Here is a 71,306-nt window from a genome sequence, read left to right as displayed (position 1 = left end):
ATCAAATCAGTTGTTGTTATGGTCTCTGGATGATGTCCCAGCACAATGCACTGTTTTTCTGGGTGTTGATCTGGCACTTTTGAGTCCAAAATACTAGAGGTGCTCCTGCAGATCCAAAACCTCCTGCACCACAACTCTGGTGCACTGCATTCGGAACACAACTGACTAAGGGGACAAGTTGAGCAATACAAGCTCCGTTTTGAATAATTACAGGGGGTTCACTAACTGATATCACAGCATGAATTTGTCCCAAATAATCAGAATCAATAATGCCTAAATGTACATTAATACCTTGAATAGGACTACTAGATCTCCCCACTAAAAAGGCATTTAAACCCTGTCCTATGGGACCATAGTCATTGGGAGGCACTTTACATATTTGTCTTGTCAAAATGGTCACTGTGTCGGTGATGGGTATTATCAATCCCTGTGGAGCCACTTGTGGTCCATGAGTATTGTTCACAAATGGATAGCTTTGCAGTGCCAGGAGGGCTCGTGGTTGCTGGGGCATTTGTGTCCCCACGTATCCCTTAGTGTTCTTCTTCCCATTTCCCTGCAACTGTTGTCCATTTGCATGATATTTTGATCTACGTTGTCTAGCATAATGTCCAAATTTACCACGATTGCAATTCACTTTGTGCCTGGGTTTATCTTAGGCTTTACTTTTTGTTCATCATTTTGTGGGCATTGTGCCTTTAATTGCCCTTGTTTATCCACAAGTGAAACATTTTTGTGGAGGCCTTAGGACTGCTGCCAAGGAAGCCATTTTATGCTTGACTATGCCAACTTTTGAGCAAGCAGTTACAATATCAGCTAAGGAGGCATCTCCTGGCAAAGACTCAATGATTTTTCAGCAGGCCACATTCGCATTGTCTCTAACCAATTTTTTTGCATAGAATTTGTCTCAAATATTCATCATGTACTTGTTTCTCAATAGCTGCAGCAACCTTTTCCACAAATTGCAGAAAAGGTTCCTTTGTCCCTTATTGTATAGTAACATATTTCTGTTTGGGAGCTGCCATTTCCATTGTTTTAATTAAAGGACTCATACCTAATTGTTGAGCCTATGCCAAAACCAGAGGGTCCCACCTTGCTTGTAAATCCTGGTTAGAAAAAGGTCCCTTGGCTCAATAACGCATCAACCCCTACATTGTGACAAGGGTCCTGCTGAGGTAATTGCATGTTATTCAAAGCTGTTTTTTTGGCTAATTGTCTCCAGGTGTTTTGAAATACACCATATTGTACTGGCTGAAACAAAATCCTAGCAAGACACACAATATCATAAGGAGCAAGCACATTAGCATTGATGACATGAATTAATTGCATTACTTCTGGAGAATTAATACCATTATTTAGCCACCTTTGCCTGGAGGTCTTGAATGACCTTCCATGCAAAAATGTGATGGCTATTGTTTTGTCCTGAATTAGGAACCACTTTAAAAACAGGGAAAGCCATAGGCTCATTGCAAGCAATGTTCGTATCAACACTCGGCTTACCAAACATTTTTGGTGGACCTATATTTTCTAATAAATCCCAATCCCCCACTTCAGCTGCTTTCTTTTTAACATGCTCCCAAAATTGTCGAGGCTGTCGAGGGGTCACAGTCACTTCGCAAGGAGTAAAGTCCAAGGAGCACCAGGCTTAGATCTGTTTTGGGGTTTGCTACAAACAGATCCATTCACCAGTTCAGATTTTTTGGTTACTGGCATTTCATCATCTTCACTATTACCACTAGGCAGTGGAGGATACAAGGTTAAAGATTTCATCTGTTTGTGTAGTTCAGGGGGGAAGCGGGGGGGCAGATGTCACTGTTTGTTCTTCAGTTTATTTCTCCTGTAAAGACATTTCAGCTAACTGCTGTGCAGGGGAGGGATACACAGGCTTAACATAGTCTTTCGGGGACAGATACCAAGAGGCATTATCAGTTTGGCATTTGTTTCCAGCAACAATAGGCCCTGGAGAGAACTCAGCAGAAGTAGCTCCAGCAGGCTCTACTTCAGGGGAAAAATACATTTTCAGGCTGAACCTCATTTTTCTGTTGTTCCCCACTAAGTTAAATTTCTCGCTCTGATTCTTCTTCCACCTCCTGCTCCCTCTTATCCTGCACTGCTTTCCATTCTTTTAACATCTCATAAAGTAATCTCCAAGTAGTAGCCAGATCTGCAGCCACCTTGTTCGCTTTAGATGCCATGTCCCATAGTCTCTCCCTAACTTCCTTCCATGGAGGAAGGAAGTTACTCCCCACACTAAGGGCAGTAATTGCATTAGTCTCAAAATCTTGTGACTTTGCCCACAATAACACACTACGAAGGGCATAGTCGGAAGTCACACATTGTTATAAATAATCACGAGCCAATTCAAAATCCGAAGATTTATTTAGCAATTTCAAAAATCAATTTCGAAAATGCCATGATAAATCAGGGCAACATCTATCCAATGCTGGGTGGACAAACCGGAAGCAGCAAGGGTGCTTCTCTGGAGTAATGTCCATGAATTCCGAATCTCAGGGTAGGAGCTTTATACCATTTTTTTGCCCTGAGGCAAAAGCACGATTGTTACAAAGACTGCGATTTTGCCCTAAGAATGATCTAATGCAAAAAGCTCAACTCTAGGCAAAAAACCACGACTGCAGAAATGTCTTTCATCCCCCGAGGGGTGGAGGGGTGTTTTTGACAGCGTTTCCTGAAGAATTGTAAAGAAGTCCAAAAAGGAGTCACTGAATTTTCTCTGGGGGGCACTTGATGAAATCATCTGCTAGTTTCCATCGCTATCGATATCAGATCCTTGAGTGGCTGTGAAGATGTGGCCCGCCCGTGATTAATGGGTCTTCTTCATGTTATCTCTTCTATTATGTTGCAGATGTAGTGGTGGCACCTCCAAGCTAAAAAAAAAGACTTTGGAATTCTTGGAGACGCCCTCGGACCGTCTCCAAGAATCCAGGTTTTTTAATTCCAATGTATAATTTTACATACATGATCTTAATACACGACTTTTATACAGTACATCTATTACATACATAATACCTTTTCTTTTCAACAAAGCTTTCCATGCAGATAAAACAATCTCTTCTTCACTTGATAAATTATTTCCCATTATGTCCCCAGCGGCTCACCTGTACCCTAGGTGCCAAAATCAATCAGGTTTGGACCACTTGCAGCTTCCCCCTCTGTTCTCCCTGCTTCGGTGTTTTCCCATCCACCCCGGCTGTACCTCGCTCCTAGAGCCCGCACATCACGTTCGGCGCCCCCAGATGCCGCTGTTGGGACGGTCACCACCCACAAAGTAGACGAAGACACCGTAGATTCTTAAGAAGGCTTCTGTTTGTTGTCACGGCGTGCGGTCTTTATACCCATAACAAAGTTTAAACTCCGTTCATTGGCCCCAAAAAATAAACACAACGTTCATTGGCACAAAAAGTCTCCGTCGCTGTTTTCAACCAATATTCACAAAACTTTTCCAAGCACACTTCTTCCAGCTGCAGGTTGTTTATCACCCTCTCCCTTTTCTCCTCGGTTTCCATGCCAACGACCTTGGTGAAATTGCTTTCAGGGGTAAACACGGCTGTTTTCAGTTTCTTCTTCGGCTAACTTACACTTCGGGCTTACATATCAGCTGAAGCCCCTTCCCCAATTTTCCACCCATTTTTTCTTTTTTCAGAGAAACATTTTTCATTCTGAAATAGCTACATAGTATTAAATTCGTGGATTAAAACTGTGTGTATTAAACTTTGCAGTGGAATGTAAAAAATCCCTGAATTCCTGGAAACAGTTCCAGGGCATCTCTTTGCATACCACAGTCTTTTCTTAGTCCAAAGGTGTTACCTCAACATCTGCCAGAGAGATAACCGGGAAATGGCCCATTAATCATGGGCTGACCACATCTTCACAGTTCATCAGGAGATCCGATACGATACCAATATGGGTGGAGGGCGGCAGAAACCTTCTGACAGAAGATTCGGAGACTTCATTCAGACATCTTTTCAATTTCTCAGGGAACTCTTTCAGATATCCCTTGCGGATACCAGACATTTCAATGATTATGTTATGTACATGATGTCATGTTCTTCGGATTCTTTGTTACCGTCTTGTTTACGCCTCAGGGTAGAAAAATGGTATAAAACACCTACCCTGAGACCCCGAATTTGTGGCAGTTCTCTGGAGACGCACCCTTTGCTGCTCCCGGATTGTCCACCCAGCATTTGATCGATGTTGTCCGAGTTTATCGTGGCGTTTCCCGAAATTGCTTTTCAAATTTGTTAAATAAATCTTTGATTTTGGAAATTGGCTCTGATCATTTATAACAATCCAAAGTCGGACCCTAGCATAGGTAAAAATAGGGGAAATGCTTTATTTTTGCAGTGTTTTGAAAATAAGGAAAATACCTGCCATGCAAACATATAACTCCCTGCTTTTTCAGAAAGGAAACATAATACCTTTAGTTGCCAGGCAATCCTAATTATTTGGCAATTTTTTCCTCTGTTTCTCCCAACCTCCTGCTGAGCGCTTGTAGAAAGAGTTGAAATACCTTTGAACTGGAACAGACTGAAGGGAGCATGTTTCTAGAGCGGAGCTGAGACATAATTTTTTTTTTTTTTTTTTTTTTTTTTTTTAAGTGGAGCTGGAGAAGAGCAAAGCTGGGAGGGTTTAGCATCCACTTGGTTTTCCTTGCACTTTTTTTGGCATCTAAAATCAAGCTCCCCACTTGTTACCATAGTCACGCTACATGTAATTGCCATGAATTGCCATTTGTACCAGACTGTTACTGAATTACTAGCACTGATAGTTTCTTGTATAAATGAAACTATCTTTTAGTCTTACCGATGGGATATAGGTGGATGGTTTGGTTTTTTTTTTCTGAATGAAGTATTTATTGCAGTAGTGCTATGGGCACTAAGGATAGTTTTTGAGAAAGAAAAAAAGCCATCGGTCAATTACAGCATGTGTCTGAAGAATTCTATTTACTCTATGAACTTACAATGTTTTAGTAAAATGCCATCAGCTCTGTTTGCTGTTGTATGTGTGCAAGTAAACTTAAGTGTTTTTTTATTTGAATGTATCTTAAACCAGTAGATAGAATAACAGTTGATTCTGAAAAAAAGGTCATGGACTTAATGGACCATTTTATGTACCCAGAGGAAGAAAGCAATATTGTAAGAGGACATGAAGTGTAGAGGTTAATCATACAATCAGGAAGTATTATTTAGCCTTTAAGCTGTAGGAGCTGTACGGCCCTCAGAGAAAGCAATTGTAACACATCAGAATGATGAAATTTAGTTTTTTCTTCACTAATATCAGTAAAATAACAGGAAAGTTGCACGGTTGTGTGTTATTTAACTTTGTCCTCTCCTTTTAAGGTGATAAATCTTCCACCTTGAATCCCTTGTTCTCATCTCTTAGTTAAAGCAAAATAAGAGGCCATCCTTTGTTTTTTTTAAATTCTTCGACACAGAACTGGTTGAAAAGTTTTCAACTTTTAAGTTTGCTGAAATCAGTGAAACTTGATTCAAAAGAAAAAAGTGAGGGAAATGTGCTTTTTGGGTTTTTTATTTGAATTGTGAGAATGCAGAATTGGATGTTATATGGTTTCTGTATTTTGAGGAGGAGAGGAGTTTGCATTCTCCTACCTAATACAGTGCAAAGCCTGTAGTAACAAAATGTGAAAGTACAGAATAAGGAGGAAACATCCTGCGTTTTTTAAAAGAGACAGGACTGAGGTCTGCAGTTAGCCAAAATCTTGGTTACTGAGGGAGGGAACATTACATTGATGAAACATCAGGTTGTGAGGAGCTCAAAAAACCTGCACATGTGGTGAAAGCTAAGTAATGGAAAAAGCTCCCTGGAGGAGGGAATAATCAGGCTGTAACTCACAGAAAGATTAGACAGCCTCATTGAGGAGAAGGGGGGGTGTGTGTGAGATGGAGAGGGAAATAATAGCATTTGTATCACATACTTGCTACAGAGAAAATGGGACAGCAGTAATGCCAAAATAAACTCATGGAGGGCTTGCATTAGTGTGACACAGTGCCTTACCCCAGCTGCAAGAGAGGCTTATGCCAGGGGGACAGCCAGGGACTGTCAGTGAGTACAGACATTCATCCTTCCTCTCTACACCTGAGGGAAGCTCATGGTCAGAAAGTTAAAGGTTAACAGGAGGGATCCAGGGAGGAGAAGCACTGTGCATCCAGCCCTCCTTGCCTGGGAACAGGATGAGTTAACCAAGTGCCAAACTGGGAAAGGTGGGAGCTGATTCTGGGATGCGCAGGAGAGGGTGTTGAAATTGTCCTCCACCCTTGCAATATTCAAGTATCTCAGAAAGTTTTCTGGATGCATCTTCGCTTCTGGTAATCCTCCTCTGAAAGCTGCATTGGAGGGGGGAGGAAGATGAGATGCTGAGGATTGTGTCTAAGACTGGGCTGTAGATGGATCCTGGAACACAGGATGTTCTTTGGAGAGCTGAGACTGGCTAAAAATGCCTTTTGAGACTCTTCTCCTCTTCCTTTTACATGTATCCTAAGCGTTGGATGGCACCACAACATACTGGTATTGTGCATAGAGGTTTGAGAGTTCCTCCCAACTCCCTGAACATATTTACTGGCAGCTCTCCATTTGGAATTGAAAAGTCCAGCAATGCTGGTGAGATGTGTCCTGCCTTCCTTTGGTACAGAGAGCACCTGCTGCCTGTGGCTTGTATTCACAGTGAAGAATTAGCCTTGTTCAGCTGTGCTACCTCATCTTACTGGGTGCTGTTCAGACCTGCTTTAATTCATTTAACAAGCCAACTGAACCACAGAATGGTAAAGAAAAGGCCTGAAAGTTACTGCTATGCAGTGTCCTTGGCTATAATATAGGCAGTGGGCTTTCATGTGAGAACTGCATACACTTGAGAAGCCAGTAAAGTTTGTATTGAAAAGATGACAGAGATTTTTGTCCTGTTGAAATAGGTTTCAAGCTGTGCTGAATCCAATTGCTGTTCAATTGACACAGGTACTTAGAAATGATTAAGGCTTTAACAAGCCCAGAGCCAGTTTTTTCTTTCTTTAAGGGAATTTTAATGAACTTAGGAGATACAAAAATTGAACACACAGAAAAGACTTTTGCTGCTCTACTGGGACAATGAAACGTTCATCTTGTTTGACTTGCATATTCCTCTGTTCAGGCCTTGGAGAGGAGAGTGCCTGGTCTGCTGTCAGGCTTGCTGAAATGTGCACATCTGGGCTGCAGCTGGGAACATCTGGCTGGGGCATGTTGCCAGCCCACCCGCAGCAAGGATGGAGCAGCTGGGGATGCATCAAAGCTGGGGAGAGGGAAGCAGGATCCACACACGTTGCTTTATGAAATACCAGGGGAGATGAGGCTGTTCAGGGGTAGGTGCACTGGTGCAGCTGAAGTTTCCCTCACATGCTGCCGAGCTCCCAAGGAGAGCTGCCCCCTCCCCAGGCATGGGTGCTCCCTCTCTCTTGCCTGGGTTTCCCTTCATTCCCACAAGGAGCACTTGCTGTTTGCACCCTTTTCACAGCTGTTGTATGCACAGCTCTGCTACAGCAGAACCACAAGCTTTTCGCAAATAATTTATCTGGAGTTTGCAGCAAGCTGCTCCATTCATGGAGATTCGCTCAGCACCTGCTTTGAAATAAAGCTAGTAAAGCTGGAACACGACTAATTGAATCAAACTCGTGGGGAAAATAAACTGCAATTAAACACAAAAAGGTATTGATTTGCTATTTTGCCAATGTAAATTTAGCACCTATGCACATGCTTTCATAAAGATAAATTTGGATAAAGCTAAATTAAATGTCAAGAGAGTTGGCAGTGCCAGAAATCTCACATCCCAGACAGCACCAGGGGGTTGTGTCAATGCACTGCTGTGCGTGCTGGAATCTGTGGGGCACTCCTCAGCCCAAAGCCTTTGCTGGATGCAAGGGGCTCCTACCCAGCTGCAGAGCCACCATCCCCAAGCCTGCTGTTTCCCTTGGGTTAAAACAGGGCAGCCTGGAGAGTGGCTTCACTACTGCCATAGGATAAAGATTGCAGCTACCAGGGCTTTCCCAGGATTGCTGCTCCCCTGTTTAGTTTAAATTAGCACCTCCAGGTCATCTGGGAGCTGAATGGTGTCTCAGCAGCTTTTACAACCCTTTCCCATCTGGGGAGTTTCTTCTATTCCCAGAGGAGCAGGTGATGGATATTTTTATGATAATGAGGGTAATGTTGCTGAGCTGCCAGTAGCCAGCTGCTAACAGCCAGCTCCCCCTTGCCCCGGGGAACAGCACTGTGTCCCAGAGTCACAGTCCCTCTTTATAACATCTGCAATTGCCCCTGTAATCCTTTATTCTTAACACTCACTTGCGTCAGCCAGGTGCTGAAACCATTTTTGTGTGTCAGGAAGAGGTGCCCCTCTCCTGGGGGAGCAACATGTAAAAGCTGCCAAAACCATCACCTGGATGCACTGAGGGCTATGCACTTGCACAGACATCTTCAGAGACCTTCAGAAAAGACGAATGGGACAGAATATTCTTTGTCTCTCCATCCATCTGCCTGTGGGAGATGAAACGAAGGAGAAAAAGAAAAGGTTTGTTGTTTTTTTTTTTTTTTCCTAAGGATAACATTCTGCAGTAGTAAGGCTTGATTTGTAACATCGCCCACTCCCAGCCCTCCCTCTATGTTACAATGTTACATCCTTCATCAATATAAGCCAGGAATGCAAACACTTAAAAATATTGCTTGAATGTTCCTGACATTAATTTAAAAGATAGCAAAGCAGAAACTGAGTTTTCTCCCAGGTTAAAGAAACCTCACTTTGGTGGCAAATGTATAAATATATGCATCTTTAGATTTATTTGTATTTTCCTCAATTAAGAAAAATAGATCAATTGGTTTTAATCTCTTGTTTGAAAGTTTTGGAAAAAATGGTCACTTTGCACAATTTTGCTGTGAGTAATAACCAAAATCAAGGAGAGAATTCAGGTGATTTAGGACTTATGCTTGGAAAGGGACCTAAAAAAGCCAGGCTAGGTGGTTTGGAAATTGTTTGACTGGGAGGAGCTTGAGAGGAAGAAATGCAGAAAAACATTTCCATGTTTTCAGTATGAGATCCATAAAAAAATAAAAATATATTTGGTGTTACCAGAGAAGAAAATTCCCTGTTACTCTTTTGCTGAACTCTCCCTTTCACTGCAGATTCTGCAGTGCTGTTTGCTCTTCCAGCTCCTGCTGGGAGCAGCTCCTCAAAGTGTTTTCGTGCTCAGCCATCGGCACAACCATTTTGTTTTGTTTTCCAGAGTTGGTTTAAGTAGAATTTTGGTTTAGTGCAAGTATTTTCTATGTATTGTTTTCTACACTTTGTGCTTGCCTATCAACTGCTGTAGAAATTGCTGCCTCTTTTCTTTGCCAAGCACCTGCTTTCCTGCATGTGACAGATATTTTCCTTGTTGCATTAGTGCACACACTCGGGAGAAACTCTGTGAATTATGTAAAAATCACCACCTTTAAAATTTAGGGCATTCCTTAGATGTGAGATCCAGCTTCTGAAGGAGACCCAGAAGCTGCAGGGAGGTTGGTTACTTGTGATGGAGAAGGAGCGTGCAGGTAAAACACTTTTTTTGCACTCTCTCCCCCAGGGGCAGATGGGAATGACTGCAGGGTGCTGGTTTTGCACACGCTGGGATCACTACCCAGCTCTGAACTTGGGGCCCTCTGCCCTGCTCTGAGCCAGGTAAGACCAGGGCAGATCCCTCCTTCTCTCCACATCGGTGGGTAGTAGCCAGCTCAGCCTCTGTGACACTTGGGAGCCTCCTCTTTCCTGTAAGGAAACTGTGACTAGACTGCTCCAATACCTCTCCCTCTCAGGATCACTTTCTGCTCTGTTCCGGAACCTGTCCTCACCCTCTCCCAAATGAATGCTTGGCCCACCACACAACAGGGAATGCTCTGTTTATTCTGTGATTTGCAGCCATCAGCAGAATTTTCACACTGAAGTCACAACATAAAACAAATAAGCCAGGATGATAAAACATGTTGGTGTCATTCCTCTTTTTCACTGTTTTAGCACTGTTGGCTGTTCACTGCAAACATGTGGGCTCAGTATATAACTCAGTCCTTTCCAAACAGGGTCACCATGAAAATAGCTGGTCTTTTCTGGCAGTATTGTGCTGCTATGTTTATATTTGGACAAATCCCCTGGAGTTCCAAGCTATTGGGACTGACACAAGATTTCTCTGAAAAGTGCATAATCTGACTATTCAACCCATGGAATATATTTACAGTGCCAAATGAAGGCATTATGCTGCCTCTCTGTATAGTAAGACACTCAGCAACATACAGTGACAGGACAAGGAGGGGTAAGTGAAATCATTTTAACAGAGTCTCAATGTATGAGAAACCACAAAAGAAAGAAAATGTTTTCTGGAAAATTTTGCATATGTATCTATTGCATTGTATAGTCTTACAGATAAACTTAGGTCAAATACATGATTTTAAATGCTTCAAAACACTGATTTGAAGAGGACAATAATTTGATTTATCTCTTTGTACAGACATGGGAGTGTGATTTTTTTCCTCATTGCTATAGTTTGGTGTTCTTCAGGAAGAATACTTGTATTCTTCAGCACTGAGGTAGCACTAAGTTGTTTCCCATAACTTCCAGTGGAACCTAAGGAAAAAGCATTTAGGAGAGCAGAGAGTAAGAGGACACATCTTCCAGGTTCACTTGTGTTCTGTTCTGGCTTTTGCTCATTAGCATATGTCTGCAATAGTTGAAACTGACCTAATACAGGCCATGTAACACCACTTTCATGTCACTGGGGAAAACAGCAATAGAAACCTTATAGGTAATGTCCTGGAAGTGGCTTTGATTTTTTCAGTGCAGAAATAAAATAAACAGATCATTTTCTACCTCCAGCTGCAGGCACATTGTGCTCCTGTCTGACAGGAAGGAGTATAGATAGATTTTTCCTTTTTCCTTCCTATTTTACTAGAGAGTCCAAACTATCTCTATTACTACATAGCCCCACGTTTACTTGCTCGTATTGGGAGAGCTGCTTTACATGCCAAATAACTCTCCTTGAGAGCAGGCTCAAATCTGAGACACCACAGCCCTGTGTTGCTTAAAAAGACATAAATGTAAGCACAGGAGCTCTTACAGTGCAAATTTGGTGACCAGCAGGGTAGAGTTATGAATCCTAGGTTTTGTGGAAAAGTGGGAATAGTCCCAAAATGGAGAAAGTTGTGTCTGGAGTTCACAGTTAGAGATACCTGTTGCTGGAATTATGCAGGGCTTTTTTCATTGCTTATCCAAAGCCTTCATCATTATTTTCACAGCAGGGTTGGATGCTGATTTTTGATCTTGCCTTATCCTTTCTGGATGCCTTGCTTAAGGCATCAAAGAGACAAAAACTATTTGCAAGGAGAATTTATGCTTAAAAAAAAAAGGGCTGCAATCCTCTGTTTTCACAGCATCACATGATGTAACTAAAAAGTACAGGGAAAAGCAAATTACTTTTCTCTGTACTCCCTGAAAACAGACAAAAAATGATATATAACAATAATTAGATGGAGTTAAGCTTTGAGTGAGAAAGGGACAGATTTAATATATTAGTATTCAATGCAGACTGAGGCTTGAGGAATACTTGAATTGATCAAAAAGGAAAAAGAGCCCAAATTAAATCTCATATATCCAAATCTAAACTATTGCTTTGCTTTCAGTTTCTCATGTTTTGAAGAAACCTCTGTTGACTCTGTGCTTTTATGTTTCAAGGTCTCCTTCATGTAATGCTTTATAATGAACATGACCCAGTAAAACAAAAAGCAACTGCATTGCTTTGTCAGTGGTTGCAGGGAGTTGAAGGTACACATGCATAGAAAAGCCATGTTTAAGACCTTTACCTAGAACAAAATGATCAAAAAAGTCAATTTTTTGGTCATTAGAATAGAATATCTATCATTAAATGCTCAAACCCCATGAAGTTCTCATTCATAATTCAAAAAGTGTCATTAACATGATGACAATGGCTCCTTAGCACAATGACCAGGCAGGGTGCAGAACTATCACTCAGACGTTGGTGCTTAAGTGACTTCTGAGCCTGCCATGACCTGAGGGCTGTAAAGGTTCCCTTGGTGCCACTTCTCTCTGGCCAGTCAAGGGCTCCTTAGAGGACATTAAATGTGCCTGTAACTGTCTTGAGAGCTACAACATCTCTTCTACACAGTGCCAGATTCAAGCTGAAAGCCTGCAGATGAACATAATTGAAAGCCTGGGTCACAAATTTCCTAACAGCACCTTAATTACCTTTCCTCAACCCGTTAGAGATTGTCATGTGGATATTGCAGAATCAGTGTATGACAAAGATATTCAAAATTGTAGCAGTTCAGCTACATGCCATCAACCCCTAAGCCCTGGAGAGAACTTAGCTCTCTCACTTTTTTAACTAGAAATACTTCACAAAACCAGCCATTCTATTTATCATGAGGGCAAACACCACTACTGGTGACTGCTAACACTAAGAAAAACCCAGACTTTCTTTCTCCCTAGATGGAATTCTCTAGTGATCATTATGGTTTAGACAGGTGACTAGTACAGTAGATGTGAGTGTTCTGCAGAGATTTCTGAAGTACTGCCCAGAGTCTTCATATTAAATGAAAATATAATGTTTTGACAGCAACATTGTATGTATGTTATAAATTAAGTAAAGTCTGTGAATTTTCTCTCCTGTAACCACCAACTACATCTACAAACTAGAGTCCAGCTAGCCTAGTCACATCACAAGAATCTCATCATCTGCTTCCAGACCCTTTTTAGAGTTAATTATATATGTCAACAACACAAATGTAGGAAATTGTCCCTCATATTAATATTTACAGAAGAAGACATCTTAAATCCAAAGGGGTTTTTTTTATTTGTTTGGTTAATCGATTTGGAAATGTCAGCCACATATTTAAGAGAATATAATGGATACATAAACTAGAATGAGGAGTTCAGTTTCCATGTGAGTAGGCAACAATTACTATGCCGGGGAAAGGTAATGAAGGCTCTGCTTTGCAGACTCCTGCAGTAACATTCTTATTCAATAACAGCCTTAAGTGTAGCACTGAACTGTGGTAATTTCATATCTGAATTATCTTTCCATTAAATTGCATGAACAGCTAGAAGAAGTTCCATAATGGATATCATGCAAATTGCTAATATGAGATGAAATCTTTCAGGCACTATTGAAAATGATTAATTTTTCTGTTGTTTCTAATTTGGCTGTGCTCTGAGCACACAGAGGAGTGTGTATGGCTGCATATGTAACGCACAAAACCAGATGTGGCATCTCTTAATTGCAGACCACCACCACAGATAAGCACAGGACTTTGCCTGGCATAGAGGTCAGCAGGGAAGCTGTCAAGAGTGGAGGGTTAAAGGATCTGCATTACATGGAGAAAGCTCTTACTTATATAAAGTGAACTTTATCCTAAACACAATCCAGGGCTGGGCATGAATTAATTTCTCAATGTCGGTATGTCCAGGTAATCCTAATCCTAATTACTGGCTTCTCTTGAAACCCTCTTTCCTGTTTAGATGTCTTTTCTGTGTAGAACAGGACAAAGGCTGGAGTGAAGCTTTCAGGAGTAAACAAAATTTCTCTAGTGGCTCTCGCTGAGGTTGGCAGACAAAAGGCCACAGCAATCAGGCTGCCCATGGTGTTACTTTACTGAGACACAGCAGTACAGAGATGAGACAGCTCAAAATGGAAAATGTTTCCTTGGGGAAGTTTCAGTGGTCAATGATTTTGAGCCACCATTTTTACTGGTAGCACTGATGGCATGCTTTTCTGCCTATGTAAAATATAATCTGTAAGGTGTCAACAGGGATAGCTTTCCTCTTTCTCTTATGTAATACAATTGTTTCCTCAAGTGACTAATAAATCTCACTGTAAGAGTGCCCTGTAATCCCATTGCTCTACTGAGTCTTCATGTCCTTGTTACACAGTGCCATGGAGGTTTAAGAGAAGTGCAAGATTGTGTTCCCAGGCTGCCTGAGACCAAAAACCTACCAGGAATCAATGTATGTTGAAGCAAATATGCTTTTACTTCTCATTGCTTTTAATTATTGCACTAATAAATATGAAATTTTTCAAATATGTTTTGAAAGTTTTCATGCTATTGTAATTTCCTCTGAGAACAAATATATGAAAAATCCAAAGCTCAGAATATTTCCCTCGTTCAAGGATATCTGACTGAGGTGAGGCTAGCCATTCAGTTTGCATTTATCCTCAGAAAGGTTTTCCTGCTCTTCTAACTTTAAAAGAGGGAGGGAGGATTTTAATAAAATGAAAAATTTTAAAGAAAATGTAGTTGCTTAATCTGAGATACAGCATACTGAAAATACTACTAAAATAATAAGGCCATGAAAATAGTTAAAAATAAAAGTTGGACTCTAACCTAAGAGATAGGTGACATTTTGTCCAGTTATCTTTATATGACTGTCAGTCAGAGGCTGCCACAAAGAAATCCTTTTTTTTTGGGAGGGGTTTGGGAGACAGCATTTGGAATGCTGTCTACTTCAGGGATAACCAGGCAAAATCTAAATCCTCTCTTCTCTAGGAATTCATGTTCGATGACGTCAGGGTTGTCCCAGCTCCTAGGAACCCCTGCAGAATTCCCAGTGGCGCTGCAGCAGGCAGTAACCAGTACCTTTTCTGGCCTGCTGGAGATACTTGGCCAGCAAGGCGCCGATGTTGGCTCTTTGGTCGCAGCTGGCATCCAGGCGTGGCAGGGATTTCAGGGGCCCGGCAGATGGAGCGCGGGAGTGCCGCTGGTGTTCTGTCAGGCTCTGCCCCAGCTCAGCAGGCAGAGGATTCCCATCGAGCGATCCCCGAGTCTGCTGTCTGAAGGAGCTCACCGAGAGCACGACAAGGAACATGCAGATGCACAGCCCCCTGTACATTGCTGGGGAAAAAAAGGGACAGGGGGCTGTTTGTTACATGAACAGATTTACTGCAATTTGTGCAGTCCCTAACCCCATCTTCCATTGGGAATGCTGGCTTCTGAGCAAACCAGGCCTGTGTTGGAGTTTTGTTTTTTTTTTTATGTAGGTAACCACAGGATCTATCTTAGGTTGGAAAACACATATGTGAATAGCTAAATATCCTCGCATAAGAGGAAGATACAGGTAATTAATTTTGTTTCTTCCAGCCTATTACTTACTGTATCTCCCTGATCGACTCAATTCTTATTTGCTTTTCTTTCATTGGAAGCTGTATTTCATAAAAACTTAAGGGACTTGAATCCATCTCTGTGAAAAAACTCGTGATTCAAATACTTCAGTATTTTGCTATTGCATTAAAACCCTGCTGTTTATCACTGATACTCAGTTTTGACAAATTCTATGAAGAGCCTTTATTCTATCAACCTGAACTGATTTGAACTTTAGTGTTCAAGAGGTTTCATCGCATCATTCACAAAAAGGAAAAAAAAAAAACAAAAACTTGCCCCAGTGAAAGAAAACCCAAAATCTAATACTCCTGCCCCAAATCATTTGATCTAATAGCTGGAGTGGTAAAAGCTGTATAGTTAAAAGCTGTAAGAAATAAAGTGCAACTGAATAATCTTCTTCATATTAAAGAGGGAATTTAGATATCTACTACTTCCTTAAATGTGTACTAAGCAAAACAATGTTGGTTTACTAAATCATTTTATCACATAAGCTGAAGTGGTATTTTTTCCTGGAAACAGAGAAATTGGTCCCTGTGAAACACTCTGCGTTTAGACCTCCTCACTGCCAGAGTAAGTGATCACACTGAAACAACCACCCACCTTTCAGCGCTAGCACAGTTTAGGAAGCTCTGTAACACAACCCATCCGCCAGAAAAGCCAAGTGACAAGAAAGCCTGCTTGCTCCTTTCCAAAGTCTCTTCCACAGGTACTGCAGACTGATACATCCTCTTTCTAAAGAACGGCATTAATAAGCTCTCAGGCACATTTGCCTCCACTTGGCATCTCTCTTGCCCTACTCCTGCCACAGTAGGAGGCTGAAGAGTCTTTAGAAAGTAATTTACATCATGTGGCTTCATAAGACTTTTACTTATTATCTGTCAAATATCAACAGCATTTTTGAACAGGAAATTACATTTTACATTTCCTTCAGCCTCAAAGAAGTACTCATCTTCAAAATGAACCCTGATGGTCTTTCTCCAGAAAGAAAGAATATAAACCTGAGAATAAGCATATTCAGAACAACACTGAACTATTAACCTGTATTGGTTGCTAGCTACTTATTCTGCCAAAGAACTATTATAGACACACATTTTTTACAGAGGCAGCAGAGCTAAAGACTGAAAAATACTTACTTAAATATAAGCAGAGGAAAACTAAATGAGGAAGCTTTAAGGTGTAAATTTTGAGTACTGTTACTGTGCTTCTCTTTCCATTTTTCTTGCTCCAGAAGTTTACAAGCAGTCTTTCCTTAATGTCCTGTAATAGGCACACGTGAACACAGTCCAAGGTAACAATTTAAGTGGAATGTTGTCCAAAACCTAGGCACAACCTGCTCCACTCCTTTGGAAGGTGGAGCAGGCACTCCATTACCTGCACATGAAACTCAATTGCTCACATTCAAACTTCAGCATCAGGACAAAGAGACATGCCTCTGGTATGAAAGCAGTTGTGTTGGTTTCGGCTGGGATGGAGTTAATTTTTTTTTAGTAGCTGTGGTTTGGATTCAGTGTGAGAATAATGTTGACAACAGACTGATGTTTGGTTGTTGTCAAGCAGTGCTTACCCTGAGTCAAGGACTTTTCAATATCTCAGGTGCACACGAAACTAAGTGGGAAGCAAGGCCAGGACAGATGACCTGAACTGGCCAAAGGGATATTTCATACTATAGGACATTGTGGTCAATATCTAAAAGGGGAGTTGGCTGGGAGCTGCAGATTGTTGCTTGATGATGGGCTGGGCATTGGTCAGCAGGTGGTGATCAATTGAATTGAGCATCATTTTTTTCTCTAGCCTTTTCCTTTTCCTTTTCCTTTTCCTTTTCCTTTTCCTTTTCCTTTTCCTTTTCCTTTTCCTTTTCCTTTTCCTTTTCCTTTTCCTTTTCCTTTTCCTTTTCCTTTTCCTTTTCCTTTTCCTTTTCCTTTTCCTTTTCCTTTTCCTTTCCCTTTCCCTTTCCCTTTCCCTTTTCCTTTTCCCTACCATTACACTGTCCTTGTCTCAGCCCATGGGTTTTACACTTTTTCAGTTCTCCTCCCCATCCCACTGCCTTGGACGGGCTAGTGAAGAAGCAGCTGTGTGGTACACAGTTGCCAGCTGGAGCTAAACCATGACAGCAGAATTGAAGAAACTGCAGAGTCCTTCCTTACATGACCTAACCTTGTTTGTCCTTCCCTGTGTTCAGATCCACTGACAGTTAGGGAAATACCTCCGCAGAGTCTGGAAAAGATAGTCCATTAGTCCATGCTCAGCTCATTTTTTTTCAAATCTGCACTGCTAAATGTCCTCTCTATGGACAACATTACAAACACAAGATCACCTGTGCAAATTTCTTCAGAAGGGCCTTCAAAGCCAACTTCTACGTAATTTAATCTGTCTGAAGGCATGTTCTGAGTGGTTACTGAATGTAAACCCCAAAATCTCTCAATTCCCTATCCAAAAGCAGAAGAGGATTATCAGCTCCCAAAATTAAGTTGTTGTTTAGGTCACTAATATGATCTGAAATTAGGGCATCTAGCAATAATACTCTGTGACACACAGTGATACATTTTGACTCTCAAAGTTCTCATTAGATTGGAAAACATAGCCTTAGCATATTGTGCTAAGCGCTTTAATTACTGACTGGGTTTAGTACAGCCTAATAAAGCCTTCTCAACAAATGCTACTTGAATTTCCTTGATTAATGCAATATGTGATGCCATTGCAGTAGGAACAGAAACAGTTCTTCACCCATCAGGATCCCCTCCATACACCCTGAAGAACAGGAAAAGCAGAACAAACACTTTTTTTTTCTCCCCAGTGAGATTCTGTTAGACAGTATTTTGTCAAAACTAGCAGAGGAGACGAGATAAGCCACCCAGAAGGAGGCAGAGACTGAAACATTAGTTTGACAGGTCTTAAAATATCAGTTCTTTATCTGAAGACATATTTCTCATCTCTGATAGATTTGATCCAGGATACCTTTTCCCTTCCTTTCCATAGTGTCGTCATGCCTTTGTCTTAAAGCTGATGGTTCCTTTCCCTAACATTCTACCTCTCAATAGCTTAAACTCTCCCAGATCTCATCAGTGTTCTAAAAGGGCTGTCAAGAGAACAAGAAGATTAGGGAGAGAGTCAAGTTGCACTAGCAGTCACAAATTATTTTTAAAAGGTGCTTTTTCTATTGATTTTAGTGGTGCTTTACTTCTCATACTGAAAACTTTATACTATTTGAAAGTAGCAAAGCACTTGCTTGACATAAGCAGCTCGAATTGTTATGCTGTGAGTAGAACTTTAACTGAACCCTATGGCTATGTTGTGTATGTCACAGATGTATTATAGTGAAACCTGGAGCTAACAATCTGAACATTAATAATAGTTAGAACAGACAAAGCTGGCAGTTTAATTATTATTTAAAAATTAGTAGCCAGAGTGGACAACCCCCAGATTGTGGCATCTGAACTGTAACAACACTATTACAACATGGACTAGGGAACTGGCTGGAACCCCTACCGAAACCAACCTAAGAGGATGTAAAAATGACCACATAGCAATCACTCAGTAAAAAAAACCATGAAGGGTGACAATAGCACAGCCCCTAACACGGCTTCTCCTCCAGACTGTCACACGATGGATGGGGAGCTGACACTGTAAGGGTATATTTGCCCAGGGATTTCTTCTTCTATGGTCCCCTTTATCAAGCATTTGGCTGGAGCTACCAGGTATCATAATTGATTGGTGCCAACAAATCCATCTAATGGAGATGTGAGCCTGATGTCAAAAATATCTATAACACCTAGGTTTTAAGGAGATTAGGTTTGGGGATTTTTTCCTATTCTTCTAATCCTGTGTCTATTGTAGAATAACTTCAAAATGGAAGAGCTACAATCTAATTGCTTATTCTTGCAGTCAGATCTCCCTTTTCCCACTAACCAGCAAGCTGGCTGGTTCTGTGAGCATATATGGCTATCAGATCTGGTAGCCACATTTTTTTGAGATCTGAGCCTAAGCTAATTATAACTATTAAATATATCGTATTTTTTAAATTGGATTATAACAAATCAGTCAGGAATATGCAGGAATACTGAGAGTTCTGCTTTCCTCTTGAGGTTAATGGTTACACACAACCTGCACAAGTTTTAGTTATCTGAAATCCAGCCTCTATTTGTTGGGTATATTTTCAAGACATAACACTCATCTTTTCATATAATTTCAGAACTATAGATGAGGCCTGAATAGCAGTGGCTGTTCATGTGTTATCACAAATTATGCTCCTAATCTGTTCATCTAAATTTCAACCACATTTTATTCCAAGCTACATCTATTTTAAAACATGCTGTGACAGAGGATTACTGCCTGTGGTTTGCGATGTGTTAAACATCTAGTATCAAACCTATTTGGTGACAGGTAATTCAAATACAGACTGCCAACTGAGATCCAAGTCCTTCTCTTCGCATTTGCATGAAAAATAACGGTAATTCATAAAAACAGCTACCTCGCTGAAAGCCTGAGGTGATTTCTAGTCCAATAACTGCAAAAAGCACAACAAAACAAAACAAACATAGATAATCAAAATAAACAGTAATGAGTAAAAAGCATAAAAGTGAATAACGTGATTGTATTTTTGAAGTTAGATTAAGAAAACGATTAGCCAAAAAAAACAACCAACCAAACAAAAAAGGATCTGCAGCTTACAAGGTATTTCTCACACTTAAAGAAATTCCTCTTCCTTCCCATTAATGAGAGGTAATACTGAAGAGGATGTTTTACTGTGAGTTCTGGGTTTGTGCAACAAAGATTAAGCAATTCACCTCAGCTATCATTTACCATGGTGTCTTTTTAAATAATAAATTCTTAGAGTGCTTGTTTCCAGCAATGTTCTATCTCCAGCAGCGTTCCAGCAGTGTTCTAACTCCAGGCTGAACACCCCAGCACCTTTGCTGCAGCTACTCTGCATGGATATCCCTGAAGACGCTGGGCACCAGTGGAGTGAGCAAGGCAGGGTGGAGCGAGTGACCTTTATCTTGATATTTCCTGGCCCTGTCTTTTCACCTTTCTCCCTCTGTTTCCCTGGTATACCCGTTTCCTGTTAAAAGAGGTGGATCCAGCCTGCAGCACTGAACTGCAGACCAACCTTAAGACGTATGCAAGCGTTTGACAAGCTCTGGGCTTCAGTAAGTTTGGAGACCATCCTTCCCAAAGGAATGGATGGCGTCCTGCAGTGGTTGGTTGATTGATTCTCTGTTATATTTTCACAATGACAGCAATCATGCCTAGATCTCTTCTCTGTGGTGACCACTGGCAAGACCCACGGGAATGAACTGAAGTTGTGTTACAGGAGGTTTATGTTGGATATAAGAAAAAGGTTCTTTGTCCAGAGTGTGGGGTTTGGGCACTGCAACAGGCTCTCCAGGGAAGTGGTCACAGCACCAAGGCTGAGAGAGTTCAGGAAGCATTTGGCAATGCTCTTGGGTACATGGTGTGACCCTTGGGGTGTCCTGTGCAGGGCCGGGGGTTGGACTCGATCCTTGAGAGTCCCTTCCAACTCATAATTCTCTGTGATTCTGTGATTTTCTGGTGCTAATCCCTGCAAAGATAACGACTGCGCTGTGATAAGACACAAGTGGAATCCGGGCGAACGACAGCTAACCAGTCCCTCCGCTCGTTCCGGCAGCTCCACTGCAGCTTGGGGGTGTTGACGCTTTATCTACGGGCCGCCCCCGCTGCCTGCGCCGTCTGTCCCCCGAGCCCTCGCACCAGGGGCGGGCAGGGCGACGGTGCCGGCGGCTCCGTGAGGGAGCGGGAGGCCGAGCCGGGCCCGCCTCCTGTCGCCGCGCCCCGCCCCGCCCGTCCCCTCGGCCTGCGGTGCTGCCCGGTGCGGCGGGGCCGTCTCTGCGGGGCCGGAGCGGCGCGTCGGGGTGAGCTCGCTGCCCCCGGCCCGGAGCGGGGGCAGAGGGAACGCGGGGGGAATAGGCCCAGAGGGATGCGGGGCGTGTTGCTGGCAAAAGGCCGACGGTGCCGCCGGTGCGGCCCGGTCCGGCCCTCCCTTCCTTCCTTCCTTTCCCTTCTCTTCCCTTTCCCCACTTCCTCCTGTGCCAGTGCCGCCGCTTTCTCCGGGGAGGGCGCGGGTTTGTCCCCCTCGGTACGCAGCCCGCTGGAGCGAGGGGGGGGGGGGGGGGCAAGGAGAGGAAGAGGAAGAGGAGGAAGGCGATCATGTGCCGGGAGGCGGGCAGAGCGGGGCGGGGGTCTGCTTCTGGGAAGGCGATCTCTCTCCGGGAAGGGGGTGCCTGCCGCGCTCGGGGGATGCGCAGCGGGCAGGGCCGCCTCTCCCGCATGCCCGGCGCTTCTCCTGCTGGCGGGCCCGGAGGAGGTTTGCTTTTCCTCTCGCCTTGCGATCCTAGCCCAGAAAATCCATCCTCACGGAGCTACGGCGACCTGTTTGTCCAGCTGGTAACAGTGTGAGAGAGCCAGGCCCTGCCAACCTCCGGCTTCCATCGCGGGAAAATGTTGTTCTGAGGGTTAATTTTAGCGTCGGGCTGAATTTAGGCGGCTTCGGAGAGGTACTGCCTGCGTTCAGCATCCGAATTTAAAGTGGGTCATTCATTGCTGAAGTGCACCGTTTTTAATCTGTGTTGAGGGTGACGCTGGTGGGTCTGCAGAGAGGGCAGGTTAAACCCTCAGGGTTTGGTGTCGAGCAGCAGTTCAAGTTACTCATTGATGGAGTTGCTAACACTCCCAAGTTCCCTGTAGTCGGGAGTAAGTAGATACACAGTGGGCGACTTTAGCCTGGAAAATATTCACCACAAATACTAAACTTGTTTAAAGAGGTTGTTTGTTTGGTTGTTTGTTTTTAAATCCTGTTAATGTGCTTAGAGGTGTAAGACCATCACTGTATTTTTGCACAACGTTGTTAATACTTTTTATTGTGTGCATTTTTCATCTTGGTTTATCCAATATCTACATATTATATGAATTGTGTGGAATATTAATTGCTATGAAAGTTGTCATTTTGTGCTGGAAATCATAGTGTTTTGGGACATTGTTAGTGAATCTAACGTTGTGAGAAGGCTCATTTCTATTTATAAGTCCGTAGTGGTGCTACTATTTTTAGTAGATGTTTTTCGTCAGCTTTGTGGTTTTAAGTAGGCCAGATGCAGAGTGATTTGGGGTTTGTTTGTTTGTTTGTTTGTTGATGGTGTTCATGGCCAGATACTTTGCATAAAGCGCACCGGTGATCCTCTTGTTGTGGCACAAATCCGTAATTTTAAGGGTTTTTTTTTTGTTGTTGTTATTCATGTGTTAGACTTTTTCAGGATGAATGTTGCTTTCTATAGACTTGGTATGTTGAGAAAGAAAAAAATGACCTTTTAACAACGCTGGGACTTGTGAAATACTAAACTCAGTTCAGATGGATTAGGCATTCTTTTTGGTGCGTTTGGGCTCGAGTGTGGTTGTCTTGATGCAATGTGGTCTAATTTTCATAAATTCTCAACTGTTTAGCCATGATTTTTTTCAAAGTGAATATAGGACAATTGTTCTAGGCCTTCATTAATGAGAAAGAATGTATTTAGACTTTAACATTTTAAACTTTATCAGAGCATCCTAGCTAAATATGCAGTTATTAACACATCTTTGTTAAAATGTTTCACAGGGCCAAACCTAGTTTCTAGTAAGCACGACTAATGGATTTCACTCAGTGAATTAAGTCAGCGTGCACAATATTATACCAGTGATTTTGCAGAAGGTATTGATGATATGGTAGTGATAAATCACCCTTGTGATAGCGGGGACTGTGATTTCTTGTGATTAGGCAACAGCATCCAGCAACTCAGATGAGTCATTTTGAAAGATCACAGATTTGTTGCATGTTAAACATTCCCTAATTTAACTGTATCTGCCAAATATCAGTTCTTAATTTGGGATCGTTGGCAGCTGTGTTAAAAGACAAGTTGTGCATTACCTCTAAGCCTCGCTGTCTTAAATTCAGCTGGAAGTAGAATTAAAAATGGAAAGTTGAAGAAAGTCATCTTAGAACCAAAAAGAAGCAACTGATTATCTTCTAATGCTGCTTTTCGTAGTAAGTTGAGCTACTCAGTTATCAGCTGAAGCCTTAAAATAGCATCACTTCAGACATCAGGAGTTAATTTCTATCTTACACTGACAGAAAAATTAGATAAATTATGTGGAGGTGTGTTTAAATAAGGATTTTCTTCTGAAGGTTCAGATGTAGGTCTTTGCTAGAACTTGTTGCTGCTTGGACTAGGAAATTGTTTCCTTACAGTGTCCTTTAAGAAGAAAAGTAGAGCTAGAATGTAAATCCTGAAACTTCCTTTTGTTTTGAAGCGCCTTCAAAAGCTGTAAAAGAGGAGTTAAGAGTGAAAAAAAGTCTTACAAAAGTTTATCCCATTCTGAAATGGATGTCAGTTTATTGAAATGCTGTTTTCTTTAAGAACTCTGAAGAATTTTCAGAGGTTGTTTGCCTGGAATAAATTTCTGCACCATTTTGTGGAATAGTTTTTGAGGGAGTGACAGAATCCTGAGTATTCTCACTAATGCATAAAATGCCTGAGCTATTTCAGGAAGAGTCCCACAGTTCTGTGCTAGCAAAAGAATAGCTTTTCTTGTCCAAGTAGTATCTGGCTAGCAGCCTTGGGACATTTTTTTGTTGTTGATTTGCGAAAAAACCAAACAAATATGTAGGAGTAATCAGTGTTATAAACCAGTACTTAAAAACCATGCTTGATGTTTGAGGCAAGTAACGAGGTGTCTGGCATCTTTTAAAAATTGTGGTTTGTACTTAGAGAAATGCAGATGTGATAAAATAGATATACTTTTGATATCTAAATGGATTCTTTGGCCCAGAGTTAACTCTGAGAAACTGAATGGATATTGAGCCCTTATTGCATATTTGGTGTTCAATGGAGAAAGTTTGCCATGAAATCTTAATTTCTGTGAGGTGATGTTGGATGGGCTACAAAATCAGCTTCAGAGAGCAGGTAACAGATGTGAAGAAGAGTTAAAACGAGATTCGTTGGAGGTTTTTAAACTGTCTTTTCTTTATTTTTGTATCACTTCCCCTTTATGCCCACCTCTCCCTCCCTGTTTTTGCAAGAAATCATTAGCATGTTTTTTTCTTTATATTTTTTTATTGTATGCCGGTATTGCTTGTGACTGGAATGTGTATTTATTCATAAAACATACAAAAATACTGTATACATGTGCTAATATAACTGTGGGGAGCTGACTTAAAATCCTGATGTAATTTCAAGTCTTCGGCAAGATTTGTCCAGAACATTTAAACCAAAAGAGAGGATTATGTTTTTTTAAAGAAAACTATAGTTTTGGTTTGATAATTAATTAAATAAGAGTTGGGACTGGATGGTCTTCAGGGTCCATTCCAATCCACAGCATTTTCTGATTCTGTGAAGTGATTACTATCAGTTAGAATGTATAGGTTGTAAATGGGATGATACGTTGTCAGTTCTATAACTGGGATACTTTCTCGGTGTTTTAAGGACCTGATAGTGATAACACACACAGAATTCAGTTTTGTAGTTTGCAATGCTTAAGTGTGTTGAGTGCAGCTGAGGCCTGAGGCAGACCTTTGGAACATATTATGGTGCATCCTCTTTGTTAGTTTTTAGTATTTTCTTAAGATAGAATATAGTTGCATATTAGCTTGGTTGTTTAGAGCATGGTTCTAATAATGCCAGGGCTCAGGTTTGATCCCCGTATGGTCCATTCATTGTGGTTTGAGCTCATTTTAAAAGTAGAAGTCTGGGATATGCTGTTAAGAGGGTGTCCAGAGGGGAAGAGATGATGGAGATGAAAGGAAGGATGATGCTGATGCCAAATTTACAAGCTGTTTACTCTGCCATTTTTCTCAGCTCTTGAAGAATAAGAAATGGGGTGTTTGGAAAAGGACAATAGGGTTTTGCTGGACTTGGCTCCGTAACAGGGATTCTTCTGCTGCGGGGAAAATTAGTCCAAGGTTGGAGCACTTTGATTTGACTTTCTGAATCTATGAGTCTTACTCTTGGGATGGAGAAAGGTGACACTGCTGTTTCCTCAGATGCTCTACTACCCTAAAAAGTGTATATTTTTTTTTCCTTTCTCTTTTTTACTTTATTTCAGTGGTCTGAGAAAAAATATTATTCAGTACAAATGTGTGCAATTGCCCTGTTACTTTTGTTAGGTCACCAATGGAGCATAGGAAATTGGGGAAACATTTTTCTCAAGGAAATAGGTGGTTTGTTGTTTTGGTTTTGTTTTTACACGGCCAAGTTACTTGCGTTAAAAGCTGCTTCTTCAGGGTGAAGCAGAGCTACTCTAGTTTTGAACACTCAGATAGAGCCAAACTCTTATTTGTAAGGAGCTCTCTCCTGAATGCTGGTAAATCTTGCCCTTCCCCTCCGGTGGGAAACTTTCCCAGTTTTTAAATGGGTTACATATTTGTAACTTGTAATTCCTGCTGTGTTGCCTAATTGAAAAGCTAGAATATTGCCAAAGCACTCTACAGTATCTTCTGCTTATGTTCGGGGAATTTTGTGGGTGTGCGTCAGTTTGAATTTTTCAGTCTTACTTTGATTAAAGTATCTAGCCCAGGTTTGGGATTTTTTTGTTGGGAATGGTTTGTTTGTTTGTTTGTTTAATATACCTTTGTGTTCACTAAGGAACATTTGTTTTGAACAGAACAGTGCTTCAGAGGGTGTTTTTAAAGGCATTGAGACATTAAAATGTTTCTGAGGCAATGATGTGTTACAGCTAGAGACAGAATGAGTGCAGCTTGGAAGGAAGGGATTTAAGTGCCCTTCAGGAACAGGAGCAGTGACTATCAGGAGGTCACTAGCAATGTATCCGCTACAAGCGGATTTCAGGAAAATTAGTTCTTCTAGTTATATAAACAGAAGAGGGACAGAGTATGTCAGCAGAGTGAGTTTGGTTCATTTATAGTGGAAAGCTGTAAAAAATGTGTCCAGGTAAGCTTTGGAGGCAGTCTCCAGCTCTTTGGGATTTTTTTTCCCCCACTCCAATTTATAATTAGCATTATTTCACATTCATTAGAATTGGTTTTATCTCTGCTGGCTCTTAATCATGGTGTGTGCTGGTACTGTCAGAAAACACATTGAGAGAATTCTGGCAACACTCCTGCAGGTTAATACAGCTTCATACCAGAAACTCTCAGTTTCTTGGACTTCCAGTAAGGAGTCTTTACAGATAATTGTATATTCTGTCCAAGGTGTTGGCTAGGGTAATTTGTGTTTCGGCCTAGGTAAAGAATTAAGTTGGGCTTCATGGTGGTAAGGGAGCAAACAGTGGTTCAAGGCCATTTTTCTTTAGGTATGTTGAAATTGTCTGAAACTGTCTTTTAAGTATAACTTAAATATTTGAATGTTACTGTTACAATACCAATTACTGTATTACGCTCTGCTCTTGTGAGAAGTTTTGGGTTTATCTGTGCCATGTGGTGCGCTCTTACAGAATAGCAGGTAGTGTAAGCAGCAGTGTCAGCCCTTTTATCAGAAAATAGCTCCTTTGGTAAGGAACTGGAATGTTTTGTCTCCCTGTGAGGAAAGCTTTTAGAAAGCAAATGCTTTTTTTTTTTTTTTTTTTTTTTTGTGTGTGGTTTTTTGTTTGTTTGTTTTTTGTTTCGTTATGAGTGAAAATTGCTGTTCTTTCAGTGTCAGCTTTTCTACTACCCTGTAGTTTTCACAGTACTTGAGCATCTTGGCTGCTGTATTGGCCATGTCAGCCTATTTTACTCACTGGAAAAAAGAAATATTTTCAGATGACTTTTTAACATTCGCAGAAAAGCTGTTTATGGTGGGAGTTTTTGACCCATATTTAGTGTTGTCGGGACACATATAATAACTGTTCTCGGTGTTCAGTATGTTGTGACACAATGTTACATTGTGTACCTAGTTACTTTATGCAAACACGACTTCTCTGATATTTTAACCTAAATTAACATTGCCTTTTCCAAATTGCCTCCTTGTGACGCTTTAAGTTTTGATTTTGTTGAGCTGCTGGTAGCCTTTGAGTAAGCCTTTTTTTTTCCCTTCTTTTTTGATCTCATCTCTTATCTCTTCTCAGTTAAATTCTGTTTGTTTTTTTTTTCTTGGAAGGGAAAACATATATATGGTGCTGTTGCTCATGTATGATACAGTAATATAAACAAAAATAATTTAAACCAAGGACAATTAACTGGAAAAATAGGGATAGAATAATGATAGAAAAGTAACATTCTGATGTTGCATCTCTAAGATATGTGTAAAATTGACACATGCAGTGTGTGCCATCTGCTTCTGTCAGTATGAATGAAAATAATGATGTTAATTATAAATGTAGCTTGAAATCATGGCCAAACTCTCACCATGTATTGTTAAAGTCTTTGTTAGACTTGGAGGGCAGGGAAAGACTGCAGTCCTAAGCTTGATAATTTTAACTCCTTCAGTTTTCACTTACTATACTAGTTAATACTATTAGTAAGTGTAAAATCGGTATTTCTTTAGCAACTTTGAGAATTAAATTCTCTGTTTGGAAGCTTGAATTATGGCCATAATGATTAAGTGTAAAAAAAAAAAGAAAAAAAAGAAAAAAAAGGCAAAACACACCTTTAATTTAAATAGATACAAACATTGAGGGCTTTCTTTCCAGGAAAAAGATGCTGCTGTTGTCTATAGCTTTGAATAGGTCAGCATAGAAAATTTAGATAGCTAAATATTTTAATAGTAGTTGAGTGAATATGTGCAGTTATGAAGAAAACTAAAAAAAAACCCCATTAAAATCTTACATCTTTTGAGATCAGGGGAAGTGAGAAGAAGGCATATCACAAATATACTAATGTGGATTCTTATTTCTGAAGTTTTATTTCCCTCTTAAGTGTTTTGACACTTCAATAAACTTGTAGATTCTGTCATTTCACCTGCCTAGTAGATGAAGGGAAGGTGGTGAATGTAGCTTTCCTGGATTTTATTAAGGCATTTGATACTGTACCTCCCAGCATCGTTCTGGACATGTCTGACCATGAAGTGAGCAGTAGATGGTGTGCTGGAAGAACTGGCTGAAGGGCAGGGCTTAAAGGGTTCTTGAGAATGGGGCTACACCTGGCTGGACATCAGTCACTAGTGGTGTTCCTCAGGGCTCCATCCCGAGGCCAGCTCTGTTTAAAGTTTTTGTCAGTGATCTGGAGGCAGGAATCAAATGCTCTCTTGGCAAGTTTGCTGATGGTGCCTAAGTGGGAGGTGCTGTTGTCACTCTCAGGGGACAAGAGGCCTCAGAGAGGGATATGGATGGGTTGGAGTGCTGAACAATCATCGGTGGCATGAAACTGAACAAGAACAAATGTCGGACTCTGCACCTGGGATAGAGCGGTACCTTCCACAAGTACAGGTTTCTAGAGGAGTGGCTGGGGAGCAGCACCACAGAAGTGGGCCTGGGGATGCTGGCTAACAGCAGGCTCAAAGTCAGCAGTGGCAAACCTTCAAATACAGCACAACCAGCTGGTCCAAAGGAGTGATCATCCCACTCTATTTAGCACTGCTGCAACTTCATTTTGAGTACTCTGTGCACTTCAGGGCCCCAAAATTTAAAAGGGATGTGAAGAACCTTAAATGAATGGGGGCACTGAAGCTGGTTGAATAGCTAGAAGTAGTAATGCTCTGTGAGAAGCAACTGAAGACACAGGGTTCATCTAGTTTGGAGAGAAGGAGGCTGAGGGGTGACCACACTGTTCTTTGCAGCTTCCTGAGGTGGTGAAGTGGAGAGGGAAGTTGCTAATCTCTTCTCAGCAGTACCCAGTACCAGGGCATGTGGGAATGGCTGAAAGCTGCATCCATCAGGGCAGGTTCAGACTTGACATGAGGAAACATTTCTTTACCAGGAGTGTTGTCAAACCATGGAATAATTTTCTTTGAGGAATGGTTGATGCCCCAAGCCTGTCAGTGTTTAAGAGGCATTTGGACATTGCCCCTAATGTCATACTTAAACTTTTGATCAGTTCTGAAGTGGTCAGGCAGTTGGATAAGGTGACTGTTTTCTGTCCCTTTCAACTGAATATTCTATTCTGCACTTGTTATGAGTCAAATAACAATAAGACTGTTACTTGTCTGAAATGCCAGGGATTTTTTTAGCTTTGAAAACACTTTCAAAAACACATAACACAAGAGATATGCTGGAAACAGGTTTTTATTTTTCTGACTCTTTCAGAACAGGTGTTCACAAGTATTATCATAATGTGCAGGTGCAGCCAGGAGCAGGTTAATGCAATCCTCAGTTTAGCTTGAAAAACCATCACGTGAAGTCTGGCAAAGGAGAGTCAGAGAGGTACAGAACATTGCAAATCCCCTACATCTTGTGGAGAGCCATTTGCTGGTGGGACTGTGTGGGGGGAAGAGATTTCTGTCTTACTCATGTGTCTCTTGGGGTAAGGAGTTAATGGCACAGTTTGTATCCAACACAGTTGCTATGAACTCCACCTCTCCAGGCGAGTTTGTCCATAGAGTTTCTTGGAATATTCTGAATTACTGTCTTTTTTCTTTCTGATGAGAGTCCTGCATCCAGGCTCTGCAGAAAATGAACATGTTGGTCTCTAAACATCACATCTTCATAGGATGTGTTTGTTTTGACCACACATCCTTCCTGAACCCTGCAGTATAGAATAACCCAAACAATGGGACTGCCTGGAGCCAAAAGAAGTGGTGCCAGGTGAACCCAGTCTCCTTCAAATCAGAGGCAGTCTGACTATGGGTCAAGCCAGAGATGATACAGCAGTCTTGAAAATATGTTACTGATACTGTAAAAACACCCTGAAAATTATCTAAAAAGCATTAACCTTTACCAGAAACAGGAAAGTTTTGATAACTGACTGATGCACAAAGAAGGTTCTTTCTTGGAAAAAAAAACCTCAAAAGTTGTAAGAATGCAACTTTCTCTCTTTATTTGATAATGAAATTTTTTATGTATGGATCTGCATTTTGGCTTTCAAAAACCCAAACCCCAAACATTCTCACACCTGGTTCATTATTTTTTTTCTCTGATTCTAAATTATTTTGGTTTTCAGAAAGAACAATAGCCATGTCAATAGAATAATAACAATGTCATATATCACTTTGGATGCAAAACCACGAGTAATGTGGCAGCATGAATTCAGGCCAAGCAGTCCCTGCTTCCTGAATAGCAAGAATAAGGATCAGTAACAGTCACATGCAAAAGAATTGTGTGGTATTTTCAAAAGTGTGACACATCTCAATGACAAACACACCTTTTTTGCCTTCCTAAACTTGTTCCACCTCTGAGTTTCTTGCCCAGGGATGCATGAAAAGCAGTCCTGTGCCTGCCTGGTGATTGTATGGCCCACATGGAATGCAGAAAAGTGGCAGCTCTTCATGGAGCCCTTCCAAGTACAGGCTGTTTTGCACAAGCAAGAACCCCTGGAGAAATGGAGCCAAGGGGAGAACAGAGCTCACTCCCATTGCAAACTTGTAATAGGCAAGAGAGCCAGGGCATGATTGGTGCTTTGGAAGTGCAAGGGAGGAGAAATGTTGCTGGTAATGCTGAGGTGGGCATGAAAGTGTCTGGCCAAGTCGCCACCCAACACTAAAAGGGAAGTGCTGCTTTTTAATAGTCCCACGTGCCTGTAAGACAGCTGCCAAGAAAGATTTAAGATTTTTTTTGTGCACCCACCTGAAACCATCTGAGAATGTTAGTGTGGTGAAATGACCGATTATGTTATTCAGGTACGAAGGAACTTTTGATTTTAATTAAAGAAAGAAACTTTGGGAAACAATCCTCTAGCTCACACTTGGTGATTAATTCAGTTTGCACAGCTGTTGCAATGAGTGCAGAAAGCTGCCAAGCTGTGTTTGTTCAGTTAGAGAATCACAACATTTTGATGCTAGCTTAGTGTGACAAGAGAGGCCCTGCCTTGTGTCCAGACATGGATCTGGTGGTCAGCAGGCAGAGCAAGATGAGGGACAAATTTCCTTACTCTGAGTATCCTCTGTCTAGGGGACTTTGAGGCAAGAAACAGTCTGTCAGTAGCAAGGATTTCAGAGTACATGGAATTTGTAAGCTGAATCTGATGGTTTGAGTCAGGCTTGAAAACAAACTGGCAGCCAGTGCATTTTAATACTATGATTTTCTCTTTGTAGAGGGCTCCATAAGGCAAATAGATGCTGAACTAGCACATTCTGAAACAATTCACTCTGGCGCTAGTAATTGCATTCCCATACTGTGCTGTATCTAGCAATAATCCAGACTGGAAGTAGCAACTTCCTATATAATTGGCACTGAGGCTACATCAAAATAAAATGAATATTTTAACCGGTGTAGATGAAAGTTTCTTTGGAGGTTCAGGTGTTACTTGTCTTTTTATTTTGTTTTTATTTTTAACTATGGCCACTGATGGCCTGATCTGAGGTTTATGTCTCATCCCAAACCTGGTTTTCCTATGGGCTGCTGTTACACAGCAGGGCACTTTAGTGTGAAGGTTGTCAGTACAAAGCAAGTGCTGTTAACAGCACTGGAGTGCAGTAATTCTGCTCATGCCCTCAGGTTCAGGTGGCCCAAAGTTCACTGTAGTGCACAAGACACCTGACCAAACACACACCACCTATGTCTGCCTTCTCTACAGCCCTTTGCCAGCCATGCTTGAAGCAGCAGCTGCTGTGGAAACAAGGAAGATTTAAGCATGAATGCATTATGCTTGTCCATCCTTGCCTGGTGCTTTGAATTTCTTAAAGGCTGTTCTGTGTGACTTGACCAAGACATTGATCATGCCTGGCTGGCCTGTGTCTCCCTCAGCTGTGATGTGTGTGCTCTGGCAGGTCCCCACACCACCTTTACTTTTCCCCTGTGCCTTGTATCCTCCCTTGTGTTTGCTTAGTGATGGGTTGCAGATCCCCTGTTGGGCTTTGATTGACTGTGTTTTTGCAGCCTTGGAGTTGAAACGCTATTGAAAGGCAGGAGTGGGAAGAATTTCTCTATCTCTTGCCATTTACTGAAAGACAATACAGCCAGGAGGAGGCAAAGTTTTGTTCTTGAATTTCAAAAAGCTATTCCCTCATCATTACAAAAACTTGTCTGATGCGGTTTGTACTGCAGGATGTATAGCTTAATCATCGAGTATTTTGCATTAAATTAAATTTTCTGTGTGTTTGCATTAAACTTTTGTGACCTTTTGAGTCCACCCCTTCTAGAACCTTTAATTGGACAGATGTTCTCATGGAGGATTTGAGTGAATCATATATCAAACTGCTCCAGTTTTATAGGAAATTCAGGCTGAAAATTCTTTTAAAAGCCTTGTAGTCAGACGAGACTTAGGATAATTGCGTTACCTTTAACCACTAGTTGCACACACTTCTTTCATGGAGAAACTGTCTGGCAATGTAAGTTGCTATAGCAGATGAATTTGCAGAGCAAACAGCAGTGTATATGCTTTATAGAAGGATTACTACTTTCCTCAGGGATTTTAATGGACTTTTAATCTTTTGTTTGTGTCAGCTCTGGATGTGCCATTATCTAACACTGCTATTTTTCAGGAATTTTATGTGGAAGTTCCTTTAAGCTGTCTTCCTATTTTTTGAGAGCACTTAAATCAGTATTGAAAACCTTAAAGGATGCACAGCATCATGCTTTTTATTCATTCTACTCAATGATCTCACTCTAACAGCATGGAGAAATGACCCTTCTAAATCTAGACAGTGCTCCCTTATTTCAGATGGCCTAATTGAACATTAATTCTCTTGCCTCACAAATCCTCTGAGAGATGAAGAAGGACTTGATACTGTGTTAGAAACAATTTCTAAGGTCTACTTTTGCCTAATTCTCTTAATCATTAGTTTAGTAAAAAGAGGACTGACATTGTAAGATGAAAATACCTCTTGGAATTACAGGGATTTGGTGACTAATGTGGTTTGGTTTGTTTGTTTGTTCAGAAATTCTTCCTGTATGGATCAGCCTTCTAGTGATGGTGAAACTGGAAGAAGACCACTCTAAGCAACCACAGGATGAATCGTGTCCCAGCTGATGCAGAAAATGCTCACAGTAGCAGTGTGGAATCTTGTCCTTCCTTGCGGGACGTCCACTCCATCAACCCCACGCAGCTGATGGCAAGGATTGAGTCATATGAAGGCAGGGAGAAGAAAGGCATATCAGATGTCAGAAGGACTTTCTGTTTGTTTGTTACATTTGATCTCTTATTCATAACCTTACTGTGGATAATAGAATTAAATGTGAGTTGTCTTTCCAGTACCTACCCTTAGACGTTAATATTAAGTATTTATTCACTTCAGAGGTGGTTAATAAGTTGCTCCTTTCTATCCAGAATTATGGTTTTGTATCTATTTAGGTTTAAGCAGTTTATTACTTTAAGCTTCCATGAACTCAACTGCATCTACTGTTATTCATTAGAATATGTGTTTATCTTCTTATTATGAAGCCTTTAGATGTTCCTGTAGTCTATGAACCGTGCTGAAAAAACATTGGAAATCCAGTGTAGTCTTCAGGTGTCAAATAAACAAAAATGTTACTGTACGTCTTTGAATTTTAGCAAGAAGTGTGAGTTTTAACAGGATTATTCAAAACTTTGCCTTCTGAGTAACTTTAAGTCGGTGATATCTCACTGAGGTGTTAGTCACTGAAAATACTTCTAATAGCCAAAACTTTCCTTTTGGTGTGATGTATTTTCTTTGATAATAACAAATTTGATGTGTTACACATTATGGATGGCAGAGTGCATTTAAACAACATAAACTCCCAGTTGCCACCTTTTAACTCCAGCATTTGTTATCTGGAAAATGAGGCTGTTCTAAAATTTCCAGAAAGCAACAGGATAGTTCATTTGTTGTTATTTCATTAGTAGCATCTTAGTTCTTGAGCTGGGTTTTAAGCTATAATCTAGTTTGCATTTAAGAAAGGACACACTAGGGAAGAATCTCTTTTCTGGAAAGAAAGATCTTGAGTAAATATTTTTGTCAGCATTTCTTTATTAGATAAATAACCTTTGTTATTAATTTACATTATGAAGCTTCAGGAGCTGACTGTTCAATAGCTCATTGATACAATGAAAAATACTCGTTCTGATTTAATTTGAGAAAGCAGATTTTGCTTGCCTGAATGATGGAATTTTAGGAGTAGACTTTGTTTTCTCTCTAGGTGGAAAAATGTTTGTAGCATAGTGTTCTTTTGCAGTTCTTTTTTTAGTGTCTCAACAGCTTGTACAACTAAGAGGAACAGAGTGGGTTTATATCTCTTGTTGAGGTTTCGGAATAGAGATTTTTCACATGAGTGCACTCAGAATATTGAAGACTCTGAATAGAAAAAGCTACCAACTCATGTTACCATGATGTTTCATTTTGAATGCTACAGCATCAAGGGACCTCAGGATCACAGTAGTTTTCTTTGTAAAAAGCCCTATTTTCAGGACAACATTATTTTGAACCGGTGTCCTATACTGCCACGTCAGCAAGAATAAAAACCAGGTTTTTGTCATTAGAAGTCAATGATATTAGAAGCTAAAATTTGGTATCTGGGATCTGACGTGTTCTTACGTTTTTTGTTCTGTTTTTCTTTGGATTGCTTTTTTTTTTTTTTTTGCTGGGAAGTTCAATAGCATTGTGTTAGGAATGTGTGTTATTGGTGCATAGTAGTGGGTCAGGATTGCTATGAAAGTTCCTGTAAACATTGTTTTCACTTTGTTGCCATTATCCAGTTTCCTTAGATGTCGTGTAGTTTATTGTTAAATGCTTCAAGGAGTTGCTCCATGGCATTTTGAGCAAAAATCAAGGCTTCCATGTTTCCCTGTTTATCCTTATGTTAACATGGTGCTTACACAGCCACACAGTGAGGAATATCTTGGAGTGGGGGAAGTTGATCTTCCTTATTTATTCTGGAAACATGTAATCACACTTGATGCAGTAGAGCAACCAAAGGAAAACAGTATTTAGAAAGTGATTTAGGTAGCCATAGAGGGGAGGGAGAAGAGAAGAAATAGAAAAAATTCAGAGTTAGAGTGACTAGTCTCAGGAAAACACTGTCCAGCAATATAATTGGAAAAGTGTGGATGTGTGTAAACTGCATTGCTTTGAGATAGTGAGCGTATGTTGTTGGTGTGCTTTGGTAGCTCCTTTCCTTAAAAAGATGACAGTAGTCAAACTCAATATTAAAGCCTTCTGTTGGTGTTGTTTTACATAACTATTTCATGCAGTACCTAATTATGGAATTTCATATGAAAAACAATAAAAGATGGACACTGAGGTTTTTCTTTTTCAACTAAGATACTCCTCTCATTCTCTGAGCCAATACACCCTAAATTATTTTCTTACAAGGTGAGTTTAAACAGTAGAAACCTTCCTCTGGAAAGAAATGTGGCTAAGGAAGATATAATTTTGAATCTCATCAGCAAATGGAAGAATTAAACTTGAATGTTATTTGTGTGAGATTAGTCTAATAGTTGCAGCTTCTACTTTTTTTACTGTGGATCTTTTTGGCTCAGCTTTCAGAACAAATTGTATGAAGGCTGATAAGGAAGAGATCTGAAGTATGAATTCAGTTTCTGTTCTGTTTCCTATTTGCTAACATGTGACTAACTAGAACTGGGTTATGGTTGTTTTTTTGATCAGCTGTTTTGATCCTCCTTATAAGAAGTAAAATGCTTTGCGAGTTCATGTCACAGATTTTAACATTTAATCACTTATTCCTCCCTCAATAACTTGTTTGCTATTATTTTGGAACAGCCTAAAATGTTGCTTGCTTAGGCCAGATGATAATCCTAAATGTTTTCACTTTGGAAAGTCTATGTAATCTTGAAAAACAAATAACAGCAGTAGTCTTGACATTATCATTCTTGGCAGACAGCTCTTCTGTATTTAGTTTAATGGTCTTTTTGTTTATCAGTAGGGAATTAGTAGTTTTACTCTTCATTTTTGTGTGTGTATTTTGTTTTCTGAAGCTGTGTGTGTTCCTTTGTAGGTAAAAGGAGGCATTGAGACTACCTTAGAGAAAGAAGTCCTACATTATGACTACTCCTCTTCATATTTTGATATATTTGTAAGTGTTCTTAAAAAAAGAAAAAGCAGCAGCAAAAGTATAGTTTTCCCATTCCTCCTTTCACAGATGTTTCCTAGTTTGAGTCTTGTGAAAGAGTTGATCTTTTCTCGCTGATTTAAACCGGAAGGGCCAAGTTTCACCCATCTAAGGTGCCCAGTCCTGCTCTGGCAGCAGGCTCGTGCAGCCTGTGGATAGAAATGCTTAGGGCCAATCGATTTGCATCTTTAGCTTTAGGGTGCGTGGAAAAGCAGATGAAAAACCCAGTCAAGAATGTGACTTTGATGTGACATAATTAATTCATTAAGAGGACAAGACCCATAGCCTTCAAGCTCTAAAATAATTTTGCTTAAACTGACGTTTTTGTCTTTCCTTGCACGTAAGGTGGCTGCAGTAAGGAGAGACTTGTTCCCAGGGTGGCCTGCACAGGGCAGGTTTTTCAGAGTTCTGTGTCTTAACTCAAACAGTAAAAAGAGCTGAGGTGTGAAGTATGATTCTCCTTTACTATGTATAAGTACCTTAGGCACATAAGAGGAACTCTGTTGCATTAGGAAATTTCTTTCTTTAAGCAAAGCTGTAGCTCTGTAGTTGCAATGCATTTTGCACTGCACGGTCCAAGTAAAAGCTGTTTCTTTACATTTCTTCTAAGGGGCAAGATTGTTAATTCTACCAGATTATGTTTGCCTTGCAGAAATGACTTGGTTTGGTATCAGTCATTTTATACTGATGACCATATCCAGAATCTCTCTTTGAAACTGGTGTAAAAACCCATCCTTACTTCTGCACTGGACATCTGCTGTGTCAAATGAACTTATGTACTAGATTCAAAAATTTTATAAGCTAGCAAACTGTACTCCTTCTCCCTTTCTCATTGTTTTGCTGGTAGGTTCTCCATGATATACCATACTGCTGAAGGCAAAAAATGTTATCTCTGAATGTTGATGCTCTGGAAATTACTTTATCCTGTAGGTGAACCAAGGGTTAAGAACATGTAATGAAAAATAATAGACTTCTATTCCCTGGAAAGGGACTAGAACTTCAAAATTTTCAAAATTATTTGCAGGTTTTTACAGGATTTCCTCTGTTTCTACAGCACATTTGCATGAGATTAAATGGGTTTATCATACCTCTGGCCATGACTGTCTTTGATTTCTCTTCATTTTTAAGCATTTTTTTCACATTTTTTTGATTCTGAACAATCTTTTAAAAGTTGGAGACAATCTACTATCAAAAAATAAACAGGGAAATTGACACTCGAGGTCCCTGATTCAGAGATCTGGTCTGTCTGCTATTGATTTAATTTTCTGGCCTACAAATACCATAACTTACCTTTCTCTACTGCCAAATACAATGACTTGCTATTGTAGGCAGCTACATAAAGAATAATTGATTCTTGCGATGTTAATATTTCACAAAATACTGAAAGTATAGTAGCACGCCTCTAAGATCAGTGAGATGCAGAGTGCTGCACACAGTATTTGCTGGATTAACTGCATCCAGATTTAACTGTTTCGATTCCAGTCAAGTGAAATGATCATGAACACACTTTGTGTAGCTTTCTTATGTTTCTAACTTATTTGTGGAATGGCACATGCTTGCATATTTGAGCCTGTCTAGGTGTGTGGATGTTGCCATGTGCTTCACAAATGGGAAATTACCTTCTATTTCTGTTTTATAAGGACACATTCAAATTTATTTCAAGGTAACAGAACTTAGACTGTCCTGTTTTCTTTGTAAGTAGTTAGTACTTTTGGTGAGCTGATAATATCGTGGTTCTTCTGTGTTCTGAATTAACCAACCAATATTTTTTCCTCTCTCTATAGCTACTGGCAGTCTTTCGGTTTAAGGTGTTAATACTTGCATATGCAATGTGCAGACTGCGCCATTGGTGGGCAATAGCTGTGAGTAGTAGCCAAGCATAATGGAGTTTTTCTTAGAATGGATCAAGCAGACAAAATTTGAGATGCCTCTTAATGCTTGTATGTCAAGAATCATCTTGATGGTGTATATATAAAAATTTGTGGTACAGTAACAAATTAAAAACTTGTTTTCTGGAAGACTTTCAGCCTAAAGGCAAGAATTTAATAGCACAGTGGGTGTGGTTCTTATTAGGTATCATGTTAATACAAATTGAAGATATCTTTTTCCAGTATGGATGGCTAGTCATAACTGCTTGTTACCTCTGAAACTTGTTAAATAATGTTGGAAATATATTTGCATTTGTCATAGTGAACCTTCTTCAAAAACAAGAATTGGCATTATTGTGCTAGAGATCCAGGTGTCCATTAAGTCCCACATTCTTACTTTAAAAAGTTGTAGGTGCCACCCATTCAGCACTAGTACCTGTTTTGCTTCATGCTCCAATACAAAAGGCTGAATATGCATCCCTTCTTTAAAAGGAAGTTCTCAAGAACTGTAGGCAACCACAGTGGATTGAAGCCAATGTCTTTAATGCAGCTGTATGGTGTGGATGACAAAGAATGGAAAATCTGGTGAAAAATTCATGCTTCCACCAGTCAATACTATAGGTTGTAATACGAGGTGTATTACTGGCTAAGTGCTTTGTAAATCAGACTTTCTTTTTTTCCTTGCACTGTGGTAGGTGCATGTAGAACATGTTCATGTGTAACTTTCTTCAAGTGAGTAGCATGCAGATTGCTTAGTACTCTGAGACTACATGCTATGATTTTTATAGATTGTGTTACTAGCATGGCACACACGCATACATAATGGTAGCCGCTGCTCTGATTGTGCTTATATTTAAATGCATGCTTCTTAAAAGTCCTTGCTCTTAGTTGTGTAGCTTTAGAGTACTTCTTAATCCTCCAACTTAATGCCTTTGTTTGTGAGGTGGTGAGAGTGAACCCATCATGGTAGGAAGTAATTAGATACATAAAGCTTCACTGAAGGTTTTGCCAAAGCCTTGAATTTTAACATCCTTCCTGTAACTGAGAGATGTTGGTTCTGCTGTTATTTAAAGAATTGGTGGACTCAAAATGCACTGGAAGATACAGAGGTCTTGCTTATGTGAACAGTACTTGTTCACTGCTTTTTCAGATTTTGGGGTTTTTTTAGATACTTTATCCAGCATGCCAATTCTTTAAAATATATCAGGGAGTATTATGTCTTCAAAAAATCGATTTTTCAAAATACCACTTCATGAATTAAAATATTTATTGCAATTTACTCCCACAAAGATGTTTTGTTGTTTGAAATGGATATTTTGATTTGGATGGTAGTGAAAAGCATTTGGAACAACTGTTTGCTTTTCTCCCAAAATACATAAATAGTTGGGTTTTTTTAAGGGACTTGATGAATAAAGTACACTATCTTCATTATACAGTAAGATCACAAGAAGTTTACCTAACTGCGGCAGTTTAGATTCTACACAAATGCTATCTGCTATGTGGAAATCAATGTTTGGAGGTGTTTGTATTAAAAATTATCTTTTATAAGGTTAGTTTAATAATACTTTAGGTTTATTGTATCATGCTTATTACATTTTATTAATCTGTGTGATCTTGCTGTTGTCAGTAAATATTTGAAGTTGCAACTAATAGATAATGGCAGAAATAAAAAACTAAATCCATTTATTAGTTTATCTGTTCTGTCTCTTTCAGTTTACAACAGCAGTGACCAGTGCCTTTTTATTAGCAAAAGTAATTATTTCACAGGTATATATTCTAACCAAATGTTTGTTTTACTTTGTTTTCTAAAAGCAAGATTCTTCAGAGTGATTTTTGTAATGTTTTCTTTCTTTCTAGCTGTTCTCACAGGGTGCTTTTGGCTACGTGCTGCCCATCATATCCTTCATACTTGCCTGGATTGAAACTTGGTTCCTGGACTTTAAAGTATTACCACAAGAAGCTGAAGAAGAAAATAGTAAGCTTGTGATATTTCTCATCAATCACTGCAGTTGGCAACAATTGATCCCATCTTAACTGGCAGAAGAATGCTTTTTTCAGCTTCTCAAAATTTGAAGAGCTGTGAAAAAAATTAAATCACGTGGCATGAATTTTTCCTCTTTGGGAAAGGAACATATGCCTTCAAAGAAATGAGGTTTTAGTTAATTTAGGAGCTAAAGTTAAAAGTTAGAAGGGCCAGATCAGCAATTTGTCAAGCACTTGGAAATGTGTTTAATTTTGTATGCATGAGATATGAAAATTTAACTGACTTGGGCCTGTAAAACTTTATTTTGTGAATAATACATAAAGTGTCTGGCTCCTCTTTTACAAAGAGTAGACACAATAACTAATTCAGTGTCACTAACTCTTCTTTTGAGGTGGAAAGGGGAAAGCAAAGAAGTGTTATGGAGAGTCTGTTTCATGCACAGGGAGAATGAGACCAGAACAAGTATGAATTTCAACCTTTGACATGAGGCACCAGGTCATCTGACACAATATATTCAACTAAATGGAGGAAATCCACTGTTTCAGTTGAAAGAGAATACTGCTTGAGTGGTGAGGGAAAGAAAACTTACAGATCCTTATGAGTTTCAACAGCAGGAGAGTAATTATACAGCCAACCTGTTACCTGAAGTACAGTCTGAAACTCTGTTGGAAGGGCATGTTTATCTGTTAGGTAAATCAAAAAAACTTTACATGGGCATGGATGCCTCCATTTTTATGTGCTCTGTATGTGGTCTTTCTACTTTGATCCCTTCCCTCTTCTTTTTCACTGGTCTGAGAAAGAAGTTGGTTAAATGAGAACAGTGGGGTTTGCCTGGAGAAAAGCAAACTTTGAGTAACTTTTTTTATCTTACGAGGGGTGAGGAAATACAGCTGCATCACAGTGTTATCTAAGTAGGTGAGAAATTTAACCAGTTCAGAGACTTCTGCATTTTTTCATATTGAATATCCATAGACAAAATATTCCATACATACACATGCAAATAGTTCATGAAGGTTGCAGAAACTGAGTATGTTGAGACAGATAGGTGAAAGCAAGCCATTAGTGAAGGGTCTTAGTGGCAAAGAGGGAAAATAATTTATTTGGTTATGCGTGGCACCTCACTGATCATTAAAAATATATTTCAGAAGTTTTAGTTTGCCAGTGAATATTGATGAATTTACATATGGCAACCTAATCATGTGATCACACATAGTAGAAGGAAAGATTAATTCATGTCTGCAATATCTCTGTTTTGCTAGTGTGTGTCACCTTAGCTGCCAGCATTTAAATAGAAGACATAAGTGTTACATTAATTGTTGATGCTTTTTAAAAAGGTATTTATTTAAAGAAGTAACTGGTTAGAAATGCTGATATAATACATCAGTCTTCAAGATTCTTCATCAGTATTTGATCTTTAAGACTTTATGTGCTAGCATTGAGGAATTATTTTCTGGTATTTTTTTTTCTTTTAGGATTTTTGATAGCACAGGATGCTTCAGAACGAGCAGCTCTTCTTCACCCAGGAGTCCTCTCTGATGGGCAGTTCTATTCTCCTCCTGAGTCTGTAGCAGGTAGTTACATTTGCTTTGTGAAAGATTTTTCATATTCACTTTACACCCCTTCATATTTCACACCCTTCAAGAGGGGAAGGGAAAAGGGAAAAAATATGGTTTTGGTTTCTAAATGAAAACTATATTTATCATCCTAAAATGCAAGATTCTTTTTTGTTCAGTAATTCAGTTTAGTTACTACCTACCAGATGAGTTACAATACATGTGATTTGTGTATTTTATGTCATATTCTGACTAAAAGCAAGGTAAGTCTGGAACAAAATGGCACCACAACTGAAAGGAGGCAGTTATGGTTTGCTTCTGCTATTGGTGATCCTTACAGGTCCCTTCCAACTTGGGATGTTCTGTGACTCTGATCTCTTATCTCCCAGCAATAGCATTTATGCAGCAATGCACTATTTAATCCAGCCTAAACTTGGAGCTTTATATTGTCTTAGGATACACAATGAACCTGAAACTGCTATAAGGCAAACTGAAATTTCAATCAGAGCTCCTTTTCTTTTCTCATAACAAAAGAAAAAGCTGCCTCTCTATAAAAGAGGCTCTCACCTGTCTGGGTAGGTAAATCAGTGGGTATTGTTAAGCACATCTTAACTCTGCATATCATGTGCTTTGTTCTAGTTGAGATATGAGTTGATTAAATCAAAAATAAATGTAAATACTGCAAGATTCAAGAATGTGTCTCGAGCATTTCAAGGAAATAAGTAAATTTTTTTAATGGATTGAATCAATCTGAGTTACCTGAGAATGCAGTGGGAGTCCCCAAATCCTGTATCAGTCTTTTTCCCCTAATATGTAAACCTCCTCTGCAAAGCTGTGCTGTATACTGCAATATAATTAAAATAATATTTGCTAATTGCTGCAGGTAATTTTGCCTATCTTGCGTTATAGAGTTATACATGTTGGTGATACTTTTCTTTAAAATGTCTGTCTCTGGTTTCTCTGTGCTGAGCATCTTGTCTTAGTGAATGACTTCGAGCTCCATCTAGGGGTCACAGAGCATTAGTGTCGAGTATAACCAATGATTCAAAGTGAAAATCTGTTCTAGCTAGAACTATGGGTCTGTTTTGAGGAATAATGGAAGTTTTGTACTGGACTCAGCTGTTCAGCCTGGGTTTTGTGGGGTTTTTTTTAGCAACAGAATACAGAGTGTGAGAGGAAGTGTAAGCAGAGCTAACATGTTTTTCTAGACATTGTGGCTGGGTCAGTGTTGCTTGTGCAGTGAGGTGTTGTGTCTCAGCATGCATGTGTTGACTGTAGGTGTGCCATTACTTTCAGCTTGTCCAGTGGGATTCAGTAACAGCTCAGGTGCTTTCTCCAGGTCTGCCCTGACTGCCATGTACATTTTAAGCACCCTTTATGGATATGAGAGGCAAAAGAACAGTCAGATTAATATATTTGAACTAACACACACTGGTAGTCAGTCACAAAGTAAAACTGCTGAATAACATAGAACAAAAATACCTCATAAGTAGAGTTTTTCTTCAAAAATCTGCATTTTTTTCTGAGAAGACAAACTGTGGATTATTCTAAGAGAGCAATTTTTGGTCACTTTGCTGTACATACTGATTTGACAAATATTTAGAAATTAACTATCCCCTATGATCATGCAACAGGGAATATACCTCTCTGGTGATATGGCAACATTTCTTAAAACAAATCTTTGCTTTTAGGAGGTGACATTTAAAATGAGCTCTGTTGGAATTTCCTGCATATTTGTCTCTTTTTGTCTTCCCTGAAGCTACAGGTGTCCAGGGACATACCCTGGAGCCACCTCTTTGTATGGGTGACCCTTCATCTTCAGTATTGGTTACTTGGTAACCAAGTCTATTCTGGAGGTAGCCAGGGGGAAATCAGCCTGAAAAGAGCAAATTTATTCTGTTTCTGTACAATTTGAGCTTTGAAATGCAGCAGATGTGCTATTCCAAGAAATGAAAGACATTCAGACTAATTTGTCCAAAAAAAACCCTTAACACTTTTGTGTCTTTTAACTTCTCTCAACTGATCTAGAGCATTCTTGTCTTCCTTTTCAGGTTCTGATGAAGACTCTGAAGAAAAACAAGACAGTGAAAAACCAATTGTATAGCAAATAAGAAAAAGCAGGTGAGTTCCTTTACGTAGATCCTGAATATTGTTTTTTCTTCCTAGTTCCTTTCCAAACAAATTAAATGGTGTTTTACCTCTTAAGAGTTCATAATTTTTGAACTCAGTCTGTCCCTCATAGCAGCCTTCAAGAAGCTCGTGAGAGCCTGGAGTTGGGCTCCTCTGCATTTATTTTTTGGCTCTCCTGGAAGGAACAGTGGTGGACCTGATGTGTAAAAGCTCCTTTTTTTGGCAGCGAAGAGAGGTACTTCTTTGGCGATGAAAGCATAAGAATGCTAGGAAGAGATTTTCTCTGGTTTAAATCTAGGACAAGTATGCCTGAAGATTTCATGGGCAAACCTGCTTTGGTATTTACCCTCCTTGGTCTGTTTAATACTACAAATGGGTTACACTGGAGCAGCCTTATCTTAAGGTTTTTGTAGTGTATTTTGTTTAAATATGGGATTATTTTCTTATTTTGGAAATGACTTAATTTACTTCTGGAATTATTGTGCTTTCACTTTGCCACTCACAGCAAAGCTCAAGCTAGGGAAGGTATTAAATATTCTTGAGAAGCTGAAACTTCTGATTTGATGCCTTCTAGTGCTCACTTGGAAGAGTGGATGACCTTGTATTTTTTGCCTCCCTACATACAATATATGTTTCCTTTACTCCCATCTTCATTCATGCTGACTTGTGTGATCTGTTGCAGAAAGAAAATCTCTGCAGGAAGTTGTTGGGGTTTGGAAACTGGCAACAGAGTCTGTGGCTGACTTGCTGGTGGAGCTGCTGAAAGGAGAATTTACTCATTAGAAAGTAAAGGGAATGGTTCCCATGTACTGTAATACCTCATGAAGATGTACTTTGTTGACATATGTATATTAGGTTGCCTCCCAGGTGGTATGAAAGTATTTGTCCACAATGTATTTTATTATTCAGTGATTCCTGAAGTTGATCTTCTAATGACTAGGTAATTACTGGAAAGTGTTGTCATGTGTACCTAATCAAGAGACTGGTAATATAATGAAGTAAAACTTCTCTGTGGTGGAAGTATATTTAATAATTGTTGGGTCTCACTAGATAAAATTATTTTATGTTATTGCAATTTGTCATTAGTTTATGTTTACTTTTTTTTTTAACTCCATGCATTTTCTTTTTTTTTAATGGATATGTTCACTTTCTAAAATAAAGATGTTAAAACATGAGAAATGCATTATGATATTTCATTGCTTTGTCATCAGAAAAATCTGCATTTACCACTCCTATATATGTGGGGCAGTAAGGACTTCAGTTTGCATAGATTTTGTGCAAAATGTGTTACAGTACTGTTTGCCTCTAGGGAGGCCTTGTTAGTGATGGTGGCACATCATTTCTTGGTTGCATTGGCTTCAGTATGCTCTTCCTAAAGTTCTCTTCTGTAACTGCTGAATGAAAATAGAAGCCAGGACCAAGTTTATCCCTTATATTGCTTCAGAATAGCCAAGATCTGTTTCAGAGGATGCAGGGAAGAATTAACTATTAGAAAAAAGAAAAATTCAAACCCTGTCAATTAACAGTGTTGGAATGTTCCTAACCAAGGATCAGGACTATCTCTTATGAGAAGAGACTGCACGAGCTGGGCCTGTTTAGGGAAGACTGAGAAGGCCTCTCATTAATGCAGATAAATATCTCAGGCAGATGCCAAGAGGATGGTGCCAGACTCTTTTTGGTGGTGCCCAGTGCCAGGACAAGGAGCAATGACTGTAAACCAAAACACGAAAAGTTTCACCTCAACAGAATGAAGAACTTCTTTCCATTGAGGGTGGCAAAGCACTGAACAGGCTGCCCTGGGAGTTCATGGAGTCTCCCTCTCTGGAGGCATTCCAACCCCACCTGGATGTTTTCCTGTGTCACCTGCTCTGGGTGAGCCTGCCTTGGCAGGGGGGTTGGACCAGATGATCTGCAGATGTCCAATCCAACCCTAATGATTTTGTGATTAAATTCAGTGAGAAAAACACATCTGGGATAGGAGGTCAAAGGTTCCATTAAGTCTATGGACTTCATCTAGGTGCACAACTCATGTCTTGACTTGAACATTTTCTTCAGTCTGCAAAATGAAATTCCTGTGCATATCTAAGAAATTCAACCTATTCTCAGTGCCTGCTTCCTCCTGCAGTTCAGTACTTGCAAAAAAGGGAATTGATAGAAAAACTGCAAAGCAGAACAAGCCATACGCACTGGTGACAGAAGATCCTTGGATGGGGGATATTTTGATGCATCAGACATGAGCAGTTGTTTTTGGCAGATGTCAGGTAAAGATCCTGCAAGCCTCTCCTAAACAAGCATCTTTCTTCCTGTGGTATATGGCTTGAATGCTCTGCAAGTGAGTTAACTGAGATGCCATGTTTCCATACGTGGGTATTTTGCCAAGGAAGTTACTCCCTTTGGTGCATCCCAAAACAGTTCTGGTTGCTGCATCTCCTGTAAATCTGAAATGCACGTTATAGTATAGAAAGGAGTTAAAACCCTCAATCTGGAATATTTTTGTTCACTCCTCTCAAAAACCTACCTGTAAAAACCTGCAAAGCTGTCACGAAAACCAGTGTTCAATCCTGCCCTCCCCAGGGATGTTTCTGCTCTCCTTGGGTACCCCCAGCTACATCTCCAGAACTTTCCACCAGCCATTCCCTAAAAAAGCTGTTTGCTTTTGGTTCTAATACAGGTGAGATGATTGTTCATGTGAAGGCCCGTGGTAATGGACTGAATTGCTTGGCATGAGTGTGGCAGCAATGTGGCTTTGTGCTCTTTGTAACGTGTTGGGTTTTCTTTTTGTTGGGCTTGAAAATAAGATTTAAGAAGTTTTGTTTCAAGAAGCAGATTTGAATCAAGGATTTATAAGAAAAAATAACCCAAGCAAGCTGTTAATCAAAGTAATACTATTAATTACCTGCTTGTCATGTATATGTGACAGGAATGTTTTGATTGATGGTTTATTGCAATCTTAAGAATATACTTTGCAAGAAAGACTTCCTACATTTTTTTTATGCAAAGGAAGTCAGTTAAGCTGTATCAGATTGCTTAAAGCTCTGAAATACATACAGATTAGAAGAAAAAAACAACCTGTTTGAACTTTATTATTTTTCATTTTGTGGCAGAAACTTGGCACTATAATCAGGTTCCCATTAAATACCAAAAGGAGAAAAACCACCAAAAATCAGAAGAAAATGAGCGTAATTCAGAATATACTTAAGATTTTGGGGGTTGTTAGTTTTGTGGGGGTTCAGGAACTCACACAGCTGTGTGATGAGGAACTGGCATTTGTTACATTGGCATGAGAGTGCACACCAGACTGCTGCCACACTTAACATTTAATGTAAGCATGCCTGTTGTTATCTAGAGACATTTCTCACATGTACACATCAGAGTCCAGGTTCTTTTGGATGTTCCACAGAGGGAGCTTTTCATGTTCGATATCAAATTTACTTACTTGATATATTAGGCTTTACATGTGAGGAGTGATACAGCAGTATGCTGGAATCACGAGACAAGCACACCAGCAAAGGCAAGAGAATGAAATCACAATACAAATACAATTTCCATTAGTAGTTCCTGTATTCTCCACAATCTCCATGCCCCCTCATTGCCAGAAGTAATATGTGGACTGAGCCCAGCTGAAGCCAGTTGCTCACTTCAGATTTGATTTGCTGGGCTGGCTGGCTGAGGAAGACATGATTCTCCAGTTGTTACCCCATTGTCGAGATTGTCATCAGAGGGGGAGCAGAAGGAAGATGCTTTCTGGAACTATGTGGTTTTCTACTATTGAGAACTCTCATTCTTTTGAAGCTGGCACATCACAGGTGAGAAATTCAGCATCTGCACTTGGCACCCCAGAAACACATGAAGTTACACAGACCCGTCTTATACTTTTAACTTGAGGCCAGCAGATGCCCAGGTGAGAGGACTTGTCTTTTTGGACTCATATCAAACTGCTGCCCTTCATGAGTATTTCTCAGTATAAGGCAGGGTTTGGGACATCAGCAATCCAAGAGGATTAATGCTTCTGCTTGTACCAGCTGCTTTCAAATGGAACAGAAATCTTTACAGTGCAAAAATGAAGCTTGCTTTCCTTTTTGGTTTGGATGCTAGATGCCTCTTGGACTTAGAAGAATGCTTTTCCTGCTTGAAAGTAGCAGATGTCCCAAGCCCTACTTACTAAATTGGAGACAATGAATATTATGTGCGCATGCTTATTTACTATCTGCCAGAATATTCCCATTTCTATTCTCTGACTCCTTGATTAAAAGGGATTTGCCTCATTTCAGCAAGGGCCCTGAAATATTACAGCAGTAACTCCTGTAGTAAGAGATGATTTTAAGTGCTTTGCATGTACACTCACATTGCAGGTACTGTCAAACAACCGTCATGCTTAAAACAAAAGAATGCAGGTAACCTAATTTGATTTCCAGAGGCAAGCAAAGTTAAAGCATTCACATTTCAACTAAATTAAGCTCTATCTTCTTCCACAATCACTTAACCCAGTAGATTTTCTTCAGCAGAAGTGTATTCTGTTAGCAGATTGGTTAATAGGGAAACTCAGAGTGGAAGTGGAGATTTTATTTTAGGGATTTTTGTTGGGTTTAGACACAGCAAAAATGATTTTTTTATACTTTGATCAACAGAAGGAAAATAGATAATTTACTGTCATGTTAGCCATTTAGCAGGGCATTAAATCCCCTCTTTCCTCCATCAAGATTCCAGCTTTATCTTCTACTAGATAGATAGATAAACCGAAGGTAACATGAATGGTGTCTGTCTAAAAAAACAGTCTAATAACTACTTGCTCAACATCTTTCAAAAACTTTATACAGGTCAGGCAGGTTAGCAAGCTGCAAAATGTTGCCATCTTCTGCAAAGTGTTTAGGAGGTAAAAGATGAGTCCTAAAAGCTTTGTAAAGCACATGTTCCACAGTCCATTTCCATGTTGTTGAACCAGACTCAGAATCTTCATTCTGAAATACAGGAAAACAAGGACAAACTGAGATTCTGTCTAACTAGAGGAAAGCATGCCTTAAAACCTTTATTGTGTAAGACTACAGCAAGTGTAAAATTCTGCTGGTATTAGAAAAGTTCATTCTATACAGTCAATTCTAAGCTCTGTTAAGTCACTTTGCAGATTGGGTGAGCTTAACTGATTGATTAGGCAGATATTTAAGACACAATCAGGTCGTACTTTTAATTTATATGCAACCTTATTCTTCTACAGAAAGATAGCATTAAAAAAAATTCCCAACTCAGATGCCAAGGAGGACTGTAATAATATTAAGTACACTGCAATGCCCAAAAAGGTTCTCTCAATACCTATAATACTTCAGAAAATTTGAGCCACATTCTTTCAGAATCTTGCCACACTGCTACTTGACTCAGTTCACTGAAAGAGCTGGGATTAGAAGTCTATATCTGAAAGAGCTGAAGTTTCCTGTATGTTGTTAGTTATCTGCTCACAGGACTAGTTACAGTATTCTGGTACCTGAGAGTTTGTTGGGCTGGATTCCTCTATTATATACTGCTTTCTGATGGAGTAGAACATGGCTAGTTCTTTACTCAGGCTTTCAAAACACTCCTTTTCTTCATCCCAGTTTACCTGTTAAAAAAAAAAGGTCATTTTACAGAATCTGGGTAGCAGTCAGAGGCTTGATAGAGATTCTTATTATGGAGAATTTGAATTAATGTACTGACCAGTTTTTGTCCTGGTAAGGTAAAGGTATAGAGTGAAAAAAGAGGGTAGGATGCAGGCTTTTAAATCAAAATAGAGGCTCAGACAGTCAGTAGTTATGAATACACAGGCAAAGCATAACTAATCAGTAACCACAAAACAGCATCTGGAACACGCAACAGTACATTTAAGCTGCACCAGAAACTGCAAAGGCAGGCTGGAATAGCTTAAGTAAAAAAAAAGTAATTGTGCATTAATAAAATCATTGAGAGAATATACCTCTGTTGCCAAGCGCAGGATAAACATAGGCAGTCCTTCCAATGGTGGGACATAGTTGTCTATCAGAAGTGGTAACCCAGTAAGATTTCCTTCCTGCAAGGCAACACTGCTGCTTCAGTAATTAAAAAAAAACAATGTTCTTTCTTGCAGTAAATGCACCAAAACTCTTATGTATTTTGACTGATTCTTACCAAACTCAGTAAGCTGTACAGGTTTTTAAAGCCCAATGCCAGGCAGACATTGCACAAGGAGTTACTGGTGGTGTTTAATTTCACACAGCATGGATTAAGTCACTCAGCTCAGGGAGTGGCTGAATTCAACCTTCTCCTCTAGGTCTAGGTTACACAGATACTGCATCCCAGGCAAATATCTAAATGAAGTGCCTGGGCTTGATGGGCTTTTGCATAAAGCAAGGGATGCTTTAAGCCACACAAAAAAAGACACATTGAGAGTCACAGTGGTGCTGCAGCCCTGTCTGACTTGAGAGCTGGTTAAGATGCACACCTTGCGGGTTAAGAGATCTGCATTCTAGTTACAGAAGCAATGACTAAATTATGGATTGCCCAGAGAGGCTGTGGAGTCTCCCTCACTGGAGATATCCAAGAACCAATCTGGACACAATCCTGTGCCATATGCTCCAGGATGACCCTGCCTGAGCAAGGAGGCTGGAACAGATGACCCAATGTGGTCCCTGCCAACCCAACCCATTCTGTGATTTGGTAACTAATTAAACAGAAACTTTGTGTAGCACCCTTCTTAAAGGCAGTGTAAGTCCTGAGCATTTTAAATGAAAGGGTTATACCACCTAAAATCTTACTGGAACTAGTTCTTAGTGATGGTAAGCACTGCCAGCAAACTACTGCAGTTATCTGTCACCAAATGTACAATTATGGAATCATTTAGGTTGGAAAAGACCTTTAAGATCTAATCCAACCATAAACCTAACACTGCCAGGTCCACCATTCATCTAGTGTCAGAAGCAATAGCTGCAGTCACCTCATCAATTTCAAGAGAGAAATAATCTTTCAACATTTCAGTCTTCTTTTTCAAAAACTCCACGATGTACTCAGCAAGCCCTTCTTTTGGGCCATCTTCTTCTGTCCAGCCACTTTCAGGATCCTCTAAAGCAAGCATTGAAAGCTCGTATAAAGGAGCTGGCTCCTAAAAATGAAGAAGGCAAAACTTTGGTTAATGATCAGCACACTCTATTGGAAATCTGTAACTTCTTTCACTTACTAATTAATTTTAATACTCTATTTCTGGCCTGCAGAACTAACAGTTCTGTTTATCATAACCAGGCTAAAATATATATGAATTTCTTTCTTCTTTCTCTGCAGTCCACAATCCGACCAAGCACTGTGATATTTCACAGGATAAACAGTGGCAATCAACACTGTATTTTTGCAGATTGTATATTCAAATTAATGATTTGTCCCAATGTAATGAGCAACAGCAAAACTTGGTGAATAACTACAACTGACCATAATAACAACCAGCCAGGATGACAATTTAACAGTAGCAGCTACAAAATTACTACGTTTTCTACAGTCTGTTCTTACTGAAAAACAAAACAACATTCCTGTAGTGGACAAAAGCCAACCTGACTGTGGAAGAAAAAATACACATTTGTCTGAATGGACAGAAATATTGTAAATACATTTTTTAAAAAATCTATTTCTATAGGATATAATGTAAAATTATACTTACAGACAACCTTAAGACTCCAAAGTTTGCAAAGTCATAAATAAGTATCTGGTAGAAGAGTTCTTGGCTAAATTGAAGCACAAAAATTAATTATATGGACAGGATTGCATATCTCCAAGTTACTATAATTATGAGGGGAAAGTAAGGATCATCCTGGAAACATCAGATATACATATCCAGTCCTATTAATACAGATGTTACTTTAACTGAAGAGTTTAAGCGTTCACCTGCATTATCTAGATATTCACAACTAAATATTGCTCAACATCTTTCAAAAACTTTATACAGGTCAGGCAGGTTAGCAAGCTGCAAAATGTTGCCATCTTCTGCAACCATTTCTTGGTTTCTGATATCATCAGCCACACTGGTGCAGAAAGGTTACATACTCAAGTACCCAATCACTATCAATTTATTCCCTGATAATTTATATTTCAACTTCTTTACTCCTTTACTGCACTGAAAGAAATGAAAAGGAACTGGGAAATTAACAGACATATCCATCTCGAGTCTATTTTCTGATTTGTTGCAAAAATTTATGTAGCTGGTCCTGTAAGGCTGCACAGGCAAAATTACAAATTTCCTGTTACAATCATGTCCTGCAGATACTCTTAACCCAACTGGATACAATGTTTTCAAGAACTTTTCTGCAGCCTCTGCTTTATACAGAGTGCTGCTGTAGATGATCCTGCAGCAAATCATGATGATCATCATAGATCATCTAGAGCATCATGAAGCAAGAAAAAGTCTTTCCCTTCAAATTATCTGTGAGCACACAATACAGCATTTGGCATTTTAATTACACTGATTTCCTGCAATTTTTCCCAAGTGCGCCAGACTTGTTTCCACTGTTCTGAATGGACTGCTTAATCTTTAGCCTCATGACTTTTCATACAGGCAACAAAAGAACAACGTTGTTTTCCCTATCATTTCCTTCCTTCTTCTAATTAGCTTCACAACTGGTACTTACTCCAGCTGCCAACAGGTCTAACAATTCTTTTACCTGAGTTTTGTTGTATTGAGGAGGTACAGTTTTGTCTGGTACTGGGCCAGAGCCCACTGAGGACTGACACAACCAACAAATGAGTGCTCATGTAGCATCTCCTGAAGTTCTGAAACAACAGAGAGGTGGGGAAGGAACAAAAAAATGTCATTTCATAGTTGCAACCCTGCCCTCATTTATTTAGTTGACTCGTTTGTGTCCTTTTAGCTTGAAAGTCTCAGATTACTGTTCAGTCACTCCTACACTCCTGCTTCTTCTGATATCCTTGTATGACCAATTATTCACAAGTTTTGAAATATTAATAACTTTTGTGCATACTTAAACTATTAAAGCGTAAGGGAGAATAGTTATTTAACATTTAAACTACAAATGCAAATTAGAAAGAAATAAAATTAAAGTCCCTGTGTTTGAATAGCCTTCCAAAATTGACTTCCAGCCACAGGAGATTGGCGAGGACCACACACATACTTCAAAAACTGCAGGTGTAAACCAGCTTTGCAACACAATCTAGGTATTATCAAACTAAATTCTGGAAGTGTGATAGAATAGTGCTGTATTTTTTTTTTTTTTCATAATTTATTTTTCTCTCACACAGTAACTTTTTTTAAAAAACATTTATATGAGTGAGAAGGCTGGGAAAGGTATGAGATGTCAGATTTCACAAAAGAGTTCACTTTGGGCATGCCACAAAAAAAATTCACTAGCTGCCATCCTTGGGAGCACCTTTGTTACAGATGTTTGGCACTGCAGTCACAGCACGTACAAAGCACTACGCTACACTAACTCCACTGTTAGATTTTCTAAAGGAATGTAAGAGACTGAGAAAAGATTTATCTCTTTCCAAAGTCTATTTAGGTGCTTCTTAGAGATGTGAGGATAAGACAGAACCTCAGGCAGCTTCATAGGTATTATTCTGCATTTTGAGACATTTTTGGGTATTTTAAGGTTCAGGGACAACTCTTTGATTTCAGTATTTAAGCAGTGACAGTCAGATATGGAATCACTGGGTCAGAATTACCAGTCTTCTGCAAAACGTTTACTGGAGCACAAGTAAAGGAAAAGTTCATGCTTTCTAAAGTTTAAGATTCTTATCAATTTACAGAAAAGTTATTTATTACAGATGTCTGTGTGGAGTGCCCCCAATTCTTACAACCAAAAAAAATCAAAATAAATCTAACAAAACCCCCAGGATGTGAGATTCCTAGCATTTAGACATATGAATAATAAGGGTATGAATCAGTGAAAGTTGCCTTCAGAGGCAACTGAGTTAAGAGGGAAACACTCTAGAAAGAATCACACACCTTTTACCTTTGTCTAAAACAACTCTTAACAAAAAAGAGAGTATTTTACAAGTCTCACCATTTCATATATGTGGGACAGATACAAATAAAAATGAAAAGCAAAAGCTTTTGTTAAAAACTTGCTTAACAGCACAGTAAGTTCACTGGGCCTCCTTTTAAATACCCTTTCCCATTTCAAACAGTCATATTTAGCTGGAATAACAGTAATTTTGAGAAGAAGGTCTTGCTTACTTGCATGTGCCTGGTTACTGATTTCCTCCTGGAGAGTCAACACACTGGTCAAATTGATAATTCTTCTTCTAGGGGTGCAGGCAGCAGTCATGTCCTTTCTGGTGTCATCTTTCTCCAATTCTACATCCATGTCTTCCCGTTGTCTCTTTCTGCAATACCAAAACTAAAGGAATTATGTTCAACTCTCCTATCACTTAGGCCAAACACGGCAACAGATGAGATGTTCAATTCACATGCTGTATATTAACACAGGAAATGCAGACATTTTCCCAGAAAGACAGTTCTATTTTGCTTTTGAGGAATAATTTGTTAGGAAAGGGTAGTTCAGAATTCTAAGAGAATTTGTGACACTCTAATACCAATCACATCAGGCAACTGCTGCTTAAGCACCAAGCAAACTGGCCTCTAAAGGACACACCAAAAAAGTTGGTATTTCTAATGATTTTCTTTTCCATGCCCATTTTTCTGCAATACTGGGGAGAGAGAATCAGACTCTCTCAGAACACCTTGGCCTTTTGTAACAGCTCCTGCAGGAGCTATAAAAAGTTTATAGACTTTTTAGAAGTAGCCTTCACTAGGGTAATGCCTGTCAAATTCAGTGATGTAGTTTCTATCCCACACAAAAGGAAGGCTTCCAGAAAGAGACAGACCAGTATGATCTCCCTAAACTAATGCCATTATTTATACTGCTTCCTGCCTTTCAGTATGCATAGAAACGCTATTCCAGTCACAAAATTTATCACAAGTTACGTAATTTACAGTTCACAGATTAGGTTTAGTTTCTCAATAAAATGTCATGGAAAGTTATTCTAGAGAATTTTTCCCTTCTGGAAAAGAAGAAGTCCAAAGAGATCGGAAAAATCTATAGTTTCAGGGCTGTGCCATGAAATGAATAGGTAGCCTTGCACCAGTTCAGGAAAGGTGGGACTTACCGAGAAGGCACAGTCTCAGGAGACAAGTGTCCACTCTCGCTGAGCCCCCCAAGCTTCACTGTATACTCCTGAACATCAGCCATTTCAACCAGGTCACTGACTTCTTCCATTTCAGCATCCTGGGGCCTGTCTGCACCCTCTGCAACAACCTCTGTTGTCACTTCAGTGGGGCCTGCACTTAGGGGGTTGTTCACTGGCTGAAGAAAAGCATCCAATTTCTGCTCTCGGGAATCAGTGCGGACCATCTGATGTGCATAAACTTTATCACTGGTTCCCTTGGTAACCACAGAAGAGTTTGCTGCTGATTTTACAACCTCACTGGAAGAGCAGTCAGCTCCTGGAAGCAATGTCTTCATTCAGACATGAGGAAGCAAAGGGAAGAGATTGCACAAGAAGAAAAAAAGAACCAGAAAGATTAGTCACACTTCTCACAGTATCTTAATGCTCAGAGGCAATTTGAAACTCCAGCAACACAAGTGTCAACTGCTTAAAAGGCCACCAGCTTTGCACTTGTTATCCATATAGAGTGAATGTCATAATCTAGTTACCATTCCTTTGTCCTTGTCTCAAAAGAAAAAATCATCTTTAGGTAAAAAAAAAAACCACAATGAAATTAGTTTGTATAAAAATTATAGTAATTCTTATGCTATGCTTTACATAAAGAGAGAGTAGAGTATCTTCCTGACTTTTTTTTTTTCTGGTAAGATTAAATCCAAAGTGTTATCAAATACACAGAACAGTTTCCTCAATCACATCTTCTTCCCATCAACCAGGGCAGAATAAAAAAAACCAAAACCTATTTACAATACGTGAAGGTTAACTTATAACATCAAGACAACTAATCAGGTACTTGGCAGAAATGTACTTAAAATGTTCTCATACTTTTTTTCTCTCCTTTGCCGTATTGTTAACACTGGTATACTAAAGTACCTTGAAACAGAGCAAAGATCAAAAGGTACCAGTACAACACTGGTAAGTGCCATATCTGCAAAGATTTTACTACTGAACAGAGTAAATTATTCCTAATCATTAAAATAATGCAGAACTTCCATCACTCCATAGATGTTCTCACCTGAGTGAAGTACATCCTTGAGGAATTAGAGCCCAATAACTTGCTCTCTACATGTTGTTGCACACGTTCCAGAATACTGTCTTCATGAAGAAAATGGACCTCATGTTTTGTAGGATGCACATTCACATCTACATTCTGGGGGGCTATTTCCAGGCTGGAAAACATTATAAAAGAAGTTAACCTAAAATATCCCATGGATGGCAGAGAAAGCAAATATTGGTTCAAATTTGACAAAATCTGTCAGGCTTGGGGAAGTTATTACATACAAAGAAGTTAAAAAGATCCTGAAATCTGCTAAAGTTATATTACAGTCAGACTTGTTTAGATAATTAAAAAATAATTTAAAAATCACTCACCAAAATAGCTCATACAGGTAACCTTAAACCAAGCTCTCCATTGTACAACTACAAAATCCCACTTTTAGAAATATCTTTTACTTACAGTGTCCCAAGAATTAATAGGAAAGGACTTCAGCTGGAATTACAGATACCAACTACTTCTAAAAACAAGGTGTTTTCTTAAGATTTCCTTAATGTTATTTAATTCCCTCCTGCCAGGCGATTAATCACCTCAGTGCAATGCTTAACACCATCATGAGGAACAGAAACGTCCTTCTAAACCTACTCACCCTGGTTATATCCTACAAGACAGTACTAAAAGGCTACTTCTTCCTATTACTTTACCTTAAGTATAGGAATGGGTGTGTGCTTTTTGGCAAATAAGCAGCGTACACAGTTTCTATGGCTTTGCGCATAGCGGCTGACTCTACCAACCGATCTGAAACACAGAACACAGCGCCGTTTGCAAAGAGCCCAGCCAACACACACTGCACAGTGCCCAGCTGCTCCTGCAGACAAACATCTCCACGCTTTGTGTCTTCAAAGGGAATCTGTTATACCCATTTTCCCCCAAGACCTATTTATTCTTCATATAAAACCAGAATACACAGTATTTTTTCAGCATGTTTTACAATTAGAAGTATTTTTTCTTGCAAATACTGAAATAACCAGACTACCTTTTCATTATTTCATACAGTCAAGGTGTGTTGCAACCCATGCCAGTGTTGCTACAGAATGGAGAGATCAATCTATGTAAGCTGGCAGGACACAGCCATAACCTCGATACGCCAAAGTTTCTTTCGGTCCAGTCTCAGCTGTCTTCCACTAAATAAAGTGCCAAGTGTGATGCACATTACAAATTGAAAAACACTTTTAAGATTTACAATTAATTGAAATATTTATTTTTAAAAACGTTTTTAAGAATGCTCATGCACTTTGTAGGTCTTCAGAAAGTTTTGTTCTTCTGATTATGTAAGCAACATATGACTGTACAAAATGCTGCCTTTTTTTTAACTTACGGTTTATGAAGAGTAAAAATATACATTTCTTCACAGAGTAGTTTGCATTCGTGATGTAACCTTTCATTTTAAAGGCCAGATTTGCATCTTCACAGCCCACTTCTATGAGTTCCCTATTAAGTTTGACAGAAATACAAACAAAAAATTAATTCTTCTGTTGATGTAAATTTTGAGCAGTACTCACAAGCAGTGATATTCTGTTTTGCCAGTTGGCAGGGTCCGCACAAGAGACACAGACACCATCTTTAAGGGATGAGTGTAATCAACTATAGTTCAAAACAGCAAAGAACTACAAAAGGATAATATAAGTAATGCACCTAATCATTACTACAAGAGATTGCCTACAGTGATTAGAAGACACATCAGCAGTTACCCTAACTACCATCATCCAGATTCACACATCAGCTGGGGAGCCCTGGTCACAGCAAAGGACTAGAGAACCACTCCTGGTAACTGAGAAATCCTACACAGTGTGTCCACACATAGGTGAAGACTCCACCTTCGCTGGGAGAAGGTCCAGCTTTTATATTGTTGAATAAAAAAGCTCATGTAACTCTAATGCGGAAACATCTGGTTTTGTTCTCCTCTTGGGTTCCACCCAAAGCCTGGCCAGGGCTCAAGGAGGAGCCAAGGGAGTTGGCTTTGACCATACACCTCCAAACAAAGGCAGATGTCCGATTTCATGGCCTTGTCCATCCTCTAAATATGGAAAGATAAATATGTTCTTATCACACCACATATTTTGCTAATGATCATCTGTATTTTGCTAATGAGCAAATACAAGTATCATATAACATACGGTTGGAAGGTTCATCTAAAGGTCAACTTTGGCTCAGGGCCTATTGCTTGGGTCTCACTACTTCATATAGTGATTTATCACAGTTAATGAAAACATTAGAATTATTTGAGAGCTCAAACACTGATTGCTGGGACACAGTAATTATTTAACCTGAACTACATAATTTCCTCTTCTTAGGTGTAAACTGGTAATGTTGTATGGTTGGAATCTGTAAAATTACCTCCATTATCTTTTTAATACTTAACATATCACAGTATCCACAGCATTATAATCTATTGATAATTCTAATATGCATTTCATTGTTTAAGTCATTGATTGTGATTGACAAGCACACTTCAAAATTGTCTGTAGCCAGGAACGAGCAAATGCATTTTTTCTTGGACTACTTTGTCCACACTTGTCATCTAATATGTCTTGGTGGTCTGTTAAGAAGTCATTAAAACATAAAAACTTCCCTCTTGCTCCTGCACATAGATCCTAACATTAACTATTTTCATAACAGTTTTAATAATTTTCATAATTCATTAGTCAAGGAAAATCCACTTTGGTAGTTTGTGAGCACAGCTCTCTAGGAAGGCATTATGCCAACTTTTGAAGTTAACACAGAACAGATTTAAGGACTACTTATTTCCAATTCAACCTCAATATATAGCAATATATATTGCCATTTTTAGTTGTGTGCAGTTTTTAACACCATCTTGAACTGGGTAAATTACTGTTTGAAAAGAAATTATCAAAACATTTACTTTGAAATGGACAATTTATTCTGAACCGTACAAAGGAAAAACTCCTATCAAACAAGCATCCATAGTAGGAATAAATGAATGAATGCATAGCAAGGAAATACATAGAACACTGCAACCTCATCACTTAGTAGCCTCTCTAATTTGCTGTGCTTCCTAAAAGTGTTTTCATGAATTAGAAGTTATATTCATTAAATGTGAAGTTTAATTCAGTCAGTAACGTAACAGAATCAAAGTGACAAGCAGCTATTCATGGGACAAATTCATACAATTAATTGTTCACAGCTGAAAGTCTCATAAAGAGAACGTTTCCTAAAACGGCAGATATATCTTCCAAATATGATCTTTTGGTTTTTTAATTTTTTTATCGGATTTACCCAGCTTCAGCAAATGTAGCTTTTGTCAAAATAGGAAACCATAAGATTTCAGAAACCAATATGAGTAGCTTCAAATTTTATCAGGTAGCAGACAGTAAGAAAGGTAAGATTTTCATGGTATAGGAAGAAGCTAGGAACTTGTAGAGAACACAGGTTCAGCTTGCTGTTTTTACATGAGCACATAGAAGGTTACAAGCAGATGGTTCCTTTTCAGTGCATTAAAAGAACAACTTTGTAACTTTCCTCTCCCTTTGGTGCACAAAAAAAGTCACTCATTCTGAAAAGAATGGAGAGCTCTCTAATTGCAGCACTGCCTCTTCTCTGAAATTAACTGTGAAGGAAGGAAGAAAAGCCATCACAGCCCACAGTCTTTAAAGAGAAAAGGGAGAATGATTCACTGGAAAGCTTCATAAATTTGACATCGATGTACCTGCTAACAGCATTTCCAAAGATGGCTCTAATGTTGTCCACTGTTGAGGCATTGGATAAGGTTCTAACATCTGACACGGTGTCACCTTGCTAAAGAGAGCAGGATTGAGTATCAATCAATTCACCTTTCTGGAGGAAGTTTTAGAAATACTTTAAATTAAACAATAACATTTCTAAAAAACTGCAGGGAACAACATAACATCATTATATTGTTTTGTACTTTTATTTACTTATTTATGTTCAAAAAATGCAATGGATGGTCAATGGCACACGTTTACATGATCAGGTAGAGAACATCAGACCCACTGAGACTAGTAACTCCATCCTGGAACACATTCAGTTCAGTTAATAATTACCAAGAATGGCACAGAACAAAGATAATCTACCCCAGCCTCTTTCAGACAGCACTTAGTAACCACGCTCTCCAGAAAAGCTGAAACAACACATAAAGCTAAACCAAATACAGCACTGACCACACGGAATCCTCCAAACTCCTGACAAATTTATTTTTGTCTTGTTTACTTTTAACTGATGTGCTTTCTATCCAAACTACACCAACATACCCTTCAACACTTCAGTGTAAGGGAAGGCTCTCTGTGCTGTTCCTGTTGCAAAAGATGCAGTGCAAATTTTCTGGCCTTTTTAGACATGCACATTATGTATATATACACAGGCACATACAGACACACAGTGAAGTTACAAGGACTTTATCTACACACCTTCTTAACTGAAAAGCTGATGCCTGAGTTGTGGATAGCATACCTGAAAAACAGATACAAATATAAGTCTGCAGTATGGGGTGAAAAGGTAATTGTTTCCCCTGATTGCTGAAAAGCAGCTAGTAATGGGGGCAAGCAATTTCACTTCCTGTTAAGACAATAATGCAATTTGATCAAAGCTGAGCTTTTGAAGTCTGAACAGCTAAAAAAAAAAGTGTGTCCTATTTATAACTCAACTGTAACCAAAAGAAATTCAAGGATCAGATTAGCTTATTTCTCAAAAAAAAAAAAAAAAAAACCAACAAAAAAAGGATCAGCTTCTATAGACTTGTTTTTTCAGTTTCACTGTACAGGTTTAACTAAAAGACCCATCAAAATATCCTCAGTATAACAGAATCACGTCTCAACTACTATGGAAAAGCATCTGAATAATGGCCGGCCTGCCCTTCTAACTTCCCCTACCCAGACAGTTCAGCTGTGATTCCATGACTGAAATCTGATATACTACAGCTGCACAATCTTGGCTCAAAATTCTAGGGAAATTACTGCACTGAGAGAAAAAACACACCATAGAACCTTGCAAGACGAGAAATGTAAAAATGCAGACAAAGATTAGACTGCTGTGACTGTGAACTCAAAAATTCAAGAGGAAAAAATCCCCAAATCAAGTAATAGAAAAGTCCTAATGAAAAAGAACAACCAACACGCTGGAGGGCTGTAACCCAGCAAGACTTCAGATCATCCTGTTCAACAGAGCAGCAGGATCTGATCCTCCACCTCCTGGCTGAAGTCTGCCTAATCCAGTAAAGACTCTTAAACAGTTTATTTGGGGAATAGGCTAAACTTTGGTACACAGTCTTGCTACTCTTTGCTACCTTTAATGTGAAATTCTGAAAGTGCAAAGCAATTCTTTTGCTTAAATATAGATCCCGCTTGCAAATCCTCTGTACACTATGTAAGACTACAGCAGGGGCAAAAGATGCAACCAAGTGGCCCAAGAAGGGAACATCCAATAACTAAATTGATATTACTCCTTTTAGGAGATGTTAAGTTGCCATTCAACTTTTCTGTTTGTTCAGCCAAATCTCAATGTTCCTGAGCAGTTTTTACATGAATTCTATTCAGCCCAGGTACATTTAAAAGTTCACTTGTTGAAGTTCATCAGCTTTCTTTGCTGGTGTTCTTACAAATTATTAATAGTCACAGACAGAATCCACTACTTCCTATCTGGATTTTTCACATCAAATTGTTATCTGACACTGCACACTAACAAATAGTTAAAAAAAAACCCCTGTAACAAAGAAAATCACCACCACCAACAACAAAATGATACCAACCACACAGCTGCCAGTTCCTCTGAAAAACCCCGGTACTCCCCATGGCTGTATATAAAATTGGGTGCCTCCTATTTTAGTTTACCTGCTAACAACTTCTAGTATTTTTGCATATTCTTCATTTGGATTCTTTAAAGCCTTCCTCCTTGTATTTACATTGTAAAAGAGATCTTCAACCTACAGAGAAAAAGTTTATAATTAGAAACAAATTTTAAAATTCTCTATTACTATAGAATTAATCGAAATCCATCTTGTTAATTTTTACTTTACTTATAAATTTTCTAAGAATACTTTGGTTCATGAAAAATCAACATTCAATTTATTCTTTAACTGCCTAGGTCAAACTCCAGCCTCAGAGATGATAGTGTTATGTACTTTACAATGTAATTGGTGCAAGGGGAACAAAAAAAGAATGAAAGAGAATGGGCATAAAAGCCTACTGTGATCTGAGTTCCTTGGTTTCCAGCACAGGGCTTCGGAGGGCCTTTGATTTTTCCATCACTGTAAGAAGCTCTAGGCAGAAAATAAAAAGCTGTCAGACATCCAGATTTAGAGGAGGGAAGACATGGACAGATGAAAACAAAGGATGAAAACAAAAGAAATCCCATAATTGTCACACTCCTCCCAGTAAAGAATTTGGGACACTGAGAATTAGCTTCCTCCACTTTTCTGCTAGAGTAAAACTGTCTTCATTGATTGTAAGAACCAGAGGGACAGTGGAGGAAAGGGAATAATAGCAGAGGAAAAGAGGCAGATCATGGTATATGTGTTTTGAAATGGTATTACTGAGCCTTTTCCTCTAAAGGCAGGATTACTGCGTATTTTTCCTTCTGTAAGAGCTAGACATGGCCTAATAAAAATTCTCCCACTAGACTTTACACTTCAGTTATGCTAACAAGAAACTCCTGACTTTAGTGTAAGATCACTTTCCTTTGACACTAACAGGATTTTGAGCATAAGAGATTTCTGACCCATGCAGGCCTTCCAGCAAGTTATAGAGATGCATAAATTCAAAGGACAGACTTCCCCTTCCCCTTTAACATACCCTGTGTATTTAATGCAAGGAAGACCATAGTCACACAATCTTTTGAAAAACCAAGATTCAGAACATCTCTTTTTCCCCACTCTCTTTCCTTAAAAGTAGTTAGGAAATTAATGGAAAAGCTTATAATTTAGATTAAGTTTTCAAAAGAATTCAAAACTCTTTTTGGATAGGATAAAGCACCTATTGTATCGTAAAGATATGATAACAAACTAAGCTGCAAGTTCCTCGGCTGAGACTTGTGAAATTTGCTAGACATGATGCCTGTAATATATATACAACTTTTAACCCTGAAATGGAGAAAAAGACAAATGTTTAACCTATATTAGCTACTGAAACAGTAGTTCTTTCAAGATTTCCTGCCTCCCAACCCCATCTCTGCCAATTTAAAAATAAATTATTAAGCCGAAGCTTACTTCTACAAATTGAAAAAATATATTTTCTCACATTCTAAATCTTTTTGATACCTGCCCTTACCATACCCTCCTCCCCAACAGGAGCTTTGAAATTGATACGTCTGTTTGTGATTGCATGCAGCAGAAGTCACCTGGATAACAGGTAGCATACCTGAATGCACACTTTGCATCAGCTGTTTTAGTTGTTACTGTAACATGGGCAACATGACTGATGCTAGCCAAGGCCTAGGAAAAGAGAAAGCATCTTTGTAAACCTTGCTCTGGAGAATGCTGAGGCACGTCCACACCTTAAACACCATCACTCAATTTCAATATACCACTTGTAAAGGATAAAAGATAAAAATTCTTACAAGGAAATAGCAGGTCAGTAAAGTTTAAACAAATTTTAGTATCTATAATACTAAACTTCCAGTAATTTTATCCATGAGATTCCTCTGGCTTCCCTAATATTTCGTTATCTCTGACAATGCAAGTTGTTAACTAAAAGAAATTTGCAAAATTATTACAGTTGTGCCTTTTTCTGTTTCATGTTAACTAGAAAGCAGCTGGAAGCTGTTACTCTTCCACTCCTGCCCAAGTCTTTCTCTTGACTGTAAGTAGTACTACAAAGTTAGGTCACAATGGTCTTCCTGGAAAACTCAATGGATATGTTCACACAGATGAAACCGGCCTCAGGACCAGACTGTGCTGGTTGTGGAGATGATTATGTTGAAAGTGTGTGAGGAAAGGACCCAAGCAGTCTATTCTCTGGAGCATGTGAGGATCTATGCATCTGAGCACAGGACACACATTCATGTATCTTGCTCATCCAGAGGGGAAAGCTAAACTCATCCTTGACTGTTCTTCCAGAGTTTAGATACAGTCTGTGAGAGTATGAATCACAGAATCACACAGAATCACAGAACGCATAGGTTGGAAGAGACCTTCAAGATCGAGTCCAACCCAGCCCTAACACCTCAACTAGATCATGGCATCAAGTGCCACATCCAGTCTCTTTTTAAACACACCCAGGGATGGTGACCCCACCACTTGCCTGGGCAGACTATTACAGTATTTAAGAAGAATCAGTGTATCTGAGGGGTCAGAAATACAAATTTTGTCTAACAGCAAAAACAAAGGAAGACCACTGTACATTTTGCACATTTAGTTTTAAGTGTGGTATTTAGACAAATGTCTGACATCGAAGACAGATGTCTAAATGGAAAATCTTCCACTCAAATCTTCCACTGTCTTTTACCTATAGGCTCCTGAGCCATCACTGGAGAAGACAGGATTTGTTTCAATTAAAAACAAAAACAAAAACAAACAAACAAACAAAAAACCCACCACCTTATTCCAGAAAGTAAAAATAATATATACCTCCCTATAGGCATCCACCTAATCTTGAAAGACACTGAAATGTATTTTGAACTATTTTTGCACAGCAGACTCTCTCAGAAAACAGAAGCTTCTGTAAACAGTACTGGGAATGCGATATTGTGTACAACCCACAACACCAGATTAACAACAATGAACCATTTCAAAACCTTGACAAAGAGCTTACCTCGCCCCTAAAACCATATGTAGAAATACTAGCCAAGTCTTCAAATTTTTGCAGTTTACTTGTAGTAAATCTCTCACATACAATGTCCAAATCTTCTTTCTATGTGAAAGGGACAAGCAATAGTCACTTTGTGAGTTTTTTCAACATCAGAAACACTTATAAATGGAAATAATTTTTAAAAGATAGTACTAAACAGCAGCATACACCTGTTTATATATCGTTTACTTACTCTGATACCACAGCCGTTATCTTGAACCTGGATGAACTTCAGACCACCTTCTTTAACTACTACCTGGATACTCGTAGACTTAGCATCCAAACTGCAGAAAACAATAAACCAATTTCAGTCCCAGAGCTCTGTTTAATATCTTTATCCATGACCTGGATGAGGGGATTGAGTGTAGCCTTATTCAGTTTGCAGATGACACCAAGTTAGGCAGAAGCAATGATCTGCTGGAGGGTAGGAAGGCTCTGCAGAAGGATCTGGACAGTTAGATTGATGGGCTGAGGTCAATGGTATGAGGGTCAACAAGATGAAGTGCCAGGTCCTGCCCTTGGGTGACAACAACCCCATGCAGCGCTGCAGGTTAAGGGAAGTGTGGCTGGAAAGCTGCCATGTGGGAAAGGATCTGGGCGTGCTGCTCTAACAGCTGTCTAAACATGAGCCAGCGTGTGCCCAGGTGGCCAAAAAGGCCAATGACATCCTGGCCCATATCAGCAATAGTGTGGCCAGCAGGACCAGGGCAGTGACTGCCCCCTGTACTCTGCACTGGTGAGGCCACACCTCAGATCCTGTACCCAGTTTTGGGCCCCTCTCTACAGAGGTGCTGGAGCATGTCCAGAGGAGGGCAATGGAGCTGGTGAAAGGTCTGGAGCACAAGGCTGATAAAGAGAGGCTAAGAAGCTGGGGGTGTTTAGCCTGGAGCAAAGGAGGCTCACGGGTGACCTTATTATTCTCACCTCCCTGAAAGGAGGTTGTACCAAGGTGGGGGTTGGCCTCCTCCCAAGGAACAACTGATGGGTCAAGAGGAGACGGCCTCGACTTGTGCCAGGAGAGGTTTCGACTGGCTATTAGGATACCTATCTTCACAGAAAGGGAGGTCAAGCACAGAACAGGCTGCTCAAGGAAGTGTTTGAGTCGCTGACCCTGGAGGTATTTAAAATACCTGACGATGTGGTGCTTAGAGACATGGCTTAGCGGTAGATTTGCAGCGGTGGGCTAATAGTTGGACTTGACGATCATGGAGGTCTTTTCCAACCTAAATGGTTCTATGAATTATTAACTGGCACCAAAAGCAAACAATTCGTAATTTTCTCAAACAGTTACAAAGCAAGCCAGAACATAAACGTAAACAGGAACGCGGCTTTCCAAGCGGAGCTGCCTCCCGCGCGTTCCGTACGAGCACACACAGGTACCGCCCCTCCTGGGCATCCGGGCTCCCGCTGCCCCTCGCTGCACGCCGGGGCCGGGACGCGGTGTCAGCCCCGGCAGGGCCCCCCCGCCCCACGCAGCACTGCCGGGTTGCGAGAGGGGCGGGCCGCGCGTTACCAGTTCTCGATCATCTCCTTGATGGCGTTGGCCGGCCTCTGGATGACCTCGCCGGCGGCAATGCGGTTCACCACCGCTTCATCCAGCCGCCGGATCACGCCGGCCATGGGCGCCGCCAGGCACGGAGCCGCGTTCGCGCCGCGGCCGGGCGGGAGGCGGGGCGCGCGCACGGCGCCGGGGAGGGGCGCGCCCCCTGGCGGCGGGAGGCCGCGCTGCGGAGGGAGGGAGGCAGGGAGGCTCGGAGCTGCCCCGCCCGCCGCCCCAAAGGGGCCCGTGTGTGTCCCACCCGGGCGTCCCCGGCTACAACAGGCTGTGCCTGAGCCAGCACGGCCCTCGAGGCCGAGAAGCCCAGTGGTATACTGGGGTACATTGCCAGCAGGTCGAGGGAGGTGACCCTGCCCCTCTACTTAGCCCTGGTGAGGCCACGTCTGGAGTGTTGTGTCCAGTTCTGGGCTCCTCAGTACGAGAGAGAGAGAGACAGCGAGCTCCTGGGGGGGGGGGGGGGGGGGTCCAGCAGAGGGCAACAAGGTTGACTGGGAGACTGGAGCATCTCTCTTACGAGGACAGGCTGGAGAAGCTGGGCCTGTTCAGCCTTGAGATGAGATGGCTGACATTGGACCTCATTAGTGTGTATAAATACCTAAAGGGTGGTTGCCAAGGAGATGGCGCCAGGTTCTTGTGGAGCCAAGCAATAGGGTGAGAAAGGCGATGGGCAGAAACTGATGTGCAGGAAATTCCACTTGAATATGAGGAAGAACCTCTTTACTGTGTGGGTGACCAAGCACTGGAACAGATTGCCTGAAGAGGTTGTAGAGTCTCCCTCACTCGAGATGTTCAAGAACCATCTGGATGCAATCCTGTGCCATGTGCTCCAGGGTGACCATGTCTGAGCAGGGAGGCTGGATCAGATGACCCAGTGTGGTTCCATCCAACCTTATCCACTCTGTGATTCTGTGAACTGCTATGATGCTGGCATCCATCAAGGCTGTGCTCTGTGCCTATGACAGCAGGACTGCACTGGCTGTGTGACTGCCACTACATGTCTCCAATAACAGGGATAATGGTATCCCCGTATCCATTGTGATATATGTCTCTGCAATAGCAGTACACATTGTTACTCAGTAATTACTCAAAAATATAAATAGATCCTTATTGGTGCAACAGCTAAAACTTGGCAGCAGCTCCCAAGCCTTGGGATCTCTTGAGGTTTGGAGACACTTGCTGAGCAGAGCTCTTGCTTTCTCTGCCAGTACAAATAGAAAGGGTGGTTAAGTATTGGAATGGACTGCCCGGGGAGGTGGTGGAGTCAACATCCCTGGTGGTGTTCAAGGAATTACTGGTTGTTGCACTTGATGCCATGGTCTAGTTGACAAGGTGGTAATCAGTCAAAGGTTGAACTAGATGATCTCAAAGGTCTTTCCAACCCTGAATGATTCTGTGATTCTGTACAAGCTCATGCATTGTTCTGGGACTTGTGGATGGAGCATGACCAGCGTACAGGAGATGGGAAGCTGTTCCCTTCCTTGCAGCAGAGGAAGAGACCATAGCCACGATGTAATGAAACCTGTTGGTCTTACAGTGGTCCTGACCAGAAGGGTTGTACATAAAGGAGTCAGTGCAACACACATGAATTAAACTGCTGCACACCCAGCATGGCTTTGGGCCTGTGTTGTCCTGCACAAACCCCTTGTCCCCACAGAATAACCTCAACTTACTGTAAAGGAGGAAGCTGCTGGCAGCTCCCCCTCCATACCAGCAATTACAGCACCTGTGAGGCCTTTCCCTTATCTACAGATGCAGCAAGGTGCTCTCATGTGAACATTCTGTTTGACAGCAGAAATGATGAATGGATTTTCTTTCATACAAGAAAACCCTACAACTGTTTGAACGACCAAAATGAAGCAACCCTTTCTACAGACAGGGTCTGCATGGTGCAGTACATTTGCACTGGAGGCCCATTCAAGGCTTCACAACTTAAGGCTCCCAGTATCAAAAGGGATATAAAATTTTCTGTACTACTGTCTCTTCCTTTATTTTTCCACCTCGAATAAGAGATGGTAGTGGGATGTTAGCAGTCCACCATCTCCTGGTGCAAAACAGCTCTTCACTGCATTTCCCTAAGCACAGTAACCACTGCTGCTGTGCCATCCCACCCTTCACGTGAGACTGAAAATGGAATAAAAGTCTTTAAAACGCCTCTCAGAAGCCCTCTCTCTAGGTCAGAAAAAAGGGATAATCCGACATGCTGCTTTCAGGCAAGCTGTAAATGGGGCTTCAGAGAAGCAAAAGCTTTTCCAGGATGGCAGTGTCACTGCAGTGACTTGTCGGGGTGATGTAGCAAGTGTACTGCTGTGTAAAATACCAGAGTATATTCATGCTTTTTATGTTTTGCTTGTAGCTGCAGCACCAAGAAATGGACATCATTCCACTTCAACATGCTGTACAACTGGCATCACTTAATCTAGATAATATAAATTCAGCTTCTTCTCATCCTCTTCATAAACACCTGTCTTCATCTTTGAAATTGTACATTAATTTTAAAATGCTGACAGCAATAAACAAAACAGTTTTCATTTTGCAAAAGGGAAAAGAAAAAAAAAAACTGTCCTGAGAATTATCCCTCCACAGGTGTCACTTTAAACAGGATGATCCTGGCCAAGGGCATGAAGATACAGTCTCTCTGAGGAACATGGAGAGCAAGAAGCAAAACCACTTCTGTGAGTGTTAAGGACTAAGTAGGTGAAACCTGGACTGGTGGTACCTTGCTATACAGTGCTTTGCCTTCCAAGGACATTTTGTCCTCAGCACTGTCTGAGATGGTTGCTACAAAGTCCATATGTACAGGTGCCGGCCGTGCCCTCAAGCATGACAGATCTCCACAAAAGCCTCTTTTGAGGCTGACTTCAGGTTTCCCAATTTTTTACCTTGGAAAAAATACCTGGGTGGAAGACAACAGTCTTGCCCCACCACCTCCCTGCCTGTGGCTTCCTGAACCTCCTGGCTGCAGTGGCAACTATCTTGGCCATGGTGCACTTTAGTTTTGACTTGCAGGAAAAGATTCAGGAGCTGTTAGGATGAGTGGGGCGAGGGGAAAGAGTTAATAGGGACAAAGAGAGGGTGACCTACTGTACACTCACCTTGGCTTTGTACTGACCTGGGAAGCACTGAAGCATGGGGAGCACTGAACTTCAGATCTGATGAATCTGGCTCTGCTCCAGGGTCTGAACTTAGAGGAGGAATCTTGTCTTCAGTAGCCTTGGACAGCCATAAGTGTCACACAGAGCAGCTGGAAATGGGAGTAGAAATCTGCTGGATCTCAGCATTCAGTCTGGGACAGAAGACATTTTCTCCAACTCTTCTTTGTCCATACTGTTGCTGAGAGCTATTTGCACTGTCAGTATCTGCCTTGGATCAACCACTAGGAAAATCTTCACATTTGTTCCTTATAGCTGTGTTATAGTTTGTATCACAGAGATGCAGCTCATTTTGCTGGATGTCACTTGCACAAAGCTTTAAAATTTTGTCATCTGTGCCAAGCCCCTAATTTCTGTGTGGAAGCAGGTGAGAAAAAATCTATTTCTCTGGCTGCACAAAAGAATTCTTCATATTTGCATCGCAGCTGCTCCAGATGGAGATCAGGCCTGCCGGCTCATATCTTGCAAGCTTTGCTTTGACCCATTCCAGTTTGGATTGTTTTCTGTGACAGTGTGTTAAAAAATGAATTTGTTTTTATTAAAGAAAAAAAAACCCCAAAGTATCTAGATTTAATTTTAAATAATTTAGGAAGATACAACCAGGGTATTTTGGTGTCAGAGCTCAGAAGTGGTGTGAGGGCAAAAGAAGTGGTGAAGAATGAATGGAAAGAGCCGGCTGGAATCTTAATGCTTTTTAAGATCCCAGAGAGGAAAGCTGATATATTTAGCAATCAATGATATGAAATTTCAGAAGGCAAGAATTAGTTTCTTAGAAAGACATGAAACTGAAACAGTCCCGCAGTTATCAGAGAAGTCTAGTGAGTTTTTTCCCTTGAGACATGGAGGATCATTTAATTAAAAAAAAAAAACAAAACAACCAAAAAACTCCCCCCCCCAAAATAAATAATGCAATAGAAGAGCTGCAATCTTACCAAAATCTTTCTTGTGCTGGGAAAAGGTGGTGTAAGTGTCAGTAAACAATAGGAATTTTGAATGGTTTGTTTTTGTTAGAAAATCTATTTTCTTAAATGCAAAGACCTATCTAGTTTCGGATCTGATAATGTTAATTTAGTACATTCTTTTAGACATAAGAGAGAAGATTTTATAATGAGGGTGGTAAAACGCTGGAACAGGTTGTGCAGGGAGGTGGTGGCAGCCCCATCCCTGTAAACATTCAAGACCAGGTCGGATGGGGCTCTGAGGAACCTGGCCTAGTTGAAGATGTCTCTGCTCATTGCAAGGGGGGTTGGGCTGAATGATTTTTAAAGGTCCTTTCCAATCCAAACTGTTCTGGTTCTGTGATACTTGATACCATTTTGAAGTCCTAGCCACTCATTACCTGCCGCATGTACTTACTATTCCAACTCAAATATATTAGGAACCTCAGAAAATATATTTGAAACTTATTTGTAAGTTGTTATTGATCCCTTCAAAGTCAACATTGCTTTATTTGCCTTGAGCAGTTAAAAGAGAGTATTAAGAAATAGCAAATAAGGTTTAAGAAAGAATTGGAGCACAGGACTGTAGCACAGGGGAAGCAAATAAAACCTGGCTGGCACAACACTGTCTACTGTGCAAAACTAGAACCCAAGAACCCAAGACTACACCCTGTAACATGAGACATGGCTGAAAAAAAGGCAGAGATCTGCTACACTGAAAAAAGGACTGAAGATTGATTATATCAATTTGAAAGCTTAGGATTACTAGGGTTTTAGACTGCAGCTCAAGTAGAATAGGAGGTTAAAAGATGAGGATTGCTTGAACAAAAAAAGCCTGATTTTTTGTTTGTTTCTAAAGAAAAGCAAGTTGAGCAGCATTCCAGTACACTACTACTTTAACAGA

General features: G+C 40.1%; 2 protein-coding genes and 1 long non-coding RNA gene across 8 annotated transcripts; 1 reads left to right on the top strand and 2 right to left on the bottom strand.

Annotated features, from left to right (window-relative positions):
• Positions 1-911: 911 nt before the first annotated feature.
• LOC136294439 (uncharacterized) lies at positions 912-3,602 on the bottom strand. Its single transcript, XR_010722403.1, has 2 exons — positions 3,114-3,602; positions 912-2,882 (listed from the first exon to the last, which is right to left on the bottom strand). It is a non-coding gene; the product is annotated as an uncharacterized lncRNA (long non-coding RNA).
• A 17,373-nt stretch (positions 3,603-20,975) lies between these two features.
• On the top strand, positions 20,976-43,772 carry STARD3NL (STARD3 N-terminal like). Of its 5 annotated transcripts, none has more exons than XM_066192112.1 (8): positions 20,976-21,080; positions 33,099-33,395; positions 36,133-36,210; positions 38,031-38,108; positions 39,828-39,881; positions 39,972-40,089; positions 41,571-41,669; positions 43,703-43,772. In XM_066192112.1, exons 2-8 carry the CDS (start codon positions 33,171-33,173, stop codon positions 43,753-43,755), a joined length of 705 nt encoding a protein of 234 aa, XP_066048209.1. In that variant the 5' UTR covers positions 20,976-21,080; positions 33,099-33,170; the 3' UTR covers positions 43,756-43,772. The 5 variants fall into 5 exon arrangements, with proteins under 5 accessions (XP_066048209.1, XP_066048241.1, XP_066048233.1 ...); XM_066192136.1 differs by lacking the exon at positions 20,976-21,080 and adding an exon at positions 21,237-21,304; XM_066192130.1 differs by lacking the exon at positions 20,976-21,080 and adding an exon at positions 21,635-21,722.
• Positions 43,773-47,188: 3,416 nt separating this feature from the next.
• Positions 47,189-66,409, bottom strand: MLH1 (mutL homolog 1). 2 transcript variants are annotated; one of them, XM_066192092.1, is made up of 19 exons: positions 66,271-66,409; positions 64,951-65,041; positions 64,722-64,820; positions 63,330-63,403; positions 62,161-62,233; positions 61,806-61,897; positions 60,387-60,429; positions 59,669-59,757; positions 57,320-57,432; positions 56,646-56,739; positions 55,963-56,116; positions 54,891-55,240; positions 53,959-54,107; positions 52,427-52,535; positions 51,430-51,493; positions 50,719-50,883; positions 49,723-49,815; positions 49,258-49,371; positions 47,189-48,739 (listed from the first exon to the last, which is right to left on the bottom strand). In XM_066192092.1, the coding sequence occupies exons 1-19, from the start codon at positions 66,375-66,377 to the stop codon at positions 48,572-48,574; spliced, it is 2,241 nt and encodes a 746-aa protein (XP_066048189.1). In that variant the 5' UTR covers positions 66,378-66,409; the 3' UTR covers positions 47,189-48,571. The 2 variants fall into 2 exon arrangements, with proteins under 2 accessions (XP_066048189.1, XP_066048196.1); XM_066192099.1 differs by lacking the exons at positions 57,320-57,432; positions 59,669-59,757; positions 60,387-60,429; ... (4 more) ...; positions 64,951-65,041; positions 66,271-66,409 and adding an exon at positions 56,978-57,037.
• Positions 66,410-71,306: the final 4,897 nt, after the last annotated feature.

This window comes from Chamaea fasciata, unplaced genomic scaffold, assembly GCF_029207755.1.
Source record: "Chamaea fasciata isolate MVZ Bird 193981 ecotype frontalis unplaced genomic scaffold, bChaFas1.0.hap1 SCAF_1, whole genome shotgun sequence".
Lineage (NCBI taxonomy): Eukaryota > Metazoa > Chordata > Aves > Passeriformes > Sylviidae > Chamaea > Chamaea fasciata.
The sequence above is the reverse complement of the archived record's forward strand: the minus strand, read 5'-3'. Positions and strand labels throughout refer to the sequence as shown.

Excerpts from the sequence above, each read along its gene's own strand:
- STARD3NL (XM_066192112.1), top strand. The coding sequence starts at position 33,171 with ATGAATCGTGTCCCAGCTGATGCAGAAAATGCTCACAGTAGCAGTGTG. Across the intron at positions 33,396-36,132 it reads TGTGGATAATAGAATTAAAT|GTAAAAGGAGGCATTGAGAC; the intron begins GTGAGTTGTCTT and ends GTTCCTTTGTAG. Across the intron at positions 40,090-41,570 it reads AGAAGCTGAAGAAGAAAATA|GATTTTTGATAGCACAGGAT; the intron begins GTAAGCTTGTGA and ends TTTTTCTTTTAG.
- MLH1 (XM_066192092.1), bottom strand. The coding sequence starts at position 66,377 with ATGGCCGGCGTGATCCGGCGGCTGGATGAAGCGGTGGTGAACCGCATT. Across the intron at positions 65,042-66,270 it reads AAGGAGATGATCGAGAACTG|TTTGGATGCTAAGTCTACGA; the intron begins GTAACGCGCGGC and ends TGTTTTCTGCAG. Across the intron at positions 52,536-53,958 it reads CAGTAACCAGGCACATGCAA|AACTTCAGGAGATGCTACAT; the intron begins GTAAGCAAGACC and ends CTGTTGTTTCAG.